The 69,855-nt window shown below is 52.9% G+C and overlaps 4 protein-coding genes across 4 annotated transcripts in view; 1 reads left to right on the top strand and 3 right to left on the bottom strand.

Moving 5' to 3' along the window:
• The window catches only part of AGAP3 (ArfGAP with GTPase domain, ankyrin repeat and PH domain 3), a 164,554-nt gene extending 152,965 nt beyond the window's left edge, over positions 1–11,589 (top strand). The window contains exons 14-18 of the mRNA XM_062568600.1: positions 7,706–7,860; positions 8,402–8,492; positions 8,837–9,059; positions 10,111–10,366; positions 10,618–11,589. Coding sequence (XP_062424584.1) covers positions 7,706–7,860; positions 8,402–8,492; positions 8,837–9,059; positions 10,111–10,366; positions 10,618–10,836 — 944 coding nt within the window. The 3' untranslated portion in view covers positions 10,837–11,589. The remainder of the gene's footprint in view (positions 1–7,705; positions 7,861–8,401; positions 8,493–8,836; positions 9,060–10,110; positions 10,367–10,617) is intronic.
• A 13,213-nt stretch (positions 11,590–24,802) lies between these two features.
• On the bottom strand, positions 24,803–31,808 carry GBX1 (gastrulation brain homeobox 1). Its single transcript, XM_062568599.1, is given in 6 exon segments — positions 24,803–25,397; positions 31,041–31,586; positions 31,589–31,671; positions 31,673–31,722; positions 31,724–31,763; positions 31,765–31,808. Coding segments are annotated over 6 exon segments (1,284 nt in total). The 3' UTR covers positions 24,803–24,876.
• A 10,571-nt stretch (positions 31,809–42,379) lies between these two features.
• ASB10 (ankyrin repeat and SOCS box containing 10) lies at positions 42,380–55,760 on the bottom strand. The gene is made up of 5 exons (XM_062568598.1): positions 55,287–55,760; positions 50,287–50,554; positions 49,215–49,719; positions 47,584–47,697; positions 42,380–47,328 (listed from the first exon to the last, which is right to left on the bottom strand). The coding sequence occupies exons 1-5, from the start codon at positions 55,585–55,587 to the stop codon at positions 47,143–47,145; spliced, it is 1,374 nt and encodes a 457-aa protein (XP_062424582.1). The 5' UTR covers positions 55,588–55,760; the 3' UTR covers positions 42,380–47,142.
• A 12,117-nt stretch (positions 55,761–67,877) lies between these two features.
• LOC134137615 (late histone H2B.L4) lies at positions 67,878–68,999 on the bottom strand. Its single transcript, XM_062570830.1, has 2 exons — positions 68,880–68,999; positions 67,878–68,148 (listed from the first exon to the last, which is right to left on the bottom strand). The coding sequence occupies exons 1-2, from the start codon at positions 68,997–68,999 to the stop codon at positions 67,912–67,914; spliced, it is 357 nt and encodes a 118-aa protein (XP_062426814.1). The 3' UTR covers positions 67,878–67,911.
• Positions 69,000–69,855: the final 856 nt, after the last annotated feature.

The following is a 69,855-nucleotide window of genomic DNA, read 5'->3' as shown; positions in this document are numbered from 1 at the left end:
AACTTCCTGTGGTTCAGTTTGTGCCCATTGCTTCTTGTCCTGTCATTTAGCACCACTGAAAAGAGTTCGGCCCCATCTCCTTGACACCCTCCCTTAAGAGATTTGTGGATATTGATAAGAACCTTCGTCAGTCTTCTCTCCTCCAGGCTAAACAGGCCCAGCTCTCACAGCTGTTCCTCAAAGGGCAGATGCTCCAGTCCTCTGATCGTCTTTGTAGCCCCACACTGGACTCTCTGCAGTAGCTCCATGTCTCTGTTTTACTGGGGAGCCCAGAACTGGACACAGTACTCGAGATGAAGCCTCCCCAGGGCTGAGTAGAAGGGCAGGATCACCTCCCTTGACCTGCTGGCAACACTCTGCCTAATGCAGCCCAGGATATTGTTGGCCTTCTTGGCCAGAAGGCCACATTGCTGGCTCATAGTGAACTTCTTGTCCACCGGAACTCCTAGGTCCTGGAACACCCACCTCATAGCCCCCCCCAGTGCCTCCCAGTGCCCTGCACTGCATGCACACACTGAACCTTGTATGGCCTCACCCCCACAGTGTGCACACACAACATTCCTCCCAGTCCCTTGCAGGAGCCCACTGTACGTCACAGGATGGTCCCCTGTGTCCTTCATCCCTTCCTGTATGAGCAGGCTCTGCTGCCTTTGCTCTCAGTCTAATCCACGCGGGTCCATGCATACACGTTTGGTGCCCCGTTGTTCGGTTCAGTTTGCACATCTCCACCAGTGTCACTGCACAGAGCCCTCCCAGTCTCTTCCGTCCCAGCTTGACGTGCCCCGGGGCCTGGTAGGCGGGATATGGGTGATGGGAATGTGTTGGCTCAGCTTGGGGTACTCCAGGGTCTTGGTATGCCGGAACAGAGGGCGGTGTGGGGTCTCCATAGCAATGTTCTTGCTGCAGCTCTCCTCACGGCTTGTCGCGGTGGAGGGGGCCTGTCCCCATTGCACTAATGCAGGTTAGGAATATTGGGTTTAATGATCTGCAAAATGAGGAGGCAGCAAGCTGACATTTACGAATGGTGCTGCATCCTTCTCTTCCCAGACGCCTGCTAATTTGTTGATATCCCAAACACCTCATAATGATGTGGTACAGTGGCAGCTTGCAAACAAGCATCCTGAGGCCAGGGGGCTGCTGGCTGCCCTGCGCCTGGACTCTTCACAGACTCAGCAGCAAGAGAGCAAAGCTGTCCTGGGAGTGTAGGGTCCCTGTAGGATCTGCTGTCCCTCCCCACCTACCCCCCCCCCCATGCATTGCAGGTGTCCCCCTGCCTCCTCCCCTGTGCTCATCCCACTTTCCTGGCAGATGAGAGCAGGAGAAAGGACTGGGAAGGAGAGGGGCAGCATGAAGGGAAGAATTGGATGGGACCTGGGACCCAGAGCAGAGCAGAGGTGAAGGAGATTCCTGCTCCGAGAGCAGGCGTGACTCAGTGTGAGATCCTGCTCCTCCTTCCCTGGAGCTGCTCTTGACAAGAGGGATGGGGATGCGTCCCGCACTGCGTGCATCCTGCATACAGGGCAGGGGCTGCATCCTACTTCCTCAGGAGGGGCTGGTTAGGGAGTTCTGCCCCGTCTCCTGTACTGGCCTGTGAAACCATCCATGCCTGGGGGGAGCTCCAGCATGTCTTGCCCATGCGATCCAGCTATTGGGGTAGAGAGCGGTGCCTCGTGTCTCGTGAGCTGGAGTGAGGGAACTCCACCCAGTGTCCTGCCTGTCAGGGAGAGGAGCACAGCCCCATGCTCTGGGTGCTTGGAAAAGCACCATCCCATCTTGCTGGGTGAGGACCATCACACTAGGTCTCCCACACTGACTGAAGGAAGCACTGTTATGTCTTCCACATCCTCCCTAGAGGAGCTGCCTGGCATCCCCAGTGTTGCAGGAGCAGGGAAGCAGTGCTCCAACAACTGCTGCTTGTGCTGTGAGGGGGCTGCCCCACCCATTCGTATGGAGCTGGGATCCCACCATGGGTATTAGTGAGGGGGCTGACAGCCCCTCCAGATGCAGCTCCTGAGGGAGGCGCGCTGACTTGGGAGAAGCAGAGTGTCTATGAGGAAGGAGCTGGGGAAGTGCCATTTCCTTGTCTCCACATAAAGGTCCCTGCAGTGGGATTTCCAGACTGGGCTGTTGTGCACTGATATTGTTTGCAATCTGAGGCCCTTCACAGAGCAAGTCAGATCCCTGCACTCAGCTGTCTGCTGAGACTAAGCCATTTTTAGCCACCCAGAAGTACCACTTCTGCTCAGAGCTGTACTTCCTCCCACTGAGAGCAGAGAGGAGGTCCTTGGCAAGCACTGGCAGGGCAATTGCTCCTGGGAGGCCGCTGCTTCCGTTCCTCCCTCTACTGCACCTCCTTTCCCAACACCCCGCTGTTCCCGCAGGTGACAGAGCCAGGTCTCAGTACTACATCACCAGTGGACAGCTGAGCTCTGTCTCAGCCTGACTTCTTGGTCGAGCTTTTCTCTTACCCTCTTTCTTTCATTTTGTGCTGGTTTCTGGCTGTGGATGTGAATGTCTCTGTTCCCTCAGCTCTTCCCCAGCTCTCTGGTGCTCATTGCTAGCTCCGAGGAGATGCACCCTGCCAAGGACTACCAGTTTCTCCAACCTGTAGCAGTGGCAGGCTGGTGAAGGATGAGTCCGTGAGGGCTGGTCACCTAGGTGCAGTCACTGCAGGAGTCCTCAAGCCCACTCAGCTTGGTGACGTAATCATGTCTGGGAGCTGCATGCCCCCAGCCCATCCTGGCTGCTGTGCAGTGCCCTCGCTAATTTTGCCCTCATTTGGAGTACTCATTGCTGGGCAGCGTTGGAGCTGGGTCATGGGGTTAACGCCCATTAGCAGAGCTAGCTCACACTGCACTCTGCTCAGCAACTCTTCATGGAGCTCAGTCTTTAAAACATCATCAAAAAATCATCAAGGGGGGGGGGAGAAGCTTGTTCATTTCCACTGCCCACTAATTCTAATAGAGATGGCATAATGGACTCCCACCAGCACGTTTGCAGGCAGCCACAGGGCCAAGGAGACAGGCCCTGAGTTCTGGCCCCAGGGTGGCCCTGCCGCTAGCCTGATGCAGCAGGAAAGAGCTCCCCCAACTCCCATAGGAATGACTTCCTCCCAGATCTTAGTCCTATCAAATCTGCATTCTTCTGTCCACCCCAACTGCTCAGGAGAAGTCCGTGCCCTGCACATGGCTCGGTGCAGCGGCTTTCTGTCCACTCTGAAGGCACAGAGATAGTCCAGCTCCTTCTGCCTATGTCATATGCTTTGTGCTACTCCTTCATCTGGCCAGAAATGCCCCTGCCATGTCAGCCTGTGCCTCTCCCTAGCCATCTGAGAAAGCCCCCCCCACTTTTCCTAAAGCCATGGCTTGAGACTGATTAAACTTGCACAGGCCTCCAGAGAGCTCAGGAACTTGCCCCAGGCCATCTGGGAAGCCGGGTGTGCGCATCACTTGAAGCTGCTCTGAGCCCTTGATTTCTTTTCCAGCTATGCCAAATCCTTTGTGTGAATCTCAAGCTGTGATCCTGCAGCTCTCCACTCTCCTGCCATAGCCATGCTCCTCTGAAGCCTCCAAAGAGGTCTGGCCCTGCAGTGCTGTCCTGAGTTGCCACAGGGAGAGAAAGGTAGAGATTTTGCTCGCAAAAGAATTCTCACTGTGGAAGAAAAGCTGTCATCTTTTGTTAGATCTTCCCAGGCTCTACTGAGAGCAACAGGCCCTTTGTTCCGAGTGAAACTGGAATTTGAGAGGCACAAAGGAGGATACGGAATGGGAGTCCTGCAGCTTGCAAAGCCGGAGCTGGGGCTTTGGGTCTGACTGGGACCATGGCTAGAGATGAGGGTGAGAGCCCCAGGGCTCTTGGGTGTCCCTGAGCTAGGGCAGCACTCCTGCTCTGTGGGGACAGCCCGTCAGCCTGGGGATGGAGCCCCAGAAAGCTTGTTGCATCCCTGTGCTCAGGAGGGCAACCCAGCAGGGATCCCCTGTGCTGCAGGCATCCTGAGCAGAGGATTAGGAAGCACACAGTGCCCCCAGTCCTGGGGCAGGCAGCACCACAGGGCCGGCACTTGCAGCCCTGTCTCCTTAGGGAGCGTGCAGGCATGGGGAGGCTTGGCCTGGGGTTTCTGCCTACATGTTTGGGCCTAGACCAGAGTGAGGAGGTGTACTGAGCAAGTGAGGGAAATGAACAGGGTTGGTGGGGAGGTGTGAGCCTGTGGCTGCCATCCTTGCTGTGTCTCAAGGGACTGTGCCAACCTGCTGCTGCTGTTTCAGTGACAGTAGAACCAGCCTGGCGGTGGGGAGCACCTGAAGAGCATCAGCCAGCACATTGCCCCCAGGCCCCCACAACTGGCCTGGGGAGTGGGCTGTGCAGCACGCTCTGCAGGTAGCAGCCTCAGGTGGCTCAAACCAGGAACAGGAGAGCGTTAAGGAGAATAGGGCCCTTTCTCTGACATTGGGGTGCCCCAGGAGTGGGTTTGTTGATCACTGCTGCAAGTGTGGCCCAATCCAAGTTCTTGGCACAGTAAATGCTCCCTCAAGTCCCTGAGCACTCACTGGTCCCCAGGAATAAATGCCACTCTTTCCTTCATGGCTATTAATGCTTAGCCTCAGGCAACATATGATTGCAGTAATCGATCCTGCAGCTGTCAGTGGCCTGGAGCCTCTCGTGGCTTCCTACGTGGATGCAGAGGTAGAAGGAGCTGTCATTAAAAACAGCTGGAGTGTTCAAGCCCTTGGACTGCAGCTCCCAATCACAAGCTTGGATGCTGGAAGAGGTGGTGGCAGCTGAACCAAACTGTTGTGGTCAGCTGCTTGCTTATGAGTGGCCTGGAGCAGAGTAGGAGCTGGCATGATCCAGCTGAGTACAGTGGTCATAAGTTCATGGTGCCTGACTGCTGCCGTCAATGGTTGGGTGCGCCTTACCCATGACCACTGTATGGCAGTGCTCAGGAAGAGAATGGTGCTCTGTGGCCAGGTAGACAGAGGCTATTAGTCAGACTATTGTCCAGTTATGCCTTCGTCTCATATTCGGAAGTTATATCAGCTCTGTATTTTCCAGTTCTTTTTTTCCTTTGGGTTGGCGTTTGGTGTTCTTGGAGCCTCCACAGCAAGCATGGCTTTAGGGGAGGAGCTGTTAGCTGCAGGGAGCTCCCAAGAGGAGGGATTGCTTGTCCTCTCTCTGGGAGCTGGAAGAAGGGGCAAAGTGCTGGGCAAGCTTGAGTCCCAGTTAGCCAAGTGCATCACAGAGAGGGCAAGAGTCCCACAGCATGACTGCCAACACACTGGAGTCTTGTCCTATCCCAGAACCTCCAGTTCCTAGCAGGAGGAAGGGGGTTGCAGATGTCTTTCCCCGGGAGAACAGTCCTAAGCTGAATCTAGGAAGAAATGAATGAAACAGCTTCCTCTTCCTACCCAGGAAAGACAAGCCAGTTGACACTTGCACTTGGAGAGTCCTTCATTCTGAAGCCATCCCTAGGAGTTCTTCTGAGCATCTGCTGAGCTGGTACCCCTGGTCCTGCACTCCTGCAGCAGGTCATTTCATCAGCACTGATGACGTCCAAGCCCCTGTGGCTCCTGCTGGGGTCTATACAGGACACACCATGGAGTGCTCTCAGCAGTGGCACAGGACAGGCATCTTTCCAACCAGATGTCACTGGAATTTTAAACTCTGATAAAATGCAAGATCCTAAGTGGGCTGTGTATGAAGCACGGCACTCTGCACCATGGCACAATTACAGGAGCAGCCCTTTATCCTCAGGTTTTTCTGAAGTATTTAATGTTGTATGTAATGGAGACGTTGAGTTGGGTGCTGTGCCCAGTACTTACTAGTGCCAGTGGTGGTACCTCCAAATGAAGTGAGACCCTGGAAAGAGCACTTGCAAGAGAGAGGAAGGGCTACACTCTCCTGCCACTTTCTGAGGTTACACCATTGTCTGAGAAGAGTATTTGTGGATAGAGTCTTGCTCTGGTCTTTGCCAGGCTGCCGGAAGCAGCTGAACTTAGCTGAGCCCTCAGTGAGGCAGAATCTGGACCAGACTGGCAGCCTCCACTCTCTTTGGTTAGCTCTGCTTGAGGTGCAACAGGCTTCTCCATCACTGTCCTCTTGCTGTGTCTCTCCTCAGTAAAGGACCTCTGTGGCCTGCAGTTCACCAGCGTGGCAAGTCAGGGTGGAGGAAGGGGCCACCCTTTGCCCCAGCAGACAAGGGCCCCACCAGGCTGGAGGCCACAACAGCCCTGGCCCACTGCAGACCAATCTGGGTCCCTCAGCCTCTGTGCTGTCTCTGGAGCTGTGCAGTTGACTCCCTGCTTTTAATAGAGAGCTGGGAAGGCACATTATGGAGATGAGGGTGTTATTTGCATAACGCTAATTAGGTAATTACAAATCATTTTGCTATGAGCTGAAGCGTGTGCTGTGACATAACGTTTATTAGTCATTCCATTCAGGCCCCGCTTAGTTAAGTCATTTACTGCACTAACTACTGAAGTTGGCAATAAAAGGTAAATGCTGGTGCCTGGGTGCGAAGATGAGACAGGGCACCCCATGCAAATCTGAGAACTGTGTTCCCCACATCTGTGCAGCCCATGGCATGGGCGAGCATGAACAGGGCCCTGTCCTGGTAGTCAGGGCTGGGGAGGAATTGCAGCAGTCAGAGCACTAGCCAGTGATGGAGACCACATTTTATGTCTTGCTCTTCCACAGGCTCTTGTGGGGACTCCAGTGCTAGTGCTAGGCAGAGTTGTGGCTTAGGAGCTGGTTGCCTGGCCCAGCCTTGCGAGATGTTTTGCCCTACTTGCACCTGCACTGTATGTCACTGTGTCCCATGTCAGCAGCTCCTCGCTGGCTGTCTTCCAGGGACGCCATGGCCACCATGTCAGGGGAGCTGGGCAATACCTGCCCATCAGGGCACAGAGATGAGGTGCATCAGCCTCACCTCTTTGTGGCTCCTGCCTTAGTTTCTGCGACTTAGTGTCTCTGTATGGCAAAGCAGTGGTCATGCCCTGTTGCATGGGGTCTACAGAGTGCCCAGACACTGAGGATTTCCTGAGCAGGGACTTATCCTGCTGGGCCTCTCAGCTGGCAGAGTCTCCTTTCTCAACGCACAGGAGGACTATGAAGGACTGCTTTTGAGCCCACCTCAGAGACATTTCTTGCACTTCCTTCTAGCTCCTTCCAGTGCGGTTTGCAGGGCTTTACCCTTGTTAACCACTCATCACCAGGCACTGACTGCTGTGGGTCCATGGGGCTCTGGTGATGGGGTTGTTAGGGGGCACAAGCTTTGCTGAGGGATTGGCTGCACTGCCCCAAAGGTCAGCAGTTTTCTCCAGAAGTGGGGACAGGGCAAAGCATGGCTAGCAGGGCAGAGGCAGCTTCTAGGAATCCTGAACCACAGCAGTCCCAGATTTCCCTGCGAGAAATGAGGCTGTGCACAGAAGAGCTAGCCCATGCTCGGTGGAGTCTAGGAGCAAGAAGTTGCATGCTGTGCAAGCAGCAGGAGACGTTGGCTGGCACAGAGTTCTGCTTCCATGTTGCAGGCACTACAACCGTCTGCACTGTCCAAGCTCTTAGGGGCACATTGCCGACTGATCCTCTCATGTGCTGTCACAGCCAGAGCTCATAGGGATCTATGGGCTTCCATATGTGCATGCATCCCATGAGGCTGTAGGCCCCCCTCCTTCCCTGTACTATGCTGTAGCACACCTTTCTTTTCCAGAACCAGATGAGCCATTTGAGTTCATTATCGTATCCCTGACGGGCCAGACGTGGCTCTTTGAGGCCTCAACATCAGAGGAGCGAGAGCTTTGGGTCCAGGCCATTGAGAGCCAGATCCTGGCCAGCCTGCAGGGCTGTGAGAGCAGCAAAAATAAGGTAAGAAGCCTTGACTGAGTTCTACTTTCACCCTTCTTCTCCAGCATCTGCTTTGCTGTATCCTCTGTCCCACACTTCCCTCTCTGTTTGGGCTGGATCCTGTCCTGAATCCTCTGCTCCCACTGAAGATTGGGTTCTCTCTCTGGGAATGCACTGTTCCCTCTCTGGTCTTGCTGTCACTGCTGAATTCGCTGCCTCTCTCCAAGCTGGCTTCAGCCCTGCTGAACCATCTGCTCCCAGTGAGGGCTGGATCCTGCACTGTCTGGTCCCCTCCTTGTACAGTTCTGCATTTTACTCCCTGTCTTCTGGCCCTGCATCCCCTGCTCCTGTCCTGAGCCAGCTCATACCTGTCTATATCTCTGTTCTCCCCAGATCCTGTTCTTGGAGTTCCTCTGCACTGGATGTTCCTCCTCCAGCAGTGTCCACCTGGAGCACAGTGCTGGCAGCTCCCCTAGGCTGCTCTGCAAATGGTGATGGGAGGACACAGGACAGGGTGGCAACCAGCCTTGAGTAAACAGGATTCCTGTGCTTCTTATTTCAGGCTCGTCTGGGCAGCCAGAGCGATGCACAGGCCATGCAGGCCGTCCGCACTGCACGTGGGAACAGCTTCTGTGTGGACTGCGATGCACCAAGTAAGAAGTACTGCTCGCTCAGGAAGGGAAGGGAAGGGGTAGTCCACCTCAGAAACCCTCCTTTCTCATCCCAAATGGATCTACCCTGTAGAGCCCTCTTGTCCTCTCCCATTCTTTCGGGATTGGGAAGTGCCCTTGTGGGACTGACCCACCTGCCATGCTGCTCCGTGGCCTCTTGCTGGCTAGCCCCGAGATCTTGCCTCCCTGTACTTTTGGAGCACTGGGTTTGGAAGGAAGTTGGTGGGCAGATCCTTGCAAATCTGGGTCTGCGGGGTCATGGGAGGGAACTGGTTGGTGAGTCTGTCCTGGCATTAACCCCACCCCGCTGATCTTGGCACCCTCAGATCCGGACTGGGCAAGCCTGAACCTGGGCTCCCTCATGTGCATTGAGTGTTCTGGGATCCATCGTAACCTGGGCACCCACCTGTCCCGTGTGCGCTCCTTGGACCTGGATGACTGGCCCAGTGAGCTTCTCATGGTCATGACGGCCATTGGCAACGCCCTTGCCAATGCTGTTTGGGAAGGAGCAGTGGAAGGCTACCCCAAACCCACCCCTGAGAGCAGCCGGTAAGGGATGAGAGTGGCTACAGAGGCATTTCTCAGACTACCACACCAGGAGGCTTGAGGGGATCTTAGGCAATTGGAAGGAGCCAGGCAAGCAGGGAGGTGGGTGGGAAACCTCCAGGTCCTCCGGTGTCCAGAGGTTTTGCCTGCTGCCAGGGCATAAGAGGTCCTCTCCTGCTGTCGTGGTGGGGACTTTGGGGCCAGCCATGGCCATACAGAGGATGCTGGAGCCATGGCTGGCTGCGAAGCAGAAGGGGTTAACAGAGATGGCTTGGCAGCATCTGTGGGTCTCAAGGGTGCATCCCTTTCAGGCCCTTGTCTGTCCCTATCGGAGCCACTCTCCTGTCACTCATCCCAACAAGAGCCCATTCTGCAGCTTATCAACGGATAAGAGCGGGTCAGGGGGCGGTGGGACTGAGCATGCTCGGCACGGGGCATTGATGGCCACTCGCCAGATGCAGATGGATAGAATGGCAGCAGATAGCGGCGGCACGGCACACATCGATCCACCCGGCCCCACAGCCCCAGGCGGGACGGACGCTGCCGTCGCCTTTTGTTTGCACCAGGCGAGACGGCAGCAGCGATAATGTGCCTCCCGTGGCACTGGGCTGTCGTGTGCAGCAGCTAACCTTTTTTTGCCACTGGCCAAGGCCCACACACAAGCGCAGGACAGGCACCTGGCCACCAAGTAATGGACAGGCAGGAGTGTGTGGGGGGAACCAGCGTGAGGGTGCAGGTCCCTTTGCCTGTGACACACGTGGGGTGTGGGACATGGCTGCTGCACCTGCAGGGTCGTGGGTGCACAGTGTGTGGGGAGGTTCAAGCATGTGCAGCGGGACAAGCGCATGGGGCATGTTTTGGGAGCCATGTGCCATGCAGCGCTCCATGCCAGCCGCACGCCGTGGGGCACAGCTGAGGCGGCAGCTGCAGCAGGGGCTTGGCAGCGGCACTGCGTCACTGGGGTAAGTCGTGCATGTGAGGTGTTCGCACATATGCCCTGTCCGTGGGGCTGGGCTGGTGCACCCTGCAACAGCGGCTGTGTCCCTCCCGGCAGGGAGGAGAAGGAGCGCTGGATCCGGGCCAAGTATGAGCAGAAGCTCTTCCTGGCTCCCCTGCCTCAGTCGGACATCCCCCTGGGGCAGCAGCTGCTGCGGGCGGTGGTGGAGGATGACCTGCGCCTTGTGGTGACGCTCCTGGCCCACGGCACCAAGGAGGAGGTGAACGAGACCTATGGGGATGGGGACGGACGCACAGCGCTGCATCTCTCCTGCGCCATGGCCAACGTGGTCTTTACACAACTGCTCATCTGGGTAAGGCAGGGCCCCGCTGCCCCGTGGCTCTCCCGGCCCTGCACCTGATGCTCCCCCATGCAGCGCCCTCCCGCTCCCACGCTGCTCTGGTGCCTCCTGCCCCTCGTCCTCCTCCTGTGGGCCCCTGCATGTGCCCCCTGGTACTGCCCATCCTGCCACATGCTCTTGTCCCTGCCACCCCTCCTGCCGCACCAGCCCCCTGCCTGCGCAGTGCCACGTTGCTGCTGACCGGCTCTTTCCCTCCCACGCAGTACGGGGTGGACGTGAAGAGCCGGGACGCCCGGGGGCTCACCCCGCTGGCCTACGCCCGGAGGGCCGGCAGCCAGGAGTGCATCGACATCCTGCTGCAACATGGCTGCCCCGGTGACAGCGCCGGCACCACGCTGACGCCCAGCCTGCCCCGCCGCAATGCCAACGCCAACAACAACGCCTGCGCCGCCGAGCTGGGCCCCAGCCCCAGCGCCATCTAGCTCCCGGCCTGCTGGGAGCCGGGGCCGCCGGCGTGGCGTCACCGACCCCCCGGGGCCGGGGCAGCACCAGCTCTGTGCCTGGTGCCGGGGGTGCTGCCGTGTCCTGCGGGCACGCAGGGACCGGTGCGCCCTCAGCATGGGGGTGGTGGTGCCCATGCCCCCGCTCGCAGGTGATGCAGGGTGGGGGGCTCCGCCGGGTGCCGCGGGCAGGGGCTGCTCGCTCCCCGCCGTGCCGCAGCCGCCCAGGCCCTTGCTGCCAACTCTGCCCCACTCTGGGGTCCTGAGCCCCTCGTGGCGCTGCGAGGATGGCGCTCTTGGCTCCACGCGGCACGGACGGGGACAGGGACGGGGACGGCTCCACGAGCCCTGTCGCCAGTGCCACTCCGCCGCCTTCCGCCCCGGTGATCCTCTGGCCGGGTCTGTGTGTCCACCTGGGTGCAAGCCCCGAAGCTGTACGTAGGGTCTCTGTCAGAGCACCGCACCAGCCCCGCTGCTGCCCGGCAGGGCTGGTCTCTGGCCGAGCGGGCTAGGAGCAGCGAGGTCTTCCTGGTGTCCGGGCTCACCGGCAGCCGAGCACTGGAGCCCGAGGCTTGGGACGCTGCTGCAGAGGGTCCCTGTCACTTGTGTATAAAATGTACATTGGAAATATTTATATGGACACTCTGTATATACTGTTACTCGCCATGAGTTGCCCTGTGTGTGTGACCCGCAGCCAAGGAGATAAAGGCCAATAAAGCAACCCACCTCCCGCCAGCCCAGCCGTCTGTGCGCTGCCTCCCTGCTGGAGCCCAGGGACGGGCAGCTTTGCGTCCCGCGCGGGGCCAGGGCGCCTTCACCTCCCTCCCACAGCCAGGAGCGAGCGGGAGCCTGGGGTGGGTGTGACGGAGCAGCAGGATGCAGGAAGCGTGAGCGTGTGCCTGGCACCCTGCACTCAGCCAGGCAGAGACAGGGCAGCAGCGCTGCGGGCCAGGCAATCCCACGGGGAGTCGAGGGGCAAAGGTGTGCCGGGAAGCGAGGGCCTGGACGGATCCTCACGGTGGAAAGGCTGTGGCGACGCCTGTGGGTGGTGTGGGGCTGGGAGGTGGCACCTGGGCCGCCAAGCACCACGGGGCACCATGACCCCGGCCGTGCCCAGCGCTGTGCTGCTCCAAGCTGTGGCACCCCTGCACGTCGCGTGTGCTGCAGCGATGCCCTCCATGCTGCTGGCCCCACAGGTAGGGGTCTGGCCAGGACCCTGCATCCACGCACTGGCCCCATCCTGCACATGGGGATCTGGTCAGGACCTCGCAATGCCACAGCATGCACAAACCCCATCCCACACATGGGGTTCACCTGGGACCCCACAGTGCTGCCCCGTGCACTAGCCCCATCCCACGCATGGGGGTTCAGCTGGGACCCCACGGTGCTTCCCCATGAGCTGACCCCATCCCACACATGGGAGTTCACCCGGGACCCAGCAGTGCTGCCCCATGAGCTGGCCCTGTCGCGCTGTTGGACCTGCAGCTTCTGCTGCCATGGGAGCCACCGTAGCAAATCCCTGTGCCAAGGTCTGCCCCATGCTACCCAGAGCTCTCCTGCACTCATGGCACGGCGCGGCTCCCTCAGCAGGCACATGCAATGCACATGCACTGCACATGCAATGCACACGCACCACACACACACACCGCACTGCACGCACACACCCAGCCCGGTGCAAGGTTTGGTTCATTTCCTGGCGACTGCATTAGCAGCAATGGAAGCCGAGGGACGGCAGCTCCTCTGGGGCCCATTAATCATCCCCCTCAGACAAGCTGCCTTGATTACAAGTGGCAAGAAATTCATTAGGGCTGCGGCTCTGACAACTTTTATCTGCGCGGCTGGATCTGACTCATTAGGCAGCCAAATTAAAGCCATGATGGGCCCTGATGAAATTCACTGCTTGTTTATCTTGTGCGATCTGATACATCTGCCCATACATCATCTCCTGCGTGGGATCCCGCCCGGCCCAGCCCCAGCACCTCCCTTCCCATCCCAGCCCCGCACGGCACAGGGCCCCTCTGCACCACATGCCTGGACTTGCGCCGTGGGGCTGCGCAACCCTGACCAGGGCCAGCCCTGCCACAGGCTGCGACACTCACAGAGACCCGGGGACGGGGATGGGGACGGGCACCGGCCCCTCTCCCAAGCAGGGGATGCACGGCAACATCTAGGCACTGGCCTTGCTCCACTCTGTCAGGGCCAGCTGTGACCCCGCGCTGGGATGGCATCTCCCACTGAGTGAGCACACCGCTGTCCAGGGGTCCATCCCATCCCACAGACCACTCCGGCAGCAGGCCAGGCGCCCCAGCATCCACATGCATGTCACAGCCCTACTTGTGTCCTGGCTCTGCATGTGTGTTGCAGCCCTGTACGCGTGCCGCAGCCCTGAGTGCACATCGAGGCCCAGCATGCACGTAGCAACCTCATGTGTATGCACAAGCTCAGCCCCTTGGACCTTCTCCCAGCCCAGCTGAGCCTCCTCAGGGTACATACCAGCGGCCTTGTGGCACAGAGCAGCACAGCAAGGCCTCAGGCAGCTGTCCTGCTGCCCTGCTCGCCCCCACCATGCACAGGACCGGCAGCCTGCAGGCAGCTTCGAGGCTGGTCCGGGGCTGTGGACAAGTCCCCCCACTCCCCCCTGCGTTACTGCATGGGAAGTTCCCAGCTGGGCAAATCGTGCCCATGGGTGGTTTGGGGCCGAACATGCAGCCCTGATGGGCTGCTCACAGGAAGTCCTGGACTGGGCAGAAATGGGCTGCCATCACTGTCCGCAGCACGATGAGATAGGTGCACACCCCGTGGGTGCTGATGCCTGGGAACTGCAGGCAAGGCAGAGGAAAGGCGCAGAGGCTCCATGGAGGCTGCACAGCGCCTGAGAGCAGTGCTGGGTCACAGTGCCATCGAGCCAGGCAGTAAGAGCCCCTCTAGCCCAGGGGCACGTGAGGCCACTGCCTTGGGCGAGGCCACCTTGCTGTGCTGTCCCTGTACCACCAACATGGCTGTGCTGTCCCCGTGCCTTTGCCATAGCAGGCCCTCCCCATGCCATCATCAGCATCATGCTGTCACTCTGCCACCACCATGGCTGTGCCATTCCTGTACCACCTCTGCAGCCAGGCCATCACCGTACACCAGCACTGCAGGGCTTAGGGACTCCAGCCACTTGGCAAGGTAACCCTGTGATGCTGCAGTGCTGCCATGCAGCACAAGACAGGGGATGCCAGGGGATGGAACTGTGCCAGGTTCTTGGTCACACTGTTGCTGATGGTGCCATGAGCCCCACACACCAGCACACCCTAGTGCACCTTGGGGCAGCCCCACAGCGCAGGGGCAAGCAGATTCCTGCAAAGCTGATGCCTCTTTTGCCCCATGGCAGCAAATGGGGTAGGGGAGAGTGGAAGTACAAATGGGGAGAGGGGAGATGGCAGACCATCATGGGTGACACTGCTGTGGATGTTTGCTATAGACCACCTGGTCAGGAAGAGGAAGGAGATGAGGTGTTCTACAGATAGGTGAAAGAAGTCTCATGATCACATGCCCTGGTTCTCATGGGGGATCTTAACCACTCCAATATCTGGGTTCTGTGTTGGAGGAACAACACAGAAAGGGACAAGCAATCCAGGAGGCTCCTGGAGAGATTCGATGACAAATTGCTAACACAGGTGATGGAGAATTCAACCAAGAAAGGTGCTCTGCTGGACCTTGTACTAACAAGAAACAAGGAGAGGCTGGCTGGAGATGTAAATGTGGGGGGCAGCCTTGGCTGCAGTGACCATAAGATGAGGGAGTTCAGGATTCTCTGAGGAGGGAACAGGGCAAAAAGTAGGATAACAACCCTGGACTTCAGGAGAGTGGACTTTGGGCTCTTCAGGGACCTACTTGGAAGAATCCCATGGGATAAGGCCCTGGGTAGGGGATGTCCAGGAGAGTTGGTTAATATTCAAGCATCACTTCCTCTAAGTTCAAGAGCAATGCATCTGTATGAGTAAGAAGTGCAGCAAAAGGGGCAGGAGACCTGCATGGATGAGCAAGGAGCTCCTAGCAAAACTCAAACAGCAGAAGGAAGTACACAGAATGTGGAAGCAGGGGCAGACCACTTGGGAGGAATATAGGAATGCTGTCAGAGCATAGTATGCAGAGATGCGATGAGGAAGGCTAAGGCCAACTTGGAATTAAATCTGTCAAGGGATGTCAAGCACAACAAGAAAGGCTTCTTCAAATGCATCAGTAGTAAAAGGCAGACTAGGGAAAACGTGGGCCCACTGCTGAATGGGGTGGGTGCCCTGGTGACGAAGGATAAAGAGAAGGCAGAATTACCAAATGCCTTCTTTGCTTCAGTCTTCACTGCTAAGGGCAGCCCTCAAGAATCCTAGAGCCTGGAGAAGGGAAGACTTTCCCTTGGTTGAGGAGGATTGAGTTAGAGATCTTTTAGGCAAACTTGACACCCACAGATCCATGGGCCTGGATGGGATGCACCCATGGGTAACTGCGGGAGCTGGCAGATGTTGTTGCCAGGCCCCTCTCCAGCATCTTGGAAAGGTCCTGGAGAACAGGAGAGGTGCCTGAGGACTGGAAGAAAGCCAATGTCACTCCAGGCTTCAAGAAGGGCAAGAAGGAGGACTCAGGCAGCTATAAGCTGCTCAGCCTCACCTCCATCCCTGGAAAGGTGATGGAACAGCTCATTCTGGATATCATCTCCAAGTATATGGAGGAGAAGAAGGTGTTCAGGAGTAGGCAGCATGGATTCACCAAGGGGGACTCATGCTTAACCAACCTTGATATCCTTCTATGATGGAATGACTGGCTGTGTAGATGAGGGGAGAGCAGTGGATGTTGTTTACCTTGGCTTCAGCAAGGCTTTTGACACTGTCAAACTTCTCATGGGCAAGCTTAGGAAGCTTGGGTTAGATGAGTGGACAGAGAGGTGGATTGAGAACTGGCTGAAAGGCAGAGCTCAGATGGTTCTGCTCAGTGGTGCAAAGTCTAGTTGGAAGCCTGTAGCTGCAGTGTCCCCGAGGGATCAATACTGAGTCCTGTACTGTTCAGCTTGTTTATCAATGACCTTTATGAAGGAACAGAGTGCCTCCTCAACAAGTTTGCTGATGATACAAAACCGAGAGAAGTGGTTAATACACAGAAGGCTGTGCTGCCATTCAGAGAGACCTGGACAGGCTGGAGAATTGGGTGAAGAGGAACCTCGTGAGATTCAACAAGGTCAAGTGCAGGGTCCTGCACTAAGGAAGAATAATACCATGCACTAGTACAAACTGTGCTGTGGGCAGCAATGGTGAGTGTGTGGGTGCAGGGCAATGGCTGGCAGTGGTGGGTGTGTGGGTACGCTCTTCAGTTCCCTGGGATATTCCTGCTTCTTCTGGCAGGTTCACAAACCATTTGACCGTTGACTAACAGCTCCTGAGGCTTCCTAGATGCTCAGCTGGTTGGGAACATCATGATGTTCCTAAGGAGAAGTGTTTTTCTTTCCGTCTATCCTGCTCTGCCAGAACTCAGCCCAGGGACCTGACACCTGTAACATTTTTGTGGCCCCCATCCTGTTATTCCCACAGGTTCACCTTCATTGGCAGCTGCAAGGTTCCAGATGCTTCATGTACCCCTCTGTGGACTCCTGCCCCTGCCCCATTACTCCACTTCCAGGGCACCTTCCACCCACCAGTGCACAGCATGCTCCACACACATGCGCACACACCCACACATGCTCTCTCTCTCGTGCACATACACACACACACACGCACACACACACGCACACATCCCTCCCACAGCTGGAGTGCTCAGGTCCCTGCAGCCATGCATCCCCATGATCCATCGCAGCTGATACTTGGGGTCCCTTTGGAGATGTGGGAAGTCTTTGGACAGCTATTAGATGCTAAAATGGCATATAACACACTAAAACTGGACCTTGACATGCTCATCTTTATCTCTTTGATTGAGTCGGGCTTTCCATAACTGCTTCGCTGTCATTCCAGGAAACGCCTCTTTGGCCATGCATCCATCTGTGCTTCCATCAGTCCTGGCTCTCTCCACAAAAGTGGGTGCTGGAGTACCACAATGTTCTAGTGCCACTGTAGGCACTTGCATCTCAGCTCACTCCTGCCTGGTCCAGCCTCCTTGTGGGCCCAGATGCTCAGCAGAAACCTCGGAAGGAGAGATAGGCACACACCAGCAACCTGTGTGAGGCCTGCATTAGGACCTACTGTCCTGGCTAAAAGGGAGCATCAGACACTACAGTCCTGCGAAGTGCTCTATAATCCCCTGAGAGCCCACAGTGCAGCAGCAGCACAGCAGTGTGGATGCAAGTCCGTACCTTGGTCTTGGGTTGCCCAGCGCTGAAGAAGCTCCTGCCAGGAGTTTGCACACTACCACCGAGGCCATCATGGCACACTTGGCTGCTGCAGCCACTTGCAGCTGTGCCCAGCATGCCATGCACTGCAGCAGAAATGGCTGTGGAGGAGGTGAGGTGGTCAGGGAGCTTGTGACCCTTCCCAGGCATGCAGACAGCAGGAAGGGAGTTTGCTCCCCTTCCTGCACACATGCAGTCAGCACCCGTTTCCCTGCACCGTGGTGTAGGTTCATAGAATCAGTAAGGTTGGAAGGGACCTCTGAAGATCATCTAGTCCAACCTCCCTGCTCAGCAGGGTCACCTAGAGCATGGTAGACAGGGCTGCATCCAGGCAGGCCTTGAAGATCTCCCGAGAAGGAGACTCCACAGGCTCTCTAGTCAACCTGTTCCAGTGCTCCATCACTCTCACACGGAAGAAATTCCCCCTCACGGTCAGGCGGAACTTCCTGTGGTTCAATTTCTGCCCATTGCTTCTTGTCCTGTCACATGCGACAACTGACAAGAGTTTGTCTCTGTCCCCCTGACACCCTCCCTTCAGGTGCACATTGATAAGATCCCCCCCCCCCTCAGCCTTCTCTTCTCCAGGCTGAACAGACCCAACTCTCGAAGCCATTCCTCAGAGGGCAGATGCTCCAGTCCTCTGATTATCTTTGTAGCCCTACGCTGGACTCTCTCCAGTAGCTCCATGTCTCTGTTGTCCTAGGGTGCCCAGAACTGGACGCAGTATTCGAGATGAGGCCTCCCCAGGGCTGAGGAGAGGGGCAGGATCACCTCCCTCGACCTGCTGGCAACACTCTGCCTAACACACACCAGGAGACCATTGACTTTCTTGGCCACAAGGGCACATTGCTGGCTTATGGTCCATCTGTCATCCACCAGCACTCCCAGGTCCCTCTCTGCAGAGCTGCTAACGAGCAGGTCAGTCTCCAGCTTGTACTGGTGCCTAGGGTTATTTTCCCTAGGTGAAGGACCCTGCACTTGCCCTTGTTGAACCTCAGGAGGTTCCTCTCCGCCCAACCCTCCAGCCTCTCCAGGTCTCTCTGAATGGCAGCACAGCCCTCTGGTGTATCAACCACTCCTCCCAGCTTGGTGTCATCAGCAAACTTGCTGAGGAGGCACTCAGTCCCCTCATCCCGGTCATTGATGAAGAAGTTGAACAGGATGGGACCCAGTACTGAGCCCTGGGGGATGCCACTAGCCACAGCCCTCCACCTGGACTCTGCATCACTGATGACAACCCTCTGAGCTGTGCCTTTCAGCCAGTTCTCAGTCCACCTCTCTGTCCGCTTGTCTAACCCACACTTCCTGAGTTCCCTAGGAGGATGTTATGGGAGACAGTCAAGGTACACAATGTCCACTGCTCTTCCCTCATCTACACAGCCAGTCATTCCATCATAGAACGCTATCAGATTGGTTAAGCAGGATTTCCCCTTGGTGAATCCATGCTGCCTACTCCTGATCACCTTCTTCTCCTCCATATGTCTGGAGATGACATCCAGGATGAGCTGTTCCATCGCCTCTCCAGGGATGGAGGTGAGGCTGAGCAGCCTGTAGTTTCCTGGGTCCTCCTTCTTGCCCTTCTTGAAGCCTGGAGTGACACTGGCTTTCTTCCAGTCCTCAGGCACCTCTCCTGTTCTCCAGGACCTTTCCAAGATGCTGGAGAGGGGCCTGGCAACAACATCTGCCAGCTCCCTCAGTTACCCGTGGGTGCATCCCATCCGGGCCCATGGATTTGTGGATGTCTAGCCTGCCCAGAAGGTCTCTAATCCTTTCCTCCTCAACCAAAAGAAAGTCTTCCCTTCTCTGGACTTTCTACCTCATGTCCAGGCTGCAGGATTCCTGGGGGCTGCCCTTAGCAGTAAAGACTGAGGCAAAGAAGGCATTTGGTAATTCTGCCCTCTCTGCATCCCTTGTCACCAGGGCCCCTGCCCCATTCAGTAGTGGGCCACATTTTCCTAGTCCTCCTCTTGCTGCTGATGTATTTGAAGAAGCCCTTCCTCTTGTCTTTGACATCCCTTGCCAGACTCAATTCCAACTGGGCCTTAGTCTTCCTCGCAGCATCTCAACATACACTGACTGCAGTCCTATAATTCTCCCAAGTAGCCTGTCCCCTCTTCCACATTCTGTGTATTTTCTTCTTCTGTGTGAATTTGGCCAAGAGCTCCTCGCTCACTCATGCAGGTCTCCTGCCCCTTCTGCTGCATTTTTTACTCATAGGGATGCACCGCTCTTGAGCTTGGAGGAAGTGATGTTTGAATATTAGCCAGCTCTCCTGGACTCCTCTTCCTTCTAGGGCCTTAACCCTTGAGACTCGACCAATTAAGTCTCTGAAGAGCCCAAAGTCTGCTCTCCTTAAGTCCAGGGTTGCAATCCTGCTTGTTGCCTTAGTTCTTTCCTGCAGGATGCTGAACTCCACCATCTCGTGGTCATTGCAGACAGGGCTGCCCTCAACCTCCACATCTCTAACCAGTCCCTCTCTGTTGGTAAGGACTAGGTCCAGCAGGACACCCTTCCTCGTAGGCTCCTCCACCATTTGTGACAAGAAGTTATCATCGATGCTTTGCAGGAGCCTCCTGGACTGTCTGTGCCTTGCTGTGTAGTCCCTCCAGCAGATGTCAGGGTGGTTGAAGTCCCCCATGAGAACCAGGGCCTGTGATCCTGACGCTACCTCCAGCTGTCTATAGAAGGCCTCGTCAACTTTCTCTTCCTGGTCAGGTGGCCTGTAGTAGACACCCACAACAGTGTCCCCCATACTAGCCTGCCCTTTGATCTTCACCCATAAGCTCTCAACTGCCTCCTCCTCCTCCCCGCCTAGGCAGAGCTCAATTCATTCCAGTTGCTCTCTCACATTAAGAGCAACTCCACCACCTCGCCTTCCTGGCCTGTCTCTCCTTAAAAGTGAATATCCATCCATGACAACATTCCAGTCGTGAGCTATCCCACCATGTCTCTGTGATTGCAATGAGATCATGGCCCTGCAATCGCACACAGATCTCTCGCTCCTCCTGTTTGTTCCCCATGCTGCGTGTATTGGTGTACAGGCATTTCGGAGAGGTGGTCATGCCTGCAGATTTCCCAGGAAGGGCGTACGAGGATTGCCCATAGTCATGTCCCAAACGCACTCCCCTGCCCTGCTCAGTGCAGCGCTCCTCTGCCCTGCACAGCCACTCCTTGCTGGGATCAGACAATCCATCACAGCTGCTGCTGCACTGTGTATCTGAAAAGAAAAGCACAGCAGAACATCCTGGACAACTTCTCTGTGAGCTACAGTCCTAAAGAGACTGGTTAATGAATAACAGCGGCAGCAGCACCATGTTATGGCCCCTCAAGTCTCCATACAAGCACACTGCTAGAAAATGCTGTGAACCAACTTTGTTGCATTGAAAAACTGTCCAGCGAGGGGACTACTGTGCCAAAAAATACCCTGTGGAGTGCAGTCACTGTTCGTTTCCTACTTCTGTAAGAAATATTCTCCAGGTAAATGAGCAGGACAGATCTAGATAGAGGAAATTTCCTTATAAGTGTGGAAATTGCCTTTGTGAGGGCCAAATAAGACTTGTGTGTGTATATATATATATATATATATATATATATGTATATGTATATGTATATGTATGCATGTATGTTTTATATGCATATATAAAAATGTGTCTGTATACATATATCTAAATGTGTGTGTATACATAAATGCATGTCTATGCATGTGTATACATAGCTCTGTATCTGCCTTTTACAGTGTATGTCTGTGTCTGCATGCATGTGTGTGTGTATGCGATACCCACATGACAGTCCCTTCCCCCAGGTCACAAGACAACAGACACAAACCAGAACATGGGAAATTCCAATTAGCTACAAGGAAAAAAAATTACTGGGAAGGAAACAGTGAAACAGGGGCCCAAAGAGGTTTTGATTCCTCCATCCTTGGAGATATTCAGAGTTAGCAGCACAAGTTCCTCAGCACCTTGACCTGAGTGGACCAGCTTTGAGTGGGCGGTTGGACCAGTGACCTCCAGAGGTCCCTTTCTGCCTTCATGGCAGTCACTCCAGGCTCTGTCTTTACTGCCAGTTTCTTGCTGTTACTCTCTTCTCTCACCAACCTGCAGCACCCTCAATCCCAGCTTGTGGGGGCTGCTGCACCTTCTACCCCGCAGTGCTGGGACCGCTTTGTGCCATGCTGGAGGTGCCGAGTGCTGCAGAGCTTTGCTCTGTATGGTGCAGGGGATGTCAAACACTGCAATGCACAAGAGCACAGGGGAGCTTTGCTCTGCACAGCGCAAGGGCATGTGCTACTCCACAGCTCTCTGCAACACTCCTGCTGCTGGCAGTGTGTCTGCCACCTTCAGCAACATCCAGCTGAGCTATTTCTGCCCCTACACTCTCCCCCCCCCCCCCCCCGCTGCACCTTCAGTTATATGAAAGCAACTGTTTATGCAAAGTGAGTTTATATACTGGCTCTGGGACTGACTCAACTCAAAGAAAATGTTTTTGCTTAAGAAACAGAAAGCTCAAATTCCCTCTACAGATCGTGTGTGAACGAGCATGTAGCCATGGTGGAGGTGCTTTGCAGCCAGAGCTCAGGACAGTGCGTGTGGTTCAGGGTGGTTTGGGAGAAAATAGTAACATGACAAATTGATTCTGTTCCTGGTGCAGGACACATCAAGCCACAGCAATTGACCAGAGTTGCCAATTAGGGATACGGGAGTTTTGGACCTAAACCAAAATCTAACTCCTTTCAGTAACACTGACCCCAATTGCAGGGCTGTGTGCATTTTTCAGAGCACTGTGCTTATTCTTGTACTGCTGAGCTGAGCTAGGTTGAACAAACACCCACAGTGACAGTGGCACAGACCCCTCATGTGGACACATTTATAGTGACAGAGCACGGCTTCTCACTGCGCAACTGCTCTGGCCTGCCTCCCCACCAGATGGTCCAGCTGCACAAGCATCAGTTCATTCATGTGGGAGCTGTTGCAATTGCCACAAATGCCATTTCATTTCCTTCCCATGGCAATCGTATGGGGTAGATAAGCTGATGTCTTCTGCCTGAGATAAACCCAGGTGCAGGGAGGAAGAAGGAGGGAACACCTGCCCCGTGGTCTTCAGGTGCAGGCAGCTCCAACACTGCACATTCAAGGAGAACTGCCAGATCCCCAAGGACAGGGCAGCTGAGGTAAGCTGCCAGAGGCCATTTACCTCCCCGACCCAGTGCAAATGCCAGCAGATGTTGACACATGAACAGTCCAAGCCTATGTTGGGGCTGCTATGAGCAATACCAGGGCGAGCCAGGTTCCAGGGATGTGTGGTCCTTTCCAGATTGATGACACAGGATCTGGCTGGTTGTGGCTGCAGGAAGAGAGCCCTGCTCTGCTGCCCAAGCAGGCACCGACAAAACCTTGCTGTGAAAGGATCCTGCAAAATGTCTGAGGTCTTGCAACATATCTCTCCGCAGAAACAGGCACCACTTGGGCATCTCAGAGTGTGGCCTTGCCCCCAAGGGTTAATCCTCTCTGAGCAGCCCATGCTGACCAACAAGACCAGCAGCTGCAGGGTGAGAGAGAGCCACCCACCAGTGCTCTGGGGCTGCTGGACCCTGCATGAGGAGTCAGCCATGCAGGTTGAGCACAGGGCCAAGCTCCAGAGTAAGAGGACAAACTTACCAAAGAGGAGGACTACAGGAAGCAGGTGAGCCCTCCCTCAAGCAGTGAAAGATGGGCAAGCACTTGCTGTGGTGTCCAGAAGGGCCTACACTCAGGAAGGTGAAGACAGCTCTGGCTATCATGGGTTTTTCCCCACACTTCGGGAGTGGTGTCTCCCAAGAAAGGATGCCAAATGCTAACTGGACCCTGTGTGGTCTAAATTCTGTATTGAATCTAAGAGCAACTGGTGTCCAAGCAGCAGTATGTCCTACACCCTGTGAGACAGCCTTTCTCCTGTCTGGAAACCTCAGGTAAGGCTGCACAGATGCATCAGCTCATTGTCCCCATGGGCTGAGATGGATGGTATTCCCAAAACCAGCAACAGAGGCTTTCATGGCTGGACAGTCAGTTAGCAGTGGAATGACATAGCCCTCTGGACTGCTGACCCACAATTGCATGCAATTTTGCTAGTGCAAGATTGAATCCTCATTGCACTCTGGAACTGGGCAAAGTCATCTGGGATACTGCTTGGCTTCAGAAACAGCATGTCATGCAATAGGCCTCACAAGAAAAACTGTTCCAGCCTAGGTGGCCCACATGTGACAGCCTCTCTTTAGAGAGACTGTGAACATTTGCATGAATACATCGTGAGACCTAGTCACTGCCACAGACTGGGGCATGCCTGTCCATCCCTACTCACTACTGCAGAAGCCCTAGCAGCACTATGCCACGAGAAGCAAGTGTTGGCACTGCTGCCCTCAAATCAATGAGGTGCCTGAGGTTTCCAAGATGGGGCAAGATGCTTACCTTCCTCTCCATTCAGTCGTGGGGTGGTGAGCCCAAGGCTGAGTGTCAACAAGGAGCTCGAGCTGCAGACATCGCCATTTATTCCCTGTGCACGAATGAGTTGGAGGGATGCTTAGTGGGACAGGGAGGAGGAAGGGCTTCAAATCAGGTCTCTTTCAGCTGTCAAAGCAGCCCCAAAGAGCTGGAGGGCATTGCAGGCTTTGAGCTGGAATACATAGGTACTGGTGGCATGGAAAGGCTGCATGTGCTCTGCAAGGAGCTCAAGAGCAGGCATCCTGCTGGGTTGGGCAGGGGCCTGGGGGCTACTCCTCACCATATGGCTGGCACAAGGCCAGAGGGATGTGTAGGGTTGGGCTGCCATCATGGAGAACTGATCTTTATGGGACTAACCTCGTCTGCAGGCCGAGTAGGATGGGAAACACCGGCTGTCCTGGGAGTGGGAGGTACAGAGGCACACGTTCACCCCGTCTCGGGGAGGTGCTGCCGCCTCCGGGCAGGCTGATGCCGGCAGAGGCTCCTGGGGCGGCGACGGGCGGCCCCGGCCCGGCCCAGGGGTGTTCCCCGCCCCGGCGCCGCCGCCGCCGTTCTCCAGCCCCTCCCGAGTCTCAGTTCCTGCCCCTCCCCTCCCTCAGCACCGGCATCGGCCTGGCGCCAGTGGAGCCCACAGAGCCATCGCTGCTTTCCGCAGGGCCGCTCAGGACCGCCGGCGTCGGAGTCGGCCTCGGCCCCGGTGAGGGACGGCCGAGCCCGGGTTCCTTTCGCCGCGCACCCCCGGCCTCTGCGGCCGCCCCTTGGGTCGCGCCCCACCGCTCCGGTGACGGTGCCGCGCTGCCCCGGAGGCCGCAGGGCGCTGCAGGCTGCGGCTGCCGCGTCCCTGCAGTCGGCCCAGGCTAGCGGCACTAGGGAAGATCCTCGCCTCGCTCCATAGAAAATAATTTATTGAAATCACAGCTATACACTGACGGGCGCGGGCACGTGCGGACAGCGGGGCCCGGGCGCCCGGCCCCGCCCGGCCCGGGGCTGCCGGCGGCCCGCGCTCCCCGTGGCACGGACAGACGGACACACTGCCGTATGTACAGACTTTACACGGAATAAATAAAGGACATGTACAGAGGAGTGAGCGCGGCCGCCGCGGGTGCCCGGCCACGCCCCTCGCCGCGCCGGCCTCTTCCCGCTGCCGGGGCCGGCGGCCCGCCCGCCCGCAGGGTCCATGAGCCCCGACGGCGCTCAGGGCCGGGCGCCCTGCTCGATCTGCTGGTGCTGGCTGCGCACGGCGAAGCGGTTGACGTGCACCGGGATGGGCACCACGATTTTGGGGTTGCGGACGGGTTCTCCCGAGCGGTTGCTCACGTTGCCCGCCTTGATGCGTTTCCACTTGGCGCGGCGGTTCTGGAACCAGATCTTCACCTGCACCTCGCTGAGCTTCAGGGCGTGCGCGATCTGGGAGCGCTCCGTGAGGCTCAGGTACTTCTTGCAGTGAAACTCCTTCTCCAGCTCCAGCAGCTGCTCGCTCGTGAAGGCTGTGCGCCGCCGCCGGCTTTTGCCGGCCCCGGAGCCTGGTGGGGCTTGCTCCGCTGCGGGGCCGCCCTTGCCCTTGCCCTTGGCGCCCAGGGCGCCGGCGGCCGCCCCGTCCAGGAAGGGCTCGTCCTCGCTGTCGCCCGCCGAGCTCTCCTCCTCCCGCTCGCTGCACGGCGTTGCCGCCGACTTCACTTCCAGCTTCTCCTCGTCCGAGCTGTATGCCTTCCCATCTGCAGGGCACAGAGCATCAGCGCCCGCCGGCGCTGCCCGGCACCCCGACTCCCCCCGCCTGTGGGGTCCTTGCACCGTGGAGCCGGTGGAGCGCCGCGGGATGCGGGGACGGCATGACCGAGCCGGCGGGGGCCAGGGGGCGGGGGGGGGGGGGCCACAGCGCCTCCCCCCCCCCCGGCCCCTCCCCATGGCCGCAGGCACTCGCAGGAGGCTGCAGCTCTCCCCACGGCGGGCCGAGCCGAGGCAGCGGCTGGACCCTGCCGGATCCCTGCTCAAAGAGGTCTCCCCGCAGCCCCAGGACGTCCTGCACCGCCCAGCCATATTTACTCCCACAGGAGAAGCAGCTTCCCAGCCCCAAGCTTGCAAAAGGCCCTGCCGTGGGCACTGTGCACAAGGAACATTGGCAGCGTGGGGCAGAAGTGGTGGTGCTGCTGTCCCAGACCCAGCACGGTCTACCCCACACTCCCTGCAGCCTGGCCAGCTCTGCAGTGCACCACCCGCAAACTCAGCACATCCACATAACCTGGAGGGTATGAACCACCCCAGCACCTGCCATGGCCCCCATCCTGCAGCTGAGCTGCAGCAGCATCACTGCCCCATCCCAGCAGAGCACACCTCTGTTTTTCCAGGGCATGCCCCAACCTCCACTTCCCAAGAGCTTGCTTCTCAACTCAACCCTCCCTCTGACCCATCCCACTGTATTAGACCATTTACTACTGCTCATCCAGCCAAGAGAAGCTAAAGGACTTGCCTAGAAATAGCAGCCTGACTCTGTGTCAGCCCAGCAAACCCTCTTTGCAGGTCTCTATAGGAGATGGGGTGTTCTGCTGCCAGCCAGCTCTCCCTAACCCCAGCCTACACTACAGCAGAGCTGTACAGCCTGGGAACAATGTGCTCCAGCAGCTGATGCTCAAGGCTTAGCTTCCTGCACAATCTGCACAGATGGGCAAACTGGCTGGGCAGGCTAGAGGCTGCCAACATCACCTAAGAGACAGGACCTCAGCCCAAACCATTCAGACAGGAGACAGCACTTGGACCACAACAGATACCTCTGCTATCTTGCCTGCAAGGCTACAGAAAATAGAGGAATGAATCTTCTGCTTGCCAGTCTCTTGTATCCCAAACTGTTCTCTAAATGGTTAAACACCTACGGAGTAAGGGAGAAACAGGGAGGGAGAGAGGTGGGAGGAAGGAGGCCTGGAATCCAGTTACTTTCTTGGCAGAAGGGATCTGGCAAAGGTCTCACAGGAGGTAAAGCAAGAAGACGCTCTGCGTCACAGCCAGGGGAGGACCCTCACCTACCCATAAACTGATGAAATGGCTGCTCCATCATGCTAAGGCTAGAAGACACCACCAAATTCTCCAGGTCTGACCCACAGACAGGAAATGCTGCTGGTAGGAGCTGGTCCTAAAGCACTGCCGGCTTCAATACAACCCTACATACACAAGGCCAACAGCAATTCTCCAAGCCTCTAAACAGTGTCCAGTGACTGAAAACTGCATCCTGGGCCACTGCAGCTCCAGCCGGCTCACTTCTGCTCAGAAGAGAAAGCAGGGTAGCTCTCAGTTTACTGAGGATGCAGGGCTGAAAACACACAAACAGCAATGGCATGTAATTGCTTATTCCTAGGAGTCATTCTTAGGAGCCTGGTCATCACAGATCTCCCCCATCCCTTGCTGGTCCTGCAGCAGGTATGCACTTCTGGAGAGTGGGTGGGTGACTTCTGAGACATGGACTTATGTGCCAGCTCTTCCTATTTTATACAGCAGAAAGAAACACCTCCACCATTCTGCTGCAGAAGAACAGACAGTTCCCCTTTCTTCCTGGGGGCCCTTGAAAGAGGTCTGAGAGGAGGCAGAGATCTCCCATATACACAGAGAATTTGGGCTTATGCTGCTGAGGAAGTAGCAACAGGCATCAGGGAACCCTTTGGCTGACAATGGTCTCATGCAAGCACTAACTCTACCCAAGGACAGCAGAGCTTTCATTTCTGTGTACCACCTCTGTCCAGGGAGCACAAGGCCTTGACAGGATAGAAGAGCTCTTATGACAACGTTCATATCTTCACCAAGACTGCTCATGGGCCCTTCCTTGAATCTGCTCTTCCCTAGGGAGAGAGGAGGACATCCCAGCAGCAACACTCTCAGACAGTGCTGATCTGGAAATTTGCTCTCATAGATCTAGTCCATGCCCCCATCTCTCCCCCTCCCCCCCGCCCCGAGACCTGAAGGAGCCTGAGCTACCAACTGTAACATGTCACCTCATAAAGCATATACTATCTGTGGATATACTTGTCTTAATCAGATCACAAATTTTAAACAGTCTCTAGCAGATTAACTTGCCTGCCATTTGTATCTTATAAAGGGGGTGGGTTTGAAAGGAACCTAATGATAGAGTCTAAAATAGAGGTTTTTACAAAGAAAATTGGTATTTTAGTCTGTTAATCTCCTGGTATTTCTTCATCAAGGAAGTAATGGAAGCAGTAATGGAACCCGGCCTGGTGGGAGGGTTTGCCGAAGCTTTCAAAAGTCCTTGACAAGAAACAAAGTATTTATCATGAAGCAAAGAATTGTGAAATTGAAATATCAACAGAGGGCAACATGTGAAGAATAGGACTGACACACCACTTTGCTCTTCACAAAGTCCTAGCTGTTTGATGGTCTTATTGCAGGTAAGTATAGTGAGCAGAGAAGGATGAGTATCATAGATAACAAAGTTATTCAAGTAAAGATAGAGCAGAATCAGCAGGACCCAGATCAAGAACAAGTGTCATGACAGCCAGCAGAGCCCAGTGCTGATAAACGCACAAGTGCTCTTTGACATATTCATGAGAAACAACACAAAACTTCTCCATCCTCCTCTTGATTGAACGTGTAGTTTCTATGTCCATCCAAGAAAGAGTCTGGGCCCGCTATCTGGGGCTCAGTGGAGACCTCTGTAGCTCAGGAACAAAACGGTCTCAGGAGAGGAGTGGAGGGCTGGAGCATTGAGTGGCTTTATCCTAGATGTCATACACTTTGTTGTAGTTCCGGAAACAAACTAGCCTCCAGGCTTTTCTGCATCTTAGTTTCTCTCCGTACCTTTCCTCTCTCAAGAAGTGTGTCAACAGCCAGAAGCAGGTTTCAAATATTTTAGTTGCAGAGAGAGCACCTACAATAGAACATGGCTCCTTTGGCTGATCCAGTAAATCATTTGGAATGATCCTGCCTCCATGGACATCTGTATGAGATGATAATGGAGCCCAGGGAGACAAATAGTAATTACACTTGATGTCAGCAAGGCAGACAGAAGGAGGCAGTTCTTCTTCACATGAGTCTTCTACAGATTAGAGATCTGTGGAACACCTGGCCCCAGGATGAGTTTGTCTCCTTTCTGGTGGACTCTGGTGGACCACTCCAGTGGTCTTTCCTGGACATCTGCTTTGGGTCAGTGTCACAGATAGGACACTAGGTCAAACAGTATTATAAATGGTTTTAGATGTCTCTTTTTGGCATGAATCATCTTTCTCTGACTTCCTTGATTGTGGAGCAAGCCCACAGAAACCACTTCAAGTGAAAAATGAGGATGTTTGGTAAAACAAACCCTAATGTTCATCTCCAGCAGCCTTGGCAAGTACACTCAGGGGAAGAGTTAGGTAAGGCAGAAGGTGGGCACATTTGGCCTAACAAATCCTCTTGGACCTGGGCAGAGCATCCCATGCAGTGAGGTCTGTATGGGCACATGCTTGTGCAGGAATGCAAGTATCATTCATGCACCACAGGCTCCAGAGCAAGCATAGTGCTGAAAGACAGCTAATAGGCAACAGAGAGTGAACAATGGTAGCAGGACAAATTTCCTTCCATCTTATGAGCCAGTTATAACAGGGCAAGCCCTAGAAAGGATAGTTCTCAACATCAGAAATAACCATTTCCCAGAACAGCTCATCCGGGTCCCACAGGAGGTGAGAATGTTTTGGGCTTAGCCACAGAGGAGCCGCAGAGGGAGATCAAGCACAGCACAGTTTGTTTCCCTGTCAGCTGGGGAGATGCCGTGTGAACCCACTGTAGGTCCAGCAAATTTGGGCTGGGGCAGTTCTGTCTCTGAGGAGATTCTCACGGCAGAATTCAGACTGTCTTCTGCTTTCAGCTCAGCACAATGGCCTGGGATCACCGCAGGAGCACTGAAGCTTTAGTAACCACAAAAACAGTGGGGATGCAAAAAGCCCTGGTTGTCCTGCTAAAGGACTAGGTTCACGGGGTGCTTGAGCAGAGGTAACAGCCTGCTGAGGAAAGAAAAGGCAGGGTAGGGAAAAGACTGCAGCTGTCTGGTGCAGGAGGTGTGTGGAGACACTAATGGGAGCTTGGAGAACAAACAACCAAGCACTGCAAGAAGCAGTAGGAACTTCTCAGCACAGATTCGTGCTAGGAAGCCCGTGAGAGAAAGATGGGTCTCGGGGTGATCAAGGAGGCAGCTCTCTGGACAGGCTGTGTCAGAGAGAGCCAGCAGTCGGTTTGTATCAGTATCCTCGCAAAAAGGAGCCCCAAGTCTGCGGCTGCAGAAGAGAGTAAGAGCTGGAGCGGGCTGAGAAATAAAGAGCAACAGGTCACTGGGTCTGATGTCTGCACACTCGGGGGAGCGGCTGAAGCTCACAAAGGCGACAGCTCCGCCCCGGTGGCGGGAGCAGCCCCGAGCGGGGTCCCCGGAGCCGAGCCGCCGCCTGCCCGAGCCGTCGGGTCCAGCACAGCGGCCGAGTCCCCGCGGCTCTCACGGCCGCGGGCGGACTGTGCCGGGGAGGGAGCGGGGCCGCCGCCGGGATACGGGAGTTGTCTCGCGTCCCCCTTCTCCCCCGTCCCGGCGGGGCGGGGAGCCCCGCACCCCGCGGCCGCAGCGCGACGCTGCCGGACGGGAGAGGGACCCGGGGCCGCGGCGGGCTATGGTCGAGCGGGGTCCCGGTGGGTCCCGCCAGCGCCAGGGGCTCCCTGCCCCGCTGGCCGCCGGCATACGACATCCTGCCGTGGACAGGACGCAGCCCCGCGCCGCTCGACCGGGACTGGGACCGGGGCGGGACTGGGGCGGGACCGGGACATGGCGCGGCCGGCGCCGAGGCTGCGCGGAGTCTGGCGGACCTGGATCGGCGGGGCAGCCGCTCCGTCTCAGCTCGCTGGTCTCGGGCCGGGTGCCAGGACCTCGGAGAGCTCCGCACCACCTGGCCGGGGCCACCGCCGCGCTCCGGGACCCCGCGCCGCCGCGCCGGCCCCGGCGCCGGCCGGCGGCTTCGCGGCTTTCCCGCTCCGCAGTCGGGGTCAGACACGGCAGGCGGAGTTCGTCCCACACTGGTAAAAGTTGCGGACGCTGCGAAGCAGCAGAGATGGTGCGGAACCGAGAGGAACCGCCCCGGTCTCTTCGGCTCGGCCCGACGGGGCAGCCCGCGAGTGCAGTCGCGGGCAGATCGCCCCCGCCCGCTGGCACGGCCTCGCCTCACCCTACTGCGGTCTCCAGTTCCGCGGAGCTCCGCGGCCCACGGCGCCGCCTGCCCGCATCCCCCGCCCGGGCCGCGGGCAGAGCCCGGACGGGGCCGGGCGGGCGGCGCTAGCTGCGGAGCCCCAGGGTGAGACGGCCGACGCTCGCCGCGGGGGAGTTGTGCCCAGCGCGCCGTTCTTACCTGCCAGGCCAGGGAAGGGATCCGGGAAGTGCAGCGGGGGCTCGGGAGGCCCCTTGTCGCGCCCCGAGGGCAGGTCCTCCGCCTCCAGGCCCTCGCCGCCCCGCCGGCAGCCGGCGTCGGGGTTGGTGCGCGGCGGGGGCAGTTCCTGAGGCGGGTAGAAGCCGTCGGGGGGCTCGGAGAAGCTGGGCAGCGCCGTGGTGAGCGCCACCATGGAGGGCACCGCTTGGCCCAGGCTGGCGCAGAAGGTGTTGGTGAGGCGACCGGCGAAGGAAGCCAGCGGTGCCAGCGGCGGCAGCCCCGACTGCAGGGGCGCGTGGGACAGCGCCTGCGGCAGCACCAGCGGCCGGTATGGCATGAACATGGGATAGCCGGTGTAGAGCAGGTGCCCAGAGCGCGGCGGCGGCGTCCCGATGAGTGAGTCGATGGAGAAGGCGGTCCCCTGGCCGCTGGGTCTCTGCATGGCGAGCGGGCACCGCCGGCTTAACCGGCACCAACTTTCCGGCGAGCTCGGGCCGCCGCCAACTCGCCGCGCCGCCGCCGCCGCGGCCGCCGCCGCGGCCCCGGCCCCGGCCCGCGCCCGCCGCCGCCTCCCGTGGGCTCCGGCGCCCGGCGAGAGCTGCCGCCCGCTCGCTGGCTCGCCGCGGCGGAGTGGAGGCGCGCTCGGAGCCGCCCGCCCGCCCGCCCCGCCGCGGGGGGGCCGGGCCGGGCCGCGAGGGGAGGGGAGGGGAGGAGAGGCGGGCGGGGGTGTCGCCCTCTGCTCTCATCCATCTTCCGCACATCACGGTCGAGTTCCTCCTTCAGCGTCCGCTCCGGCGGGGCAGGGCTCCCCGCTCCCCTGGCGCGGCCGGCCCCTGGGAAGGCGCCTCCCCCTCCCGCCTCATCAGCTGTTATTAATGGTGATTGATGATTAGCAATTACGGGACCAGCACAAGGACGCTTTTGTGGGGCCTGGACGGGACGGGACGGGACAGGACAGGGCTGCGCTGCGCGGCGCATCCGTCCTCCGGCCGCCCCCGTGACCGGGCTGGGCTCGGAAAAACGGACGGGCCGAGCTGGGCCAGGCCCAACCCTCTCTGCTCTGGCCCGACTGCTTCCCGGCTCCGGCTCGGCCCGACGCTCCCGGCCGGGCCCCGACTGCCGGCGCGTACGGTGACGGGAGCCAGCACTGTGGCCCAGCCAGGACCGCTGAGCCCGGTGGGGAGCGCCCCGGGAACCCCAGCACCGGGCGAGCCTCGAGCGGCCCGACGGACTTGTCCGCGCCAGGTACCGAGAGCCTCGATCCTGGCGCCAGGAGCCGGGCTGCGCTCCTCCACTCCGGGGCCGCCGCCCCGGCCCGGGAGCACCAGCCGCCGCCGCGGGCAGGGTCTGGCCCGCCCGGTTCCGGGCAGCAGGGCCGGCGCCCCGATGCCCCCGTGGCAGGCTCGGAGAGAGGTCTCCGCGGGACCGGCCGCCGCGGGCGCGGGAGCCCCGGGCCGGGGAGGCGGCGGCGCTGCCCGGAGCCGCGCTCTGCGGGCTAGGCCCGGCTCTCGCTCAGGTCGGGGTGGGAACGGGACGCCGGAGCCGGAGTAGGGGAACGAGGCTCCCCGCGGCCCGTGCCCCGTGCGCTCAAGGGGGATCCCGGTGCCCAGTTCGGCGGGGCGTTGGGGCAGAACCAGGCGGGCAGTGCAGAGCCCTGGCTGAGAGGAGCTGCTGCCGGGGTGTCTGAGGAGCAGCCTCTGCCTGGGGTGCAGAAGCACTGTGGTGCCCAGCGAGCAGCTGCTGCCAGCAGTGCCGGTGCCCCAGGTACACGGCGAGAAACTGCTTCCAGTAGTGTGGGAGCACTGTGGTGCCCAGTGAGCAGCTGCTGCCAGCAGTGTGGGTGCCCAGGGTGCCCAATGAGCAGCTGCTGCCCAGGGCGTGGGAACACCATTGTGCCCAGCGAGCAGCTGCTGCCAGCAGCGCCCATGCCCCGGGTGCCCAGTGAGCAGCTGCTGCCAGCAGTGCGGGTGACCCAGCAAGCAGCCGCTGCCAGGGGTGCAGGGATGTGGGGAGCATCAGGGTGCCTGGGGAGCACCTGCCCCAGCAGTCACAGCCTGTGTGGACCCTTTGGCTGGAGCACTCACTAACAGCCTGCACTGGTCTGTAATAGCACAAAGCCCCTGGGTTCTGCCACTCCCACCCACTCACTCACAGCATGTTTAACAGATGTACCCATGGACTGCCATGGGGCCTTCTGCTCATTAACTCTATCAGCAGAGCAAGTGAGACCAGTGCAAGCCAGAGCTGCAAGGCTCCTAAGCAGCAGCTACGGCTCCACAGCTCTGCCTTGCCTTATCTGTCCTGGAAAGCATGGCCCAAGCCCCGCAGAGAGTCAGCACACTAAAATGGAGCATGCCCCCACTCAGCACCTGTGTTGTGCTCCTGTCTGTGGGAGGATATTCACCATGCACATAACATGCTAAAGCACAGAGCAAACCAAAGCCCTGCTTCAAACAAGTATCAGCACTGGAGTAACCATCTCAAGCACTCAGAAACTGAGAAATACCACTGTTTGTCATGTCCAAACTAACCCAGACTGTATTTGCAGTGGCACAGTCATGCAGCTGCCTGCCACTACCCAGGGACAGTCTTTTTTTCTCTCAGGAGCACTGGATGCTTTTGCCTGCAGACACACACTTTCCAAAGGTGCAGTACATCTCCAGCTTAGCTCCCTGGTTGTATTGACATCTGTGTGAATACATGGATTTCCCCACCACCCTTCTCACCTAGTCTGTCCCCAGGCAGGTCTGGGGCACCACTTTACGGCAGTTGTATTCCTTCTGCAGGGGAAAAAAATCTTTCTGTAGCCTTGGATCATGTGTTTTATGTGAAACATGATGATCTAGCCACAAAGCTGGGTACTTTAATCCTGTGTGGAGGATGTGGATGAGGTCTTTCCATGCACACACACCTAGGACTTCCTGGGCCAGCTGCAAAGATGGTGCAGGTTCCTCCCAGAAAACAGCTAAACTGCCAAGTCCAGGGTTTGTCTATCAGGCTGACAAAGTGGGTCCTCAGCTTTTCTCCACTAAACAGGTACAACATGGCCCCCCAGGGTATAGCTGTGCCATCAGCACCAAAGGCCTGCACAGGCTCTTCAAAGCCTTTCACCATGGCATATCCTTGCAGTCCCAAGGAAATATCTCTTGGTGGCAAGAGCTGCCCTGCCTCCATAGAGAAACAAAAATGTGGAGATATCAATGTGAAAATAGTCATCTAGATTCAAATAATCATAAAACTGAGGCACCTCAAGAGGAATCCCTCCCACCACTCTGATGAAGATACCTCCCCCTGACTGATGGCCCTTGCATCTCAAGAGGAGAAATGTGCACTTGTAGGGCATAGGCCATGGCCTCTTGTCTGGTGCAGGAGCTCAGGTTCCAGGCTAGGAAGGGTGCTGGCAGTGATTAGCATCTAAATGAAATCCACCTTAGGGATCATTTGTGACATGCTAAGTGGCACACTCAGGGTCTGCAGGTCAGCACCCATCTTCTTTACCTGACCTTGCCCATCTCTCCAACCTCATCCACCAAATGTCTCTGCAGGAGAGGATCCTTAAGACTGGAACCATCTTCACTTGTACGGCTGGTTTCATTCCACTGTTATCAAAGCATTTCATTAGGCCATGGAGAAAATGAAAGCCTATTCATGTGTAAGTCACTGGATTTCAGGACCTGTACTCAAAAGAGTCCAATCAAGGTTATACAAACGACTTCCTAACTCTTGAGCAATTGCAACTTGATCATTTTTCCAGTGAACCTTTCATATATCTTTGACCCCCACCTCATACAGTCATGTAAGTTAGCAGGGTACCTGAGAGCAATAGGGAATTGCTATACTCTGTGAGCTTTCCAGGGAAACCCATAAAGCTAGTGAATGAACTACTGCTCCCACATAGAAGGAGGCTTGCCTACACCCAAAGGGGCAGTTCCCAGGTGTTATATCTAGCACCCTTGTAGGATGAACCCAACTGGAAGGATGGGAAGTTCAGGTTACATGTGATAACCCTATCACTCCCTTAGACCTTCAGGGGTTTTCTCTAGTTCCGTATCTTATATCTAATCTTCCACAATTTCTCACTGTCTAGTGTAAATGCGATTTCCATGGCTTCCACTTGAGGCTCAGACCTCTGCTGTTCCGTACACTCCCTGGACATCTCTACTTCCTCACACACCTTCTCTTTGGGGAGCCACTCTATTCCATTTTATCTGGCTTCTTCCCCTTTTTCTCAGTTATCTCATAAGTTCCCTTAATGTCCATGAAGATACACTGTCCAACATACCAGGTATATAAGAAATATTCGTTGCATGTGCATTTTGCAAAGCTCCTGGTCTCCCCTGTGCACTCAATTGTTGATGGATACCTCTCAAGACCTTATTGGGCATGTTATAAGGCACTTGGGGTAAAATGTGTCCCAGCAGGAGACCATTCTCACGCTCTTCAATTTTGGGGTTTCTGGGTCACAGCTCTATGTTTGTCAGACACAGCACTAGGCCCTAGATCTCACTCAGCTTGGGCATGGATACTGAATTCAAGTCCAGTCTCTGCAGAGAATATCCTTAAGCAGTTTACAGACCAGCCTCTCCCATCTCCTCCATCATGTCACTGCTTAAATTGGACCTCCTTCCCATAGTCTGCCCTTGTTTCTTACCCCTTTTCCTGTCTGTGTTTTTGCATTAGAGCTACCGAGGCTTCGTCCTTCTCATCCTTTCTTATGCGTTTCTTGCTGCAGCCATGTAAGCATAGGAAAATCAGTTTGACCATTTTCCTGCATTTCTGGACCCAGTAAGTGACATTGGCAAGTGTCCTGCTCAGCCACTGGCCCTTTGGACATAGTGTCTTTGCTAAAGATGGTGCATGACCTGTCTGGTTAGCACAGTGGCTCCAAACTGCTCAGCACAGGCAGAGCTACCAGTCTGTAAAATGTCCTTGCTCAGTACATGCAAAATGTGATGCTCAGAGGCTTGTAATTTTAGAAAAGTTGGTAACAGGTTGCTGGGCAGATCAAGAAGCATCCATTTGGCCCTCCTTCCTGCACTGTAAGTTGCTGCCTTAAGGAAGGGACCCTAGAGAACAGTCCTGGTACTGCAGCTGTTGGCTAAAGGGAGGCCAAGAGCCAGCTACTTTCCTTAATCTCGCCCTATAGATCATCTGTTTTTTTTTTTTTTCTGTAACTGCAAAGAGAAAAATTCTTTCTGAGGCAGGCACAAAGTGTGATAAACTACAACTACAACAGTGAAAGTTAAATAAACTGCGTAGTAAACAAAAGCAGGTCTTTCTAAAGGAAAGTGTCCTGCAACCATAGCTTTATGCCTCCACCAGTTCCACCTATGATTTCTGCACAGAAGCTAGCAAAATAGGTCACAGCCTCTAGGCATTCCTGCAGTATAAGCCCTAAACATATTTAAACTAAGGTAATGTTACAAAATCAGTTACTCAAAGTTTGGAAAGTCTGGAGAGTGGGCCAGCTGAGGCCACACTGTCGTACTGACAGAAGCTAGGCTTATTTTGGGCATAGATCCTGCTCTTGGACTATATCCACGAAGCAGTCCACTATGAAACAACTCTTACTTGAGCAAGGATGCTATGTATACTTACTACCGTGGGTAACAGCTAATACGTCAATCCTTGCCACAACAGGCAATCCAGATGCAAAGAGCACCTGAGTGGTTCCAACTGTCTCTGAAAATACTGTCTCACAGGCCTTCACTCTGTTGTCAAGTTGCCCTATCTCCAGCTTCCCACTGCAAAACCCATCTGCAGCAGCTGCTGAGCCACCCTCATGCTTGGGGAACAGAGTTTGGAATTAGGGCCATAGGGACAAAAAGAAACTATCTTCCTCATTAATATTAGAAAAAGCATCCCCAGGTACATAGTTTTGCCACAGATAAGACCTCAGAGTATCAAAAAGAGCCTACTTCTGAGGATCTGGCCCCAGCTAGGGTTTCTAAAATAGAGAAGGTCCATTTTTTAAACTGTGACTTAAGGTCACAGCTAGCCTTTTAGAGCAACACCACATATTTAACTTTTTGATAAGCCTTATATGAAATCAGCAGTAGAAGTGGCCTGCTTTGTGCATAAACCTTTCTGAGTCCCATGCTTTAGCAGAGCAGTCCCCAATCAGGTCGCCCTGATTCATCTGCTTGTTTTCCCAGGCTGACAAAGAGGGGGTTTCTTCCCAGCCACAGAGGACCCCAGGAAGGACCTGCAATGGCTGAACTCCCAAGTGCCTTCCAGGAACACCCATCACACAGTCACACACTCCTGCACAGTGTTAGTAAAGGACATTTTCTGATAGCTGGTCAGTGATGGCTGTTTGGCTTGCAAAGAGCACACAGTCCATTTGAGACACAAACCAAATGTTCCAGCAGTCAGGACAAGAAGCAATTGAGGTAGGCACCTCTGCACCATCTCCCCTTGCCCTCCTGCCCCAGGCCCCACAGGTGAGGCAGAAATTGTGTGCAATGCACCCATGAAGCAGTCTCATTCTCATGGAGGCAGGTCTATTGAGCAACAAGCACACTATGGCTCAGGACTTACCACAGAATGCAGCACATCCCTACTCAGGGGTTCAACCTTTTCTGGCAATCCCTCCTGAGCACTGCACCCCTACCATGGGCAGACAGATTTCCAGCACAGACCATTTTAAAATAATCTCAGAGCTCATTAGTAGCAGTGCTGGCATGACAGACTCAGCTCACCCCCCCCCCACCATGTTGTGGTGACCACAAGCTTCCTGGGATCCTTTGCATGATGCCTTCCTTCCCTGGCTGCCCTTCAGCCACAGGCTCAGGTCTGCTCCCACTGGGCCCAGAGAAAACCACATAGACCGGCCTTTGCCAGGAGAGTTCATGGGCAGCTTATCGCAACACATGACCAGGATGGATTTGTGCAGACTTCTGTGGGCCTCTGATGTCTTCAGGAGGGCTATCTGCTGCTTGCCTCCCCTGGAACATGAGCAAAGACACCAGACTGAGAGCCTCACCACCTGAGCCTGGTCCTGGAGCTGGCCCCAGCAACAAAGGTCACTGCCCCCCCTCCAGCCCACTGATGGGTTCCCAAGCTTCTGTGTGCTGCAGGAACAGGCTATTCAGCAGATACTGAGCTGTGAGCAAGGGGGTGCAGGCAAATCACCAAGGCAAGCATTAACACAGCCAAGGTGACATGTTGCACTTATTCACCCTCAGCCTGCTGGGAAGCTGCAAGGTACAAAATAGAGTAAGCACCAAGGGGTCTGCCTGTCAGGACTAGTACTAGGCACCACTTCATCTGGAAGGTGGAGCGAGCACCTCAGTCCACTCACAGCACATACGAGTGTTCAGCTTGGAGGATGGCACCATTGTCTGACTTCTCTGGGACCAGCAAAGGCATCTCTTTTTCATTTCTTCACTGCTGGGTAAGGTAGGAACATTCACATAGTCTATGGGAATTGCTCTGGGAAGCTAACACCTCCCAGATTTTGACTTCTCCTGCTCTGGGAAAGTGATATTAGCCAAACACTTCAGATATTTTCCTGGACTCTTGAGGGACAGGGCTAACTTTTATTGGCATGGTCCTGGTACTGTCTCATTTCTGTGCTAGCACATGATGCTGATGAAAGCTCTTGGTTTCTTGCAGACCAAAACTGGGCATTCTTGGCAATATTTCCTAAGCAATATCTGTGCTTGGGTTGCAAAATTGTCTTCACTTCCTACATGGATAAGCGCTCCTAGAAGCATCAACACTTCCACTCCACCCAGGACAGCTCCTTGACTGCAGCATGACTGTTCCTCACGGAGACAAGGAACATTGTTCAGGAAACACAACAGGCATCACAGAGAGAGGAGAAAGGGGGCAAGAAGGAAAGAGAGATCCAAGCAAAAATGTGAGATCTCCAAAGGGAGTCCATCACCAGAAAGAAAACTGCTCAAGGTAGTGCAGCACCTTTGAGAGGCAAGATAGAGCTCAGTTCATAGGACAGTGCACCTAGTATATTGCAATCCCAGGCTGCAGGATAGTGTGGTGCATCACTGTATCGGACTCCTGGTTGGAGGGATGAGGTGCCTGTCCAAGCGAGTGATGCCAGAGGGCAGGAATTTCTAACCTTATGGTTGTGCATGTTGCCTTCAAGCAATGTAGGTAGAGTTGACCCATGAACAGACAGTCCCTCCCAGGAGCTGGGTCTGACACCACTTGCAGTTTTAGACTAGAAGTTCTTTCTGAGTGTACTGCTATGACCTAGCAGATCTATGACCATGGCACTGCAGATGCTTTCATTCAGATGGCTACATGACGTCTGTCATCTATGGGTGGCTGTATGAACATATGATCCACAGCCATCCTTCAGGATCTAAGAGCCTGGAGGAAAAGTAATGTTCTCTGGTCAAGGATGCAGAAGTCAGAGCAGAGCATGTTGTGCTATATGATCCACAATACAGGCTGTTACCCTAATAATGCTAGTATGCCTTTCCTCAGCCAGGAATATGGTACTTCATAAGGTGAAGTGGACCTAATTTCTACCCTACTGGGATCTGATATGCACTCTTGGTATGAAAGAATAGTCTTGTTAGTCCTGGGCCCTGTGTTATGAAGAGGCCTCTCTTCCTTCAGTCATAGGTGGCTTTAAGCAGACTGCAGATCAGTAGGAGAAAAACCACCCAAGATCACACACTGCACAGAAATTTAAAAACACCACTCAGTGATTTCAGAAGGCCTTCCAGTGGCCACTGCACAGGAATGGGCACTCAGGGAAGACCCTGGGGAGGCCACTCCATGCATCCCCATCACAAGGAAAGACAAATGTTACCTGTGTTCCTCACAGTGTTCATCCACAGGTGCTTGTCCACCCATCTTACACCCATAAACAGTGAGCACATCTCCTCCATGGAGAAAGGATTCCTTTCAGTCACTGTCCTTCATGGTCATAAGAAACATTTTTGCTTGGAGCAAACTAACATGACCTTGTCTGCATTTTAACCCCCTGCCATCAATGTTTACTGTGAAAGTGAAGAACAGTGTATTTTCTTTTTCTTTACAGGTAATTCTTTGAAGGTTAGAAACTATTATTGTGTCATCACTCAGTTTTCCTTTCTTCAAAATATATCCTTCCAGTTCCTCAAGGATCTTTGTGTTGGTCATTTCCTTGACCTCGTACTGTTCTTGATGTTCTTGTGTCCCTCTGCAGCCTGTCCACTATGCTGTGGTCACTGTGCTGCCAGAAAGCAGACCAACATTGCACTTCCTTATGGACCAGCCTTTGATCTGTGCACACCATGATGGCCGTGTCTGGTCTAGACCAGCAGCATGTGGCTGGTTACAGGCAGCATGTGGTGTTTGACCCCTCAGACTGCAGCCTGCACCACTTCCGGCAGGTCAGGCCTTACCTTGGCTTTTGCAGCTGGGCTTTGCTGGGCCTCTGGAAGAACCCAGTATGTGTGCTGGCTGACCTGGGGCTGGAGCTGGAGCTGGGGTTAGAGCTGTAGCCCAGCCAGCACAGTGTCTTCTGCAGAGTGCATAAGCATGGTCTCTATTCCTTCAAACAAGTCTTCAGCAACCATGGCACAGTACCAGATGCAGGACAGACCTCCAGGTAACCCCCTCCATGTATCACTGGAGTTCAAGTACTGTTAATAACTCTAAGTATGGTTTTCTGACTAGCTATGCTCTCACCTAATAATAATTTACTACATACTGTCCTGCTTTAACTTCATTTTGAGCACATCATATTAAACTGAAATTAAAAAGATTCAAGATACATGACATTTGTTGCTTCTACCTCTTTTCCATGGACCTTTTGTCTAGGTATAAAAAGAAGCAGTCTTTGTCTGACCAACTCTGCATCTTGACTGAGCTTATTTTCCAGACACATAGAAACTGTTTAGTTACTTGCCACAGTATTTTTCCAGGTATCAAAGCAAGGCTAACCAGGCATAGGACCCAATTTAAGAGTTGCAGGCCATTGTCATGCACCTACCTAAGTCTGATCAAAGCCTGTGTGGCCAAAGAAGCCTGAGCGACAGTCTTGCAACACAGGGCGGTGGGTGGAAAGGAGCGGATGTGAGCAGCATTGCTGACATCTGGTGATGAGCCAGAGAAACAGAGCAGAGGATCCATTCCGGAGCTCATCCATGTGCAGGCGGGTGCTCATCCTGGTTTGCACATACACCTCAGGACACCAGCACCCACTGCAGGGTGTCCAGCTGGGAGCAGAACTGCAGGAAGCGCGTGGAGACACACTCCTGATGAGGAAGCTCCAGAGGCCTCCAGCACTCAGCAGAGCTGCTGCAGTTCCAAAGCAGCTGTGGAGGAGCCCAGCAAAGAGCTCTGCATGAATGGCTCCAGGAGGAGCTGCTGCAGTGTGGGGCAAAGACTGAGGCTCCTCTTGCCATGAGTCAATGAGCCCCAATTTGAATATCACAGATAGGCTTCCCAGGTGGGAGCACTGCCACCATCATGGTGCAGGAAGCTGAGGGGAAGCCAGAGATGTCAACGAAGTGTCAGTGAACAGAACCATTAAAGGAAATGTGAAACTCTTTAATTACCCTGGGGCCAAACACAGTCCCGGCAGTGATGGAGGCCAGTGGTAGACCCATGCGGAAGAATGTCAGGACTATGGATGACAGAACTGTGGTTAAACAGTCTGGTCTCTCTGGGACTTGGACAAAGCACTAATCAGGATGAATTCTGGCCTGGGTTAAGACAGATTTTCTGATGATTTTTTAAAATACTGGAAATGGAAAAACTACACTCACCATGATAAGTTATTCTAAGAGGTAATTATTAGATTAATTACCCTTGCTATTAAAAATGTGCCTCTTCTAATCTGTGCTTTTCCAGCTTCAATTTGCAGCCTGGATCTAGCTGTACCTTCTGCGCTGGTTGGAAGAACCAGCAATGCTGGACTAATTCCCCAACAAGCCCTGCACCTCACCTCTCTTTGGGAAGCTTGGTAACGTCTGGGGGCCAGTGATGGACCTCAGCATGGTGATGTGGCTCATCGCCGGTAGCCCACAAGGCTGTGGCAGGGTGCCATCAGCTTGTTTCACCCACACATCCAGGACTGACAGGCAAGTGCCATGGCTGTGTGAGGGGTATGTGGTCCCAGTGGCATGGCCCCTTCTGCTTTGAGCTCTGCTGCTGGCATCATTGGCGGTCCATCACTCACTCTTGTGGCTCTTCTCTGAGCTCATTCATCAACATTTTTGGAATGTGGACCCCAGTGCAGGATACCCTAGCAGCAGAGTCCAATGGACTGCAGTATCTGTGTACCAGTCCCTGGTTCCTGTGTATGAACATACTATTTTATACATACACACTCATACAAACAAAGCAGAAGACCTCAATAAATATTTCTGCTCTGTATTTGAAACAACCATGGATAGTATTCATATTTCACAGTAGTAATGAAATACCACTTCTTATTCCATTAGTAATTAATGAAGATGCTAAAGACAAACTGTTAAAGCAACAATTTTCATAATCTGCAGAAAGATAACTTGCGTCCAAGAGTATTTCATTGGCTAATGAGTTCATGGAACCATTGTTTTTTTTTTTTTTTTTTTTTTTTCTTTCTAATAAATCATGGCACACTGGGGAACTTAAGATAACTGAGAGGAAAAAAATCTAATGTCTTACCAGTATTTAAATATGATCATATGGATACCCAAGAAACTATAGAGCAGTTAGTTCAACATAGATCCAAAGCAATCATAGACAAGCAGCTAAGGGATGTTCTGGGCAAATTAGTAAAAGCTAGAACCCAAATTAATGTCAACTAGCATTTTTAATTACATGACATGATTTCAAACAATCTGATATCATCTTTTGGTAAACCTACAAATTTAGTGAAATATTTTTGTGAAATGAAATTTCATGAAATGTGACTCTATGATAACCAAGGAGTTTGAGCAGATTTCTCACCCACACTGCAACAAATAAGTTGTACATAACTATAACAGCTTCCACATGGTGAGTGCCATCATTGATGAGAGCTCCAGCCTGAGTGAGGCAAGGAATAAGAGTGATCTGCAACATCATGAATAGCACAAGGAGGAGGAACTGACTAGATTTGCTCATAGATTCTTTGAATACAAGCGTTAAAGGGCATTAAACGAAACTAGAAGGTGACAGTATAAAAACAAATAAAAGGAGGCTACCAACACAATGTGCAATTAAGTATGAACTCCTTGCCATAAGGATACAGTAATGCATAAACTTCCAAGGGTTCAAAAAATGACCGGTAAATTCAAGGACCCTGGGATATGGTTGCAGTCAGGGGCCTCCTGTGTGTAGCTGTGTTTCTGGGCTGTGGCTTTGGTAACAGCATGAGTCATGTGCCCCTGCGCTAATAACGTCTCACGTGAGAACTGCAGCCCTCACACCTGGGGCAGCTGACAACTCCTGTCCCAGTAAGAGCATTCAATCCTGCATTAGAAACTTCCCTTTGAAAAGCCTGATAAAAAGAAAGAAACCTTGATTTATTGCCAATATGTGCTCAGGAGCATCAAACATTTTTAATTTTGTCTTGTAAATGTTTATAAAAATCAACTGCTAATTGATTAGCATAACTGAGTTAAATCACATACATGATTTGGCTAAAAATTAAGACTACAGAAAAGTGAACAGAATTTTGGAGTTAGAATGCAGGACCTGCTCCCATAAACAGATCACTCTAAAAGGTCATGCAAGCATGTCCAGCTGGAAGGAGGTGACATCAGGCCGGCTTTCTGCTTCTGATTCAAGGTAAATGCAGTGCTGACGTTTAAGAGAAGGGGAGGGAGTATTATCCTGAGTATTCGAAAGTTTTATCTCTCTTGCTCCCCTCATCCCTGACTTGCACACAGTCTTGGTATGTTGTTACCTCAAGCCAACACCTCCCCTCCCTGCCCACAGACTTCATAAAAAGCATTGTTAAACCTTCTCCAGTTATGCTAACTCCACACCACAAAAATATTACTGGACACACAGGCCTCCAAGACCAACTTCCTCTATTGACCACACTGTGTTGCTGACACCTTTTGTAAGCTTAGGAACACATGTTCCTATCACGTGTATTTATGGTGCAGTGCATCAAAGAGATGAACTTCTGGTGGCACACTGAACCTCACATGGTTATTTCAAGCTTGCTACTTCAGAGCAGCGTAGACAGCTGTGTAGGGTGGTGATACTCAGGGGAGTAGAGCAATATCCTGTGTCCAGATAGAGGCAGAAGATGACAGAACTACTAGGCCTGTCACACTATTTAGCCTTAGATCTATGTCCCAGTTTCATGGCTCTGATGTAGCTGTTAACAGAGGCCTTGAAAGACCAGTGCACCAAGAGGAATAAACTGCAATGCTGTTCTAGTGTATCTTCTCCCAGCCAGCAACAGTTCAGGCACTCCTTGAGCCAGAAGTGGCTTCCAGACCATCGTGGTTAATGACCATCAATGACTCCATCTTCTATGATTTTGTCTTTTTTTGAACATTAGTAAGTCTTTGGCCTTCACAAAATCCTGTACCAAAGAGCCCCACAGTGTAATTGTATTGCATGAAAAAAAAGGTTGTGTTTTGCTTGTTGTTCCCTTGGAAGATCCTAACACTAATATCCCCTCTGCCTTTATACCTGCAGAAACAGTCCCAGATGACTGAAGTTGGTGTGTAGTTTGAATGCACTATAGTCACCATCTTGCACTGCATAAACAACACAAGCCCTGACTACAGTGAACTGAGAGCGATAGGCACCCATACATGTGTGGGAACTGGTTCCCCTCCCAGTGTGGTGCTATACTCCTCTTGCCAAGCCATAGACCAAGTTGCAGTGGTGTTCTGCTGAGCCATGGCAGGGTGGACCCCCACCCTGCACTGCTGTGTGACTGGTATCATCAAAACCCAGAACACTTCTGAACCACCCCATCTGCCCTGCCCCAAAGTAGTGCCCCCCAAAAAGCTAGCATTTCCCAAAACTGTTTAACAGTGGAATATCCTTAGGCTGGAGAGATGCAGTTCTGTTCTGTGGCAAGGCACTCAGCCCTTCCTGCTAACTAATCTCCAAAGGCACCTTACGCCTGTGGTGCTGACATGGCAGCAGAGAAGCAGCAAAAGGCCACTAATCCTTGCACTTTGACAGCAACAGGACTGGAAGCAAGCACGCACAAGGAGTGCAAGCACTGACAAACCAAGAGCTCTGCCCAAGGCAAGGCTGCAGACCACCAGGCTTCATCAGAGGAAGCTGTCATGAACAAAATGACTACACCTGCCCCAGACCAACATCATCCTCCCATGACAGGCCCTGCCACCCACACACGGTCTCACCCTTAGGCTAAGGATTTACATGGCAGAATTACCTTCTCCACCTCCCACTTCATACATCCAGTGTCAGTGAAGAAGTAAAGCAAAGTTTCCAGGCTGAGATCCAAAATGGAGCCAAACTATTCCCCATCCTTCTGCTTCAACTTCTATTTCAGTTATGACCTCACTGGTATGAGAGTCTTGCCACAAAAAACCCTAAGCGCTGACACAAAGGTAAAGCAGTGGTACATTCCATCTGTTGAGTTAGTTTCTTTTCTGGGCTATTAATACAATATCTATCAGAAATGATGTAGGAACAGTGCAGTATGTAATACATTGGATGAACATTAGCAAGAATCCATAAAACACATTCCTGATGCAAGTCATGCTCTCCAAGAAAAGAGAAAGCTAAAGAATATTTATAATGTGTTGTTTCCTAAGTGTTACCCTGCAAGTTCCTGGATGAAATGCAATGGATTGTCTGAAAGAAAGGGTAAACAGATATAAGAATGATTATGTCAGGGACTTTCCTTAGATAGCAAATGCTGCTCCTCTCCAGCATGCAGGAAAATGTCCTATTAGTGGGCATGCACTGCTAGGTGCAAAGCCACTGCATAAACAGCTGCTCTGCCTTAGGGAAAAATAGGTGTCTTTAGACCTGCTTTGACATTTCATAGGTGACTGTAAGAGCCTTGAGCACACTTGCTTTTGCCTGTCACACTCCGTGGCTGCACCCACAGAACTGTAGTGGACAGTTAACTGTGCAAGGTCAGTCTGTGAAGCCTAAAGCTGTCAGCAGCCAGCAGCCTCAGCCCAGGGCAGCCAGTCCAGCAGCAACCGGTGAAGGCACTATAGCTGGTAATGAGGTTAGCTTCCAGCAAGCCATTTTAGGGTGGCTGATGCTTTAATCTCTTTATAATCTTGTCTCTAAATTGCAGAAGGAAATGTTACCCTTTACCTTGTCCACTGTGTGGTGCAGCCCAGGCAGCAGTGAGTAGGCCTGCACTGTGCTCTGGTAGATGCTGGCTGGGTTGTCACAAGGACTGGCTGCTTCATACCCAGTGGACTAGCATTCACTGAGCATGCCTGTCCTCCACATGGAGGTCCTCAGCATAGGCACAAGCCCTGTTTTCTGGCACCAAGTTGCAACGCCAGGCAATATCTCAGACATTGTACCTGCATAAGAAGTGCTTGTTTGAAAGGCTTCAGCCCCACACCCACCACACATTCTTCCATGCCCTCTGAAGGGCAGACAAATGCATAGGTCTGAGAGTGCATATGCCTGTTACATTCCTCTATGCACGGCATGTCACATGCACAGGCCCTATTAGAGACAGCCTTCAAGGCAAGGCAGAAGTTGTACTCTGGTAGTCATAAGCAAAGTCCGGGTTTTATTCCAAACACCTTTGTCAAACTGTAAATGCTTTCATAAAAGGAAGTATTCCAACAAATGCCCTGGGCACTAGAGCTGCTTGGCTTAGACTAGAGTTTGCAGATTTGGGATAGGGTGAATTGGTATCCTGCAACTAACACTGTGATCAATGCAGAATACTTGCTTCTGGTCCCACAAAATGCCCAAATCCCCATCTCTTGTTTTTCTTAGTGAATCAGGAGTTTGCTGCTGTTAGCATGGGTAAACAGAGAGCTCCAAAATAGGTATATGAGGCAGAACTGGCAAGGACTAGCTGACAAGGACATGGTGGAAGAATTGGCAACCAAGTTGGGGGAAGGATAACATGGTGGGGTGGGAGGTGGGGAAGGGGGTTAGCTAGGTTGGCACAGACTGCACTGGTAGGGACTGAACACAGATGCAGAGAAACACAGTCAAGCCCCATCCCTTAGTAGAGAACATCCTCAAAGCGGAGCAGCAGGAACTGGTGCAAGGCCCTTGGCAGGTGCAGCTGGGACAGGACCCAAAGCAACCGGCCCTCCAAGAAGGTCCTGAGTGTACAGCGAGCCAGGTGCTGTAAGGAGCGAGGACTTTGCTCCAGGGAGAAGAGTGACTGGTAGAAACGTGGGTATTTCTACAGGAAGAGAAAAGAAGATCAGAGCCAGACAAAGCTATAGATATCCTGGAAGCAGAGAGGTAGAGCCAGAGCCAGCTACATCTTCACCTCAATTATTGCAGCGCATCCACTTCTACTCCCCAGCAGCACCACCCCTCTGCCCTGCAAGCCTCCACTCTGACCCAAAGGTCCTTTGATCCTATCCCCCCTCTGGCACCCTGCCCAGGGTAGCCTGGCTGTACCCTCTCCAGTCAGCAGCATGCATTCCCTCACCTGTACAACCTCAGCTGGAACAGCCTCCACCCAGTCCTCAGAGACACGCACATGTTCATAGCTGTTCATCACGGCCTCGATGACACGTGGGCAGGTGTGGCAGTACTGCAGCACCTGTGCCAGGGAGGAGGCAGATGAACACAGCAAGTGGTCAAGGTCCTGCAGGCCCCACATTTATGTAATAAAAAAGCCGCATATATCCAAAAAATGACCAGGGAATGATAGCCCGTCCCTCATTCTGTCCTGAGGAATCAATGTCATTAATGGTGGGCAGACCCAGAGCACCACTCCAGCTCTCAGAGTGTCCTACAAAGATGGGGACTGAGCCAACAGCCAACACATGCACTATGGTTGCATTCAGCACAGCCAGGTCCCTACTTCTACCCAGGTGCAGGAACTGAGGTATGTAGCTGGGATATAGTCCTGCACCCCCACCCCTCATCTGCCTCACCACATCCAGAGAGGTTGTGGAGTCTCCTTCTCTGGAGATCTTCAAGGCCGGCCTGGATGCAACCCTGTCTAACATGCTCTAGGTGACCTTGCTGAGCAGGGAGGTTGGACTAGATGATCTCCAGCGGTCCCTTCCAACCTTACTGATTCTACGAACCTACATTACTTGTAAGTGACCACTACTCTGCTTTATGCCAGGCCCCTTTCCTCACAATTGTGTTTAGAACATGAGCTGTTTTAGGGCAAGGTCTGGCACCTATTTTGTGTGCAGAGAGACTAAAGCATACCGTGCTTCTGTTGAGTGCTGCACGTGGATCTCGGGGATGTAGTGTGCCTGTGCCAAGGAAGGCTGCAGAGACATCTCTGTGCTGTGTGCAGTGTGGGGCCCAGGAAGTAATGTACCCATGTTAGTTGCTACACAGAGCCCCAAGAGGACATCATACATGTTCTATGCTACAGGGCATCTCTGGTGTGTACCATGCCTGTATTTTATACCATACATAGATGCAAGGGACACATGGTGCCTGTGCACCTTATGCCACCACTATGGCCTTCAGAGCAGACTCCGTCCGTGAATAGCTGCACCCAGGTGGATTTCCCCCCTGGCTTTTGGCTCCCACTCCCTAGGGCCCAGGCCAGCAGTAGCTGTCAGTGCCTATTCCGGCTGTACGAGTGATCCTCATTATCTGGCGTTAATAGGAGATTAATTAGTGTTAATTGTTGATTTTCCTGTATTTTCCCAAAGGGGAGAGCAATCTGCTGATCTCCAGGCTGGGTAATTATTGCACTGCTCAGGAATTAAGACAAGCAATTAACCCTTTGTTTTCTGGTGTCTTGAAGAGACAGCATGAGTTGGAGTGCATGTCCCAGAGAGGAAACGGGGTAGTATTTTCTGGGCCAAATGACTAGGGAGACTATGGCTGTCACACAGCCTAGCAGACTGACAGTGTTAACAGAAGCAGGAGATTCCCACAGAAGAATATGGCCCAAGAAAAAGCTTCAGGGAATCCCATAACAATTCCCCTCCCCCAGCAACTGGGAAGAGATAGGCAGGAGAGAGAGCCAGCAAGGTGGCAGAGACAAGCCCTGCTGCAGTAGGGACATCCTTGCTCTCATAGGGGCCCTAGTGTTCACTGTCTTCCTTTCCTGCCCTGCTCTCAGCAAAGGTGGAGATCCTGCACCTTGAGGAGGGAGCCAGGCCAGATGCGGATGGCACCGTAGTTGAGCAGGGCTCGGACTACAAGCTCTGGCTGGTGGTCCAGCTTGTAGGCAGTGGCTTGCAGGATATTGTGCAGTGCCGTGTTGCCACTGTAGTTCATGATGTTGACGTTTGCACCTTTGGCCAACAGTAATTCTACTACTTGAGCGTTGGCATTCTTGCAAGCCAAGTGAAGGGGGTGCTGGCGGTCCCTGTCTGCAGCATTGATGCTAGCACCACTCTCCACCAGAAGCTGGCAGACCCTGTAGTAGCGCTCCATGTCCTGGGGTTGATGGGGCTGAGCACAGGCAGCGTTCAGTGGGGTCTGTCCCTCTTCATTCTTTGCTTCCAGCTCTGCCCCATAGTGCAGAAGCAGCTGGACATGGTCTGTTAAGCCATGCCGTGCTGCCACATGCAATGCTGTGTCATCTTCCTCCTCTGTCCGGCTGTTCACACTGGCACCGTGCTGCAGCAGCTGCTGGACACACCTATGTGGCCCAAGATGACTTAGTGACAGACTAACTACTGTCCTACCTGACCCCCCCCCAGCACCTCCCCCTCCCCCCCCAACCCAGCTCTGCCAACCCATGGCTTTCACTTCTCCAAAGAATCCCCAAACCCCTGTTCCCCATGCCCTGGAGCAGAGGCTTTAAGCCAGGAGGACTGGTGAGCAAGCATGCTGTCACCCTAATTGTAGCCAACTCTCCACAGAGTTTTAATAGGTGTTATCACACCCACGGTCCACTCCCACACACCCGCACTGAGGCCTGTCTGCACACTGTATGGCCTGAGTTTCACAGTGTGACCTGTAGGCCTTGCATTGCTGGTGGACAGCAAGACAGCAGCACCAGGCTGAGCTGCATCAGCTCTGAGGATTGAGCTTGCAGGCAGCTGTTAGTCTTTGGAGGTAGCACCTGCTCCAGGAATATACCATAAAGCCACCCTATGCAGTAGCCACTGCTGCAACCACTACCCCATCTGTAGGTATGAGTAGAGACCTCTCCTGCATAGGATGAAGCTTGTAGGGGAAAGAGGTCCACCCAGACAGAACTCACTCGCTGGAGTCTGGACTCTTGCAGAGATGCAGAGGCTTGTAGCCATCCTCAGAGACAGCCTCAGGGTCAGCTCCAAAGCTGAGTAGCAGGCGCACACACTCTGTACTGGCGGCCGCACAAGCCTCATGCAGGGCAGTTTTGCCCCCTGGTGCAAAGTTGACCGAAGCACCCCTGAGCAGCAGGAACTGCAGGCAGTCTGCATAGCCCCGGCTGGCTGTGATGTGCAGTGGCGTCGTGAGCTCCTGCTCATAGGTCAGAGACCACAGCCCTGCAGGGAAAGATGGGTCAGGGTTGCATGTCCAGACAGAGTGCATGAAAGCACTGGGCCCAGACCTGCCCTTTCTCTCATGGTACCTGCCATACACTCCCTCTTGAGAAACAGAGGCTTTCCTTCAAGAGGCTACCTCTTCCTGCCAGCATCTTTCCCACAAGTCCCCTGCCCTTTGACAGGCCTGTAAAAAGCAGAGGTCAAGAGGGTGTCTCTTTAAGCTACATGGTCACATTCCCAGGGAGCCTTGGGGCAGGGGCTGTTGCAGGGGCTGTTGTTTTCCTCTGCAGCTCAGTCATACACTGCAGGGTTTCATTGACAGGAACAGAGTAGATGAAGGACTCAGGGGCACAGGTAGGGCTGGAAGCAGCAAGGTGGCTGGGAAGAGCACCATGCATGAAGCACCACAAATACAAGAAACTAGGCAGTAAAACAAGGAGATATGGGAGCAAGCTGCCAGGGCATGCACATAGGAGATTCAGGCCCTGAGTATGACATAGATAAGCAAGCCTCAGCAAAGGTGGGCATATGGGGCCTCGGACAGAGCAGAGAGCTGAAACTCACCAACTCTCAAAGACTCTGACCTGCCTGGAACAATTGCTGAACTGGTGTGGTCTGCTGACAAACAGCCTGCAGCTGTTACAGCCCAAATCATGCTGACAGTCCTCCCTGAAATCATGCTTCTTGCAGCTTCTCCAGGTTGGGCTGGAGGACTGTGTCCCCAGTTACATGACAGGTTCAACCCTGCATCCCTTTCACCTTTCTCCTAGAAGCAGTATGGCATGACCCTTATTTAGAAAGGCTAGATTCAAATGCAGCTATCCCAATGGATACAAACACAGAGCTGTAACAATCCCTTGCCCAGCATAACCCACAAAGAGAATCAGCAGTCCTGTAATCAACACAGGATACACACAGACAGGACAGGTACACAAAGCCAGGCTACAGGAATGGTCACAGGTGCAATATAACACGGAGCTTGAATCTCCTTTGCTGGGTGGAGAAGCTCAGGCAGCTTCCCAGGCTGGAAGAGCCAGGTACCCCAGGACACTGCTTGCATTACAAGACTCAGGTACAGTCTCCCACAAACAGCGCAGGGGGACCCAGCCAATTCCCAGTGCTCTTACTCCTATCCCCTCTCCTCCATAGCCCATACAGCGCCCATAACACTCCATCCAGCAATAGTGATGCCCTGCAGCATAAGCAAGAGGATCTGAGCCTGCGTCCAGCTAGGCCATGCTGTCTGCCCCACTGTCCCCGACATACTCAGCCAGCGAAAGTTGAACCGGTAGTTTTTCCACTCTTCCAGGTCACTGGTGTCAAACACAGAGCTGGGACTCAGGTTATTCTGGGGGTTACTGAGAATCTCTGCCATAACCCCCTGATCTCCTGTCAGCAGTGCCTGCCAGTAGGCCTGGGCATGGCCATTCACCTTCCGCGTGCAAATGGGCTTCTGATTGTTGTCTCCTGTGCCTGTGATGCTGCCCATTTTACAGTACTCAGACTCTAGGTAGGAACCAGGCTTTGATCTGCAGCTGCCTCTCTCACCTGAGCTTGTGGCACAGCCCAACCAGTGCCCTATGCTCTGCACTGTATGGTTGTCTGTGTACACTTTGCAGAGAGTAGGGATGTGCCGCATCACTGCTTGGCCCAGGCTAGATACAGCTCAGGTCTCAGCTGTTCTATTCTGGGGAACCTTGTGACCAAATGTTTGGCCAAGAGGCAGAAAAGGACACTTCTCTCAGGCAGCAATACCTATGCAGCAACTGGCTGTGAAGGGAAAGGCCCCATACAAGGCAGGGCAGGAGAGGAGCCTGAAGGGTAGAGAAGGAGACAGGCAGCACATAAAAGTCTCACACCCAACCACTCTATTGCTGCACCTGTCTTGTTTTCTGGCCTCCATTTAACAAGTAGACTACCATCACCCAATTGCTTCCCAGGTCACAACAGCCTGACCCAACTGCCTCCATACACCAACAGTGTGTGTTTTCCAGTCCTTGCCTCCTTACTTATTTCCAACATTCCAGCCCCATATGCTGGTTCAACCCAAGCCCATGGCACTAGACAGGTTTTTAAACAAATCAGAGGATTGTTTTTATCAAAGCTTAAAGCCAAAAGACAGGTATAAATAGGTGCAAGGATGGGAAATGTTCCATTACAAGTGAAGTAAAAACACAGAAGATAATTTTACTTTGAAACCCATCCTACTTTTCCTTCAAATTCTGTCTTGCAGAGTTCCTGTACAGTTTTAGTACTGCCTTTTCCTATCTTCTGACAGTCCCCTCCATTACATTTCCTCACTGCTCTTCCTTTACCCTGAGAGACCACTTCCCACCATCCGAGCTTGGTTGTACAAGCCCCTGCCCCTGCTTTGGTTATACAACTAGGGCACCACCCAGCACAGTGGTAAAGCAGAGCTGGCTTTATGGCAGATATCAAACTGAATGAAACTGTAGTATTTGATTAATCCTGTCATAGAACTACTTAGATCATGCAGCTATAAACCGAGTTAATTGACTCCAATAGACCAAACAATGCTTATCTGGAGGACCAGAGAAAGAAAGACAAGATAAAGAACTCTACCCTTCTCAGCAGGGAAAACAAATGACCAAGCTGTATATTTGCTCACATTCTCCAGCATCCTCTGTCTGTGCAGATTTCCCACTAACTAGTCTAGCTACAATGTAGTGCATGAAAGGGTCAAAGGAGGGAAGCCTTTGCAGACTGCCTCACCTGCTGGGATTCTCAGTTTCCCCAAAGCTATAAATAGGTATCCAACCAGAGCCAGAGTTCCCAGCTCACAAGAGCACTGCCAAAGAGACAAAGGGCTGTGTGAGACTGTGTCAGTAGCACTGTTCAACTTAGACTTCCTCTGGGATCCTTCAAATATCAGTTGGGATATTCAAATATCAGTTCCTGGCCTCGGGAAAGGCCAAGTCCCAGAATCTACCTTTAGGGTTTTTTATTGGATAGGTTTTGGGAAAGAGTCCCTACAGGTCAGGGACCAAAGCCTTAGGTAGCATGTAGGTTTGCATTTGGCTTTTGTTTTGTATCTCTATTCAATAAATCTTGCAGTACATTTGTGGTCTATGCTTGATGGATGGAGCTGTTTGGTTGAGTTTTTCACATCTTGTTACTTTGGTGATAAAAGCGATTTCTGGATGAAGTTGTTTTATGTAAGCTATTCTGCTTTCTCTGGGACAGAAATTTAAAGGGTCTGTCAGCCCAGCACAAGACAGGAATACTTCAGAGTTAAACAGTGCAATTAATATTTTTCTGAAAAGTGGTCTTAGTTAAACAAAAAGTAGTATTTTCCTGTCTTTTTCTTCCTACATAGACTATGAAATTTTAAAACCTTGGGTATACAGACCTTGGCACTCAATAAATAACCGTCAGCACCCAAGAGTATCAGCACTTGCATCTGTTTGTCTCTTGCTAGCTTGGACCCCCAAAAAACAGTCAGGGTCGAGCTTTATCAATATCCTCCATATAGTGTTGGGACAATATAAGGAACCTACGCCTCTGGGAAAGCAGTTTTTATCAACAGCTCTGCTATTCTCGCATACTGAGGTTTTCATCACCAGCATCATCTCTGGGGAAAAGAGTAGCGCAAACACTCCCAGTAACTCCCCTTTCATACTTGACACTCCTCATCTTAAATTCTGCTTGCCTGCAGTGCACTACTAGTAGATAGGCAGCAAGAACATGTGGCCTTCCACATTTCTAATCACATCTCTTTCCTTGACATAGCTACATTAGTTATGTGATTTATTACAGGACTGAACGTTCATAGATAACATTGATAAGAACCTAATCAAAAGGGACTAAAGAGCACAGATGTAAGTGTAGTACACAGAAGACATATCTGGGGGGAAGGTACAGTGAGGTATATCGATGGAAGGAAGCACCAAAGGTGACTAGCTTCTATCTCCTGTCATTCAGGACAGGCTTGCTTCTATCATCTCTCTAGAAGACCAGATTCCTGCCCCCTACCCCATCCAGCCTGTCTGTCAGAATAAAACAGCTTGCAGGATGCAAGGAAAGCAAAACTAGGCCTGGTGCAAATGCTTCTGTTCTGGAGCAAAGGCCCCTCATGCAATCAATGCTAACTCTCCCACAGGCTCTTAAAGTCAGTGTTTGAAATAGGGATCACAATGGCGCTGCTTGACCCCTGGATGTCACCATAGCAGCAGCAATAGTTACACTGAGTGACTGTAGTTTAGTTCCCAAACAGCTGCCCACAGCAGTGAAGGGCACGGCTAAGTCCTGTGTTCTATTCCCAAAGCACGTCACAGACTCTAGTTCTTAGTGGACTAGAACAATAGACCCAATAAGGCATAAGGCATGAAAAGCATACCTATGCTACTCAATGTCTTCTCATTAAAGTGTTCACTTTCCACCTCACACATACTTCATATCCATCCCAGCAGTATCAGGATGTCTTTTCAGAGATTATTCCTCCCCAAGACTCCTCCCAAACACCTTGTTCTCATCACTTTTCAGTAGACCTGCTCCTGGTCACCTTCAACAATCCTGATACAGTTTGCTCTGCAGCTCTCTTCTCCAGCTCCTTCCTTATCCAAAACCCTCTTTTCCCTCGCATCCCTATTCCATTACCCTGTATCCATGACTGGGACTTCCTCCCAACACTTCTCCCAGATGCCTCTGCTCTTTCTCTCATCCCCACCCTGGGGGCTTCCCAATCACAAATATCTCAGCCCTGCATACCCACCAAATTTCCTGCTAGTCCAGCGCAGCTCATCACCCTTGGTCTCAATGATGAGATTGATAGCAGCACCCTTGGTGAAGTACTTCTGAACCATCTCCAGGTCCCCAGTGAAGAGTGCATTCTGGACCAGCAGGTCCCGACACTCCAGTGGCTCTGTGCGGCTGTTCTGGCATCTCCGTCCCACTGGGTTTAGGTTGCCCTCGCTGTGTCTTGCCTGAGAGTACTTCCACCGATCCAGCTTCTCCTCGTCCAGCTGCAGTGAGCACAGTGTGGCAGAGCTGAAGGAAAAGGTGCAGTCCATCATTGAGAACACATGGGGCAAGCCTGAACCTCACAGTAAACAAGCTGCTGCAGCCCAGAGCTTCTAGTTCAAGGCTGTGTCCTTTGAAGGTTGCTTATAGGTTCCAGCACTCCAATGTCTGGCAGGACTCGGGCACAGGCCTGACTAAGACAGTATAAATAGTTCCACTTGGCAGCTCTCTTCCACCACCTCCTCCCCTCTCTGCAACAGTTTATCATCAGTTGTTGAGAGTTAATCTCCAAGGCAGGCTGGGAATAGGAAAGAGGAAACAGGCAGTCCTGAAACCTTCCCCACATGCTTGCCAGTTTGCCCTGCAAAGTCTCTGTGCTGCACTGCACTCTACCTCCCCTTGAGGGAAAAAGAGAACAGAAAGGAGGGGAGGGGGAAGAGTTAAGGTTAGGGGTACCTAGGTAGAGGCCTGCAGCAGAAGCAGTAGCGAAAGTTGTCAAGGATTGCATACAGATCCCTTCCCTCTGGAAAACTCCAGCTCTTGGGAACTTAGCATTTCCATTATGCATTGAGGCTGGCTGCCTACAAACAGTCCAGCAGAGTAAGAGACATGTGGGCAAAACCTGGGAAAAGCAGCTTGAATAAAATGAAACAAGTTTCCTGGGGATGGAGAAGACAGTCTTCTGTGTGAACACCAGGAGCTTGGCAAGTGTTTTCAGGCTTCTGAGTGGGGTAACCTCTGCTGTGTCACCTACTACTCCAGCCATACTAGGTCACATTTGGAAGGGTGAAAGATACTGCTGAAATCCCCTGCCCTGCTTCAGTCATTGCAGTTCACTCTTTGGGATGTGAGATGGATCCCATTAAGTAGGATGTTGTGGCAGTTGGACAGAGTTGTAACTGGTTAAGCTTTGCTTACCCTTAAATTACTCCACTGTAACTAAGCCACTAATCATTGTATCACTGCCAACATGCAGAGAACTTTCCAGACTGGCAGGTTGTGAGCACCAGCAGTGGCAACACCAAATCATCAGGCACCACAGGAATTCAAGCTAGTTGGAATCAGGTATTCTCTGCCCAGTCCTACAACTGATGGGGCTGAGGGTCACTTGGGAGATACAGCAGAGACCCAATGAGAGACAGCAGGAGTGCCTGAGAGCTAATGGCAAGAATCTCATGGCACCACACCTGGATTGCACCACACAGCTGGAACCTCCTTTCCCCTGGGTCATGCCATTTTCTCTGCTGGACAGGACGGTCATATTAGAAATTGTTCTGATGACTTGCCTGGCTTCTCTCCTGGGCTGCACCAACTATTCGATGGAACAGATAAATTGTGTCACTCATTAACATCATTATCCTGCAACAAAAAGCAGATGAATCTTTGACTACTTCCTTCCTTTTCTGTGTATTGTTCAGCTCCAGGTCATACTGCTGCTCCAAAGGGCAAGATTCATCCTGATTCCCTCAAAGAGCTGCAAAGATGGGGTAGCTGGGCTTCACCAGATGGACCTTGAGGTCTCCATCTTTGAAAGGTCTTGGAGAACTGGAGAGGTGCCTGAGGATGGGAAGAAAGCCAACGTCACTCCAGTCTTCAAGAAGGGCAAGAAGGAAGACCCAGGAAACTACAGGCCAGTCAGCCTCATCTCCATCCCTGGAAAGGTGATGGAACAGCTCATCCTGGATGTCATCTCCAGGCATATGGAGGAGAAGAATGTGATCAGGAGTAGGCAGAATGGATTCACCAAGGGGAACTCATGCTTAACCAATCTGATAGCCTTCTAAGACGGAATGACTGGCTGGGTAGATGAGGGGAGAGCAGTGGACGTTGTGTACCTTGACCTCAGCAAGCCTTTCGACACTTTTCCCTGTAACATCCTCCTAGAGAAGCTCAGGAAGTGTGGGTTAGATGAGTGGACAGAGATGGTGGATTGAGAACTGGCTGAAAGGCAGAGCTCAGAGGGTCGTCATCAGTGGTGCGAAGTCTAACTGGAGGCTTGTAGCTAGTGGAGTTCCACAGGGCTCAGTACTGGGTCCCATCCTGTTCAACTTCTTTATCAACGACCTGGAAGAAGGGACAGAGTGCCTCCTCAGCAAGTCTGCTGATGATACCAAGCTGGGAGGAGTGGCTGATATACCAGAGGACTGTGCTGCCATTCAGAGAGACCTGGACAGGCTGAAGAACTGGGCAGAGAGGAAGCTCCTGAGGTTCAAAAAGGTCAAGTGCAGAGTCCTGCACCTAGGGAAAAATAACCCTAGGCACCAGTACAAGCTGGAGGCTGACCTGCTCGTTAGCAGCTCTGCAGAGAAGGACCTGGGAGTGCAAGTGGATGACAAGTTGACCATGAGCCAGCAGTGTGCCCTTGTGGCCAAGAAGGCCAACGGTGTCCTGGGGTGCATTAGGCAGGGTGTTGCCAGCAGGTTGAGGGGGGTGATCCTGCTCCTCTCCTCAGCCCTGGGGAGGCCTCATCTCAAGTACTGCGTCCAGTTCTGGGCACCCCAGGAGAAGGGAGACATGGAGCTACTGAAAAGAGAGTCCAGTGTAGGGCTATGAAGATGATCAGAGGGCTGGAGCATCTGCCCTCTGAGGAACGGCTGCAAAAGCTGGGCCTGTTTAGCCTGGAGAAGAGAAGAGGGGATATTATCAATGTGTATAAGCACCTGAAGGGAGGGTGTCAAGGGGATGGGGCCAGACTCTTTTCAGTAGTGCCATGCAATATAACAAGAGGCAACAGGCACAAACTGAAACACAGGAAGTTCCACCTGAATATTAGGAAGAACTTCTTTCCTGTGAGAGTGTCGGAGCACTGGAACAGGTTGCCCAGAGAGGTTGTGGAGTCTCCTTCTCTGGAGATACTCAAAACCCACCTGGATACAACCCTGTCTAACATGCTCTAGGTGACCCTGCTAGAGCAGGGGTTTTGGACTAGATGATCTTCAGAGGTCCCTTCCAGTCTCAACCATTCTGTGACCCTTCCAGCTCCTTTTTGCTCTCACTCCTACCCAAAGCCTTCCCTGTATCCACACCACCTCCTTCAGGAGAGCATCTCAGCACATCTCTTATCACCTCATTCATCGTGACAAGCTCTTGCCCCTTGTGTTTCAGCCCACTACCACCATCAGGGAAAAACTGCAGCCTTCCCAGCAGCAGAGTCCATCCTGTTCCTTACAGCACCTTTGAGCCACCCCTCTGGTAGGGTGGCTGCACAAGCAGCTGACACACAAACATGTGACAGACTGACTTGGATCAGCTGAACCAAGATGCACATGAAGAATAAAGCTTGGCATACAGGGCAGCCAGGTGCCCTCTCCTAACTCCCCACAGTGGGGCATCAGACAACACTCAGGGTCTCAGTAATGGAAATCAAGCATCCAGTATATGCGCTAGTCTAAATGCCTGCATTTGGGATTTTCCCTCTATCCACACTGGAATGTGCTAGTGAGCAAGGAACTGGCATCCCACAGAGGCTGTGAGACCTATTCCCTCTAACTTGAGACCATCCCACCATGCATTTGTTTACAGCGCCCTAGAAATTCAGAATAAGCCACCTCTAGGGGAAATGCTCATTCCACATCCTGAGACTATTTGTCACCTCAATTCCAGAGAGGCCCCAAATTTGATATCTCGCCCTTCCTCTTCTACTATAACAGCCTCTGCCCCTACTGCAGCTTTGCTTCTGCCCTTGTACCTGCTCAGAAGTCTATCCTGAGAAGAGGATTCTACTAGAGCCACTTTTGTCCTCATCAGAAAAGTCAGAGAAGCAGCCAGTGAGGTTACTGTGCAGGGGACAGGGATGTCAGAACACAGCTTGTCCTTGGGTACAGCTGCAGAGCCCTGGGCTTGGCAGGGGGGGAGGACTCACCTTCATCCCACTAACTTTGGTCACAAGATGGCACCATGCAACATCAGAGCCAGGACCTTGGCTAGAAGCAGCTGAGTATGATCAAGAGGGAGAGGACAATGAGAGAAGAGTAAACGTTGCTCACATCTCAAGGACCCCAACAGTACAAGGACAAGGTGATACAGGGAGCCTTGTAATACAGTGTAGGATTTTGATGTTTTACTGGTTAGAAGGACAGCTATAGGGTTTCCACATGGCGGTCAGGGAGGAATGGGGATGCAGGGATAGCAGCAGGGCCACCCCATTCAGCCACTCACCAGTACTCTGTGAACCACTGCTGAAGCTGCTGCTCCATCTGCTCCCTTACGCCTAGCCCCTCCAGCTCATGCAGCTTCTCATGGACATTCACCAGCGCCTGCTGGTACTCAGCTTCATAGTCATCCTGGGTACAGATGCTGCAACTCTTTCCCCATCTGTGCCCATAGCACAGCAGCTGAGAGGCCCAGGACTTTGGGGTCTGAAGCCTGCAAGAACACAAGTGCAAGGGCTTATCAGAAAGTAGCTACCGCTCTGTATTGAGCAGAGCACAGATGAAGGACAGGACACAATAGAGAGAGCCCCATCAGCAAGCATGGTCCCCAGTCCCCCATTTCCAAGTTCAGCACCCGTCTGCCCTGGGCATGCTCCTCACTTCTTTTGCTGTAGATGACATCAGGCCTGCCTTATCAAGTATGTTTCTCTATAGTGTTAAGCAGAAACAGCCATGGCAGGGGAGAGACATTGGAACTATCAGAAAGAGGTTGTATGAGGAGCGAGCAGCGTGCATGTAAACGAGTCTGTAACGAGTTTGTAATATGCATGTGTGGCGCGCCCTGCGCAGCGTCATCACAATGGCACAGGCACTTTCCCGCCTCATTGCCTCCCAAATGGATTTTAAATATCATTCCGAGGACACAATTATTTAAAACGCTGAACTAAACACTCGCTAATGGGAAAACGGCGTGAGGCCTGCAGCAGCCATTCCTCATGAGGCCAGTCTGCCCACATCATCCTCTTCTCCAGCCCCGCACCCTGCATGGGGTCACACGGAAGTGTCCTCCTCCTTCCCCCCCCCCCAACTCAGAGACCACATAGGGTACCACCAGGCATCTCTCCTGAGCCCATCCCAGTATACATTGTTTATGAGAACACCCTTTCCCTCCCCTCCCATTTCTGTTCTCAGGCCACAGAGAAGATCTCTGCCCTGTCCCAAACTTCACAGCCTCAGAGGCATGGAGGTGCAGGCTCATAGCAAGTTACTGGAGTGCTGAAGAGTCCCTGACTGCAGCTATGCATGCAAACATCAGGAATCACTTTACCAGGTAGCTGGACATCTTTGGCAGGAGGTAATACAGAGCAGGGACATGCCATTAGAATAAGGATGCTTTCTGACACTCGTTGTCATCTGGCTCTGGACATTAGGATATCAAATAAGACTCATTTTTTCACATAATTTCTCGTGAATATTGCTCTCTTCCCACTCCACAACACTAAGCAGGGGAGAGGAGAGAGGTAACATCATCACTGGCTACACTGAGGACTCCAAAGTGAACAGAGCCTGAAAAGAAAGAACAAACAAGAAAAACTACTTGTGATGATCCTTGCAGGGTAGAACATAGATGGCAAATAGCTCCAAGGACACCAAAAACCCTCAGTCTCATTACAGTGCAAAGAGCATCAGGGACACCAAATGCTCAGACACAAAGTTGTTTGTTCATGGGGAAGCATATGAGACATTCGAGCATCATTCAACTGACATTCTTTGGACAGGGATTCCAGGCCACTGTGAGTTATGGAGTCACCAGTAGTTAGGGAGAGCAGCAACTGGAAAAGGGAAGGGACAAAGACTAGCATTGTCCCCATACCCCACCTCCAGCAGCTGAGCACAGAGAGGACAATAGTCATTCTATCCTTTGCTACAGGCACTGGAACCTTGGCTGCACTTCATCAGAAGTTCATATTTTAATGACTTTGGCATCACCAGAGCTATCCATCACCAGCTCATTTTCCTCTGAGTGCTGAACCACTCCTGCCGGTGCTGTTTGGAACAGTATCTAATGATGCACCAGAGCAGCCACCTGGCAGCACAGCTACAAAGAGACTCAACAATGTGGGAAGAGATGCACACAGGTCTGCATACTGGTACAAGCCTCCACTGCCTAAACATGGTCTCCCATCCCATGAAACAAAAAGGAGCAGAGACACTTCAGTCATTGTTGTCTTGCAGAAAGGAAAGTGAGGAATACAGATATTACTGACATTTTCATAAACACTTCACTTGATTCAGTTTGCCACACTATAGTGTTCTTTCTCCGGGTTTGAAGAGCAGACCAGTGCAAAAGTGGCTGTTGCTAATCCATGAACATGTATAGCTTCATAAGAACAAAGCAGGTGGACACAGATGTGGGGCCAGGGACATGGAACACAACAACACTGCAGTGTTACAGTTTTAAAAACTCACTGGCACACTTGCAAGGCCACGGGCAGACTTGGTAAAAGACAGATCACCACAGACAGAGGCCATCCCAAGATACTTTGGAAGAGTACCTGCATGGGGTCCAAGTTCTGTTTTGCTTTTTACTGTTACCCAAGTGCCCCTGTGTCAGTCTCACAGTGGCCAATTTCCTGCAAGTCCTTGTTGGGTAGCACAGCCCACCCCCTGCTTCCCAAGAAAATGCACTGAGCTTGACTTCACCTGATCCACTAATGCATTGTGGCACAAACAGGCAATCTGAGCCACAGGCCCAGTCTGGAATAAGCTGAGCTGTGGAGTTGTCCTCACAGAAAGCTCCCATCAGGGTTAAGCATGTGAAGTGGTCCCTCAGGAGAGGGGGGCCATCTGTGACATCAAGGGCAAGTTTATCAGGATAGCCCCATGTAGATATACTGTGGGAAATGAGTGTCACGATCCCTGTGTAATGATGGGTGGCCCTGCCCCCACATGAAAAATGCAGAAAAACAACGTGGGCAGGATCCATGCAGAATTCACTATCCCAGGAAAGACTTTCTGCCTCTTCAGCTCAGTGCATCTCCAACGCAGGCTGTCCTTCCAGATCTGCAAGGAAACAGAGGGATGCAAAAGGGATATGGAGCCAATTACCAACTCAGTGCTTCTTAGCCTTGGGGGCAGGGGGTACATGAAGCAGTAACAGGATCTTCAGACTCCAGTACTGCACAATCAAGTACTTGCACCACTAAAGCCTGACTCCCTTGGGGTTCACCCAATGTGAGATGTTCTTCCAGACACTCCCAGAAGACAGCCACTCCCCTCTCACAGTATGCCAGCATCTTACCAGCACAGGGGGACAGTTACAACAGCTGAGGGAGCGAGAGTGCCATAGCGCAAAGTTACTTGGTCCTCCAATAGTCTGCTTAGAGCTGGGCAGCACCAGGTTCTCCTCCATGCATCAAAATACATTTGACATCAGATAGTCAGAGAGAACCACCTCCAGGGCAGAGGCAGAACTGCAGTTCCCAACTGTTCTTGAACACTCATCACACAAAAAAGCACAAGTGCACGTCTTGGGCTTAGGGAAGTTGGAGCGCTTGGGTGGAGGAACGCATGGACACACTGCTCTGACCTAGGGAACAATAATTTGGGTAGGCAAATGAACTGCCAACATTCTGGAAGCAGATCACAGCATGCTCACAGCCCAGCTCCTTGGCCCAACTCTCTCAGGTCTGCTTTTGATGCTGCTCATTACACCAGATCTCCCTGTGAACTTGGCTCACAGGCAGCCCTGACACACCTGCTCTCCCACCTGCCCACCTTTTCCTGCAGTATAACTGGCTTTAAGGGCTAGAGGGAAAGAAAAAAGGAGTACAGCCCTGACAGGTGAGGTGCTGCTCTGACACCTGTGCTCAGGACCAGTTCTAACTTGCAGGCAAGACACTAGAAAGAAAAGAGCACTCTAATGTTGTCATGCGGTCAAAAGGAAACAAAGCACTCTGTACACCCTCTTCGTTCTCATCTACCCCCACCCCACCCCCAAAGCAGCCCCACATTGTAGCAACAGGGTTGGAAGAAAGGGTCACAATGTGCCATCCCAGTTCTACTGCCTCCTGTACCCTTTCTAAGAGCTTCACATGTCTTGTCCAGCATACACCACTGAGCCAGACCAACACCCTGTTCATTCAGAGGCAGGCATCTGTCACAGCTCTATAGGTTTTTGAGACTCACCATCACCTCACAAGCACTGAAAGGTCCAGGATTCTTCCATATGGAACTGGCTAGTATTCAAACATCACTTCCTCCAAGCTCAAGAGCGGTGCATCCCTATGAGTAAGAAGTGCAGCAGAAGGGGCAGGAGACCTGCATGGGTGAGCAAGGAGCTCCTGGCCAAATTCAGACAGAAGAAGAAAATACACAGAATGTGGAAGAGGGGACAGGCTATTTGGGAGAATTACAGGAATGCAGTCAGAGTATGTAGAGATGCTGCGAGGAAGGCTAAGGCCCAGCTGGAATTGAGTCTGGCAAGGGATGTCAAGGACAAGAGGAAGGGCTTCTTCAAATACATCAGCAGCAAGAGGAGGACTAGGAAAATGTGGGCCCACTACTGAATGGGGCAGGGGCCCTGGTGACAAGGGATGCAGAGAGGGCAGAATTACCAAATGCCTTCTTTGCTTCAGTCTCCACTGCTAAGGGCAGCCCCCAGGAATCCCACAGCCTGGACGTGACGGAGAAAGTCCAGAGAAGGGAAGACTTTCCTTTGGTTGAGGAGGAAAGGATTAGAGACCTTCTGGGCAGGCTAGACATCCACAAATCCATGGGCCTGGATGGGATGCACCCACGGGTAACTGAGGGAGCTGGCAGATGTTGTTGCCAGGCCCCTCTCCATCATCTTTGAAAGGTCCTGGAGAACTGGAGAGGTGCAAGAGTACTGGAAGAAAGCCAATGTCACTCCAGTCTTCAAGAAGGGCAAGAAGGAGGACCCAGGAAACTAAAGGCCAGTCAGCCTCATCTCCATCCCTGGAAAGGTGATGGAACAGCTCATCCTGGATGTCATCTCCAGGCATATGGAGGAGAAGAATGTGATCAGGAGTAGGCAGAATGGATTCACCAAGGGGAACTCATGCTTAACCAATCTGATAGCCTTCTAAGACGGAATGACTGGCTGGGTAGATGAGGGGAGAGCAGTGGGAGAGCAAAGGAGCAAGGCCTTTGACACTGTCTCCCATAACATCCTCCTAGAGAAGCTCAGGAAGTGTGGGTTAGATGAGTGGACAGAGATGGTGGATTGAGAACTGGCTGAAAGGCAGAGCTCAGAGGGTCATCATCAGTGGCATGCAGTCCAGGTGGAGGGCTGTGGCTAGTGGCATCCCCCAGGGCTCAGTACTGGGTCCCATCCCATTCAACTTCTTCATCAGTGACCTGGATGAGGGGACAGAGTGCCTCCTCAGCAAGTATGCTGATGATACCAAGCTGGGAGGAGTGGCTGATAACCTGAGGGCTGTGCTGCCATTCAGAGAGACCTGGACAGGCTGAAGAACTGGGCAGAGAGGAACCTCCTGAGGTTCAACAGGGTCAAGTGCAGGGTCCTGCACCTAGGGAAAAATAACCCTAGGCGCTAGTACAAGCTGGGGGCTGACCTGCTGGGAAGCAGCTCTGCAGAGAAGGACCTGGGAGTGCAAGTGGATGACAGATTGACCATGAGCCAGCAATGTGCCCTTGTGGCCAAGAAGGCCAACAATATCCTGGGCTGCATTAGGCAGCGTGTTGCCAGCAGGTCGAGGGGGGTGATCCTGCTCCTCTCCTCAGCCCTGGGGAGGCCTCATCTCAAGTACTGCATCCAGTTATGGGCACCCCAGGAGAAGGGAGACATGGAGCTACTGGAGAGAGTCCAGTGTAGGGCTATGAAGATGATCAGAGGGCTGGAGCATCTGCCCTCTGAGGAATGGCTGCAAGAGCTGGGCCTCTTCAGCCTGGGGAAGATGATGACTGAGGGGGGATCTTATCAATGTGCACAAGTACCTGAAGGGAGAGAGTCAAGGAGACAGGGACAAACTCTTTGCCTCTTGTCTTGTCATATGGGACAACTGAAATAGGTAGAAACTGAACCACAGGCAGTTCCCCCTCAGGTTCAGGCAGACTTTCTTCACTGTGAGAATGACAGAGCACTGGAACAGGTTGCCCAGAGAGGTTGTGGAGTCTCCTTCTCTGGAGGTCTTCAAGGCCCACCTGGACGCAACCCTGTCTAACATGCTCTAGGTGACCCTGCTTGAGCAGGAAGGCTGGACTAGATGATCTCCAGCAGTCCCTTCCAACCTTACTAGTTCTATGATTCTATATACTGTCACATGAGTTTACCACAGCTCTGGTTTAATTGAGCACATTGAATATCAACTCCTGCAGTACTCCATAAGAAAGAAAACCTCCGCTGATGATCTTTTTAACCACTTGCTGAGAACTAGGTAGCTCAGAAATATCATCCTATTGGGTGCCATATAAATGCTATTACAGAACTGAAGTGCACCTTTTTAATTTTTAAGAAGAACATATCTATGACATTGTATCACAAGCTTTATTGGTAATAAGATCTATTCTCCGCAAACTCTTTAATTAAACTAGTTATGTCCCAACTCTTTAATTTCTTGTAAGTCTTAGAACAATTTTCACATTATTTTGCCCAGGATTAATACTAGGCTAACTGACCTACATTCAGCTATGCTATTCTCCTTTTCCAAGGTGGAACACAATTCTTTCCTAGTTTTACTTAAAGTTGTCTGCTACATCAATATTTGTTAATAAATGCCAGTGGGCTAAAGAGTACCACTTTTTTTGAAAGTCAGTTAAAAGTTACCTGGGCATACTGACCTTCAAGTGATTCATCTAACTGCTATTTAATAGCACTCTGATCTATAAATGGATCAGGAATTACCTTTGTTAAAAAAAAAATGTCAAATAATAAAAAAGTTCATTGTAAACAGCTGATATTTCTGTATTTACTACTTGCTGTATATCATTCCAGGGTTTTCTGTTGTTTTTCTTCCTTGTATTGAATATAATCTTCTTCATATCCTATCATTATCCGTGCTTTTAACTTTTGATGCTGACAGCCAGCAAGGATTTTCCACATGCCATGTAAGTTACTATTTTGTTCCACCACCCTCCAATACTCCAAGTGTTGCTTTCTCTGAACCAAGGTTGATTTTCAGTTCAAAATATTCCTTTTAAACAATCCCAATTCTATAAACACATGATAAGTTTTCAGAAAATTTAAAGGTTAAGTTTTTCTCCTCCTTGGCACTAATTTCACAGGAAGCTTTACTTACTATTTTCCTCCTTTGAGGTGTCAAGTCATTAATGTAACAGTTCTCCATTTGCTCATCATTCTTATCACTAGGTCAAGACCTCAAAGAGCCACCAACTTCCAAGTCCAGTGACTGGTTCATTCTTACCCTTTGTAAGGGGGCGAAACTATAGATAGCTCATATGAGCTAGAAAAACTCTGTACTAGAGAACTTTGCAGTATATTCAGGCACCACAGCAATGTTGTGTCTTTGTATTAAGCTTCCAGCTTGCATCCCCCAAACCAAGGTTCCCCTGTAACTTCCAGGCCTTACAAGGCAGCATGTGGAAGGTAGTTCTCTGATAAACTATGACATACTTGTGCTCAACCCTCCTTTTGCATTTAGTGGTTAAAACAGATCTAATACACACTTAGGTGTACTAAGCTCTAGTCTAAGTTCTTGAAGTGGCTAGCGGCATGCCAAAGGCAAAACATGCTTTTTCTTTCTGAACACCTTTGTCCTTCCTGCGCAAGTAAGGACTAGTGATTTTCACGTTTATCCCTTGGGAAATACCCAGCAGGTACCCTGAAGGAGCAGCATATTAGATTTCCCCTCACTGCTGTGTATCCCCGCTTCCTACCCAGACCCATCCCAGCAGGAACATACCACCAGTGAAGGGCGGGGGGGGGGGGACACCCAAAAACACTTTTTTTTCCTGCCCTTCCCATTGTGCCTGCAGAAGCGGTTGCACCTAGGACATCCCCTCCGGCCAGGGCCCGCCTCTCCCACTCCACAGACTGGCGTTGCCAGCGACACAGGGTTACGGCAGTGAAACATCATCCCGGCCCCGGCTCGGCCCTGGCCCCCGTGCCCCGGCCGCTCCCTCCGGCCACGAGCGGGCCGGGCCGCTCGCAGGGCCCGGCGCGGAGCCTCCCACCCGCGGCGGCTCGTTACCCCTCGCCACCGGGACCCGGCGCGAGCAGCCCGGCCCGGCCCGCGGCGGAGACCCTTTCCCTTCCTCGCCGCCCCCGCCAGGCCCCCAGCGGGCCCCTCTCCCATCCCTCCCCGCGCCGGGCCTCACCGGCGGCCATAGCTGCCAGGCGGCCGCGTCGCCTCAGCAGCCGCGCGCTCCCTATTGGCCGCGCCGGTCCCCGGGGCGACGGCGAACGCTCCCCGCCTCGCGGGCCGCGGCGACCTCCCGCCCCGGCGGCGCCATGACAGAGCAGGCAGCAGGCGGCGCAGTGCAGCTTTATTGCGCCCGGGGCCATCACTTGCTGCTGGTGTACTTGGTGACAGCCTTGGTGCCCTCGGAGACAGCATGCTTGGCCAGCTCGCCCGGCAGCAGGAGTCGCACAGCCGTCTGCACCTCACGGCTGGTGATGGTGGAACGGTGGTTGTAGAGAGCCAGGCGGGAGGCCTCTGAAGCCAGACGCTCAAAGATGTCATTGACAAAGGAGTTCATGATGCTCATGGCTTTGGAGGAGATGCCAGTATCAGGGTGCACCTACCAGACAGAATCAAGCACCATCTCACATACCCATCATCCCAGGGCAGCAAGGCCTGCTGTCCTCCCCCAAAACATGAGCCTCCTTCCCATCAGCAGGGCAGCATCACCTTGAAGGGACCCAAGAGCTGCCTGGAGTCTTGAGCCACCTGCCACTTGCATTGGACTGGAGAGGCCCCCACAGTACCACCATGCCTTTAAGATTGCCCAAGCAGGAGCCTCTGCAGAGCCCCTTAGAGGAAGCCAGCTGCAAAGGGTGAAAATGCCCTCCTGCTTTAAGGCCAATACTGATGGCTGAGGCCTAGAGAGTTCACAGCCACCTCCATAAGCTCTTTTCTCATCTCCACAACATAAATTGCAGTCTCAACCTCCAGAAATAGGAATTACTTAATACTTAGCTTGTTGGGCCAAAAGCAACTACTGCTGCCCTACTGATTTCCATTCAGTTATTTCTTGAAGGCTGTTCCATGACCAGGAGTAGCTTCACCCACTCCAGAGGGCCCTAGATCAACTTCTTCCTCCTCACCCCAAGAGGTGTTGTTTCCTCCCACTCTCTTTCTTCTCCCTTTCTCTAGAGGCTCAGCTAGGGCTCCTATCTACCCAATCACTCTCTTTTTCATCTCACTAGAGTGAGATATGGAAGTTTTCCTCCCTTCCTATTTGTAGTGCTGATGTGCAAAAGCAACTTTACACTTGAAACAATTCTTAGCTATAGAGAAGCATTTACTTACCTGCTTCAGTACTTTATAGATGTAAACTGAATAGGTTTCCTTTCTCTTAGGCTTCCTTTTAGACTTCTTGTCTCCAGAGATGGGAGCATGACCATGCTTCTTCCCAGCCTCTGCACTCATCCTAACCTCTATCAGAGCCAACTCTAACAGAGCAATTACTGGCTGACATAGGGCTAGTTATATAGCAAAGGCAGCAGGTCCCTCAACGGCCACAGGTGCAACCCCTAAGAAGCAGGAGGGATACACATCTGTAACTCTAATGCTTCCGCTTTGCACTAAGTGATGGGCCAGCTGGCCTAGGGAGGAGCTTCCAAGTAACTAATTTAATGAGACTTTCAGACATGACGAACAGTTGCAGGATAATAGGTAAAGACAGGGGCAAGGGAGGTAGTGTCTCAGTCACATGGGTCAGGAGTGCCAGAGAGGAGCTTTTTCCAGGGCAGGTCCATCTAAGGTTTTAGTGAAAGTAGGGTTGCTGCTTTGGTAGAAGGGTGGAAACCGGAGTACTGGAGATGTTGCTTCCAGATTCAAACGGATGGGACCTCTTCTGTACTACAGAACAGGTAGTGCACTTGGTGGATGTCAGTAACTAGAGTGACCATTAGCATTTGAATGAAAGCAGTATAAACACCTCAACAGGCAGTATTCCTCCCATTCACTCAGCTAGCCTGGGCTTAGGAGTCTAGCCTACTTCACACAACAGGGCCCCTTTCAAAGAAAGGACAGAAGAGAGGCACCAGGAAAGAGAGGCTGGCACACTGAGTACATATCTGACCTGTCTTGGAGACCAGTGATCACATTAGTGATGGTAATAGTGATGCAGAAAGTAAGCTAAGCTAGAGAAAGAGAGAGAAAAAAAAAGTGAAGCAACATAGTGGAGAAGTAAACAAAATAGTTTTCTATGCTTTGCTCTAGATACAAGAGCAAAGGAAGCCTTTCTCTCAGTAGGCACCACAACAGACACTTCATGAAAGGG

This window comes from Rhea pennata, chromosome 2, assembly GCF_028389875.1.
Source record: "Rhea pennata isolate bPtePen1 chromosome 2, bPtePen1.pri, whole genome shotgun sequence".
In the NCBI taxonomy this organism is placed as follows: Eukaryota; Metazoa; Chordata; class Aves; order Rheiformes; family Rheidae; genus Rhea; species Rhea pennata.
Note: the sequence above shows the minus strand (reverse complement) of the source record. Positions and strands in the feature narration are given on the sequence as shown.

Coding starts and splice junctions, on each gene's coding strand:
- ASB10 (XM_062568598.1), bottom strand. CDS start 55,587: ATGATGGACTGCACCTTTTCCTTCAGCTCTGCCACACTGTGCTCACTG. Junction 50,555..55,286: donor CTGGACTAGCAGGAAATTTG/GTGGGTATGCAG, acceptor CTTTCCCTGCAG/GGCTGTGGTCTCTGACCTAT. Junction 49,720..50,286: donor AAGAGTCCAGACTCCAGCGA/GTGAGTTCTGTC, acceptor TGGGCCACATAG/GTGTGTCCAGCAGCTGCTGC.
- LOC134137615 (XM_062570830.1), bottom strand. CDS start 68,999: ATGAGTGCAGAGGCTGGGAAGAAGCATGGTCATGCTCCCATCTCTGGA. Junction 68,149..68,879: donor TCTATAAAGTACTGAAGCAG/GTAAGTAAATGC, acceptor TCTGTCTGGTAG/GTGCACCCTGATACTGGCAT.